This window comes from Prenolepis imparis, unplaced genomic scaffold (genome assembly GCF_030444845.1).
Source record: "Prenolepis imparis isolate NDT839.2.m4 unplaced genomic scaffold, iyPreImpa1.0 SCAF_37, whole genome shotgun sequence".
Taxonomy (NCBI): Eukaryota; Metazoa; Arthropoda; class Insecta; order Hymenoptera; family Formicidae; genus Prenolepis; species Prenolepis imparis.
Genome location: NW_028141195.1, coordinates 213,707 through 285,795, shown reverse-complemented (window position 1 = coordinate 285,795; position 72,089 = coordinate 213,707). Strand labels below are relative to the sequence as shown.

At 37.4% G+C, this 72,089-nt stretch overlaps 2 protein-coding genes across 2 annotated transcripts; both read right to left on the bottom strand.

The window, feature by feature from the left end:
- Positions 1-25,346: 25,346 nt before the first annotated feature.
- On the bottom strand, positions 25,347-49,376 carry LOC145947021 (uncharacterized). The gene is made up of 7 exons (XM_083056795.1): positions 49,352-49,376; positions 46,757-47,061; positions 46,266-46,481; positions 45,695-45,915; positions 44,116-44,292; positions 43,903-44,007; positions 25,347-25,530 (listed from the first exon to the last, which is right to left on the bottom strand). The coding sequence occupies exons 1-7, from the start codon at positions 49,374-49,376 to the stop codon at positions 25,347-25,349; spliced, it is 1,233 nt and encodes a 410-aa protein (XP_082912921.1).
- On the bottom strand, positions 28,725-30,788 carry LOC145947018 (uncharacterized). The gene has a single exon (XM_083056792.1). It carries the CDS (start codon positions 30,783-30,785, stop codon positions 28,725-28,727), a length of 2,061 nt encoding a protein of 686 aa, XP_082912918.1. The 5' UTR covers positions 30,786-30,788.
- Positions 49,377-72,089: the final 22,713 nt, after the last annotated feature.

Here is a 72,089-nt window from a genome sequence, read left to right as displayed (position 1 = left end):
ACGTCTGCAGGCAATTACAAAACAGCATCCGTATACAAAATTGAAATATCCCAAAAATAACATTAATAGCTCTAATATCAATTTTGAACATTCGATATATTTACACCTGTAGGGGTACAAACGAAACGGAAAGCGGTACAAACGTCTACAAACAACTACAAAACATCACCCGTTTACAGAAATAAAATTTCTCATAAAATGACATTATTAGCTGTAACATCAATTTTAAAAATTCTGTATAATTACACCTGTATAGATACGAACAAAATGGAAAGCGGTACAAACGTCATTACACGTTCTTATTTAGAGCTTCTCTATTTCAAAACCACATGTCTTAATGCCATTTGCTTATTTGTATATTTGTGTTGTATCTTTTTTTACATTTATTTTACACAATTATTTTGCGATAATCAATTGCTTATGTTGTGTCTTGTAATATCCTTCACCTACAAATTCTATGTTAATCTCGGTATTAAGGTTTTTTTTTGCGCTGAAGATGGCCCTAAGAAGGATCCGAAACGTCCGCGAATATTTTATTAAGATAATTTGGATCTAAATAAATGATGTGCGTTTGAATGCTTATATAATACATTTAATTTTTTAAAAAATTGCGCCCTATTAACAGCGCCTAGGCTCATATTGCCATTTACTCAGTTTAATGTTTATTTTACAACTTTTGTCAAAAATATGATTTTTATCTTGTTTTTTTATTTTCGGGATTGAAAGATTAGAAAAGATTGGCTACTTTAATCAAAATTCTTCATTAATAATTAAGTGTATAAATTGATAAATAATAATATATAGACATTTTCATTCATCTGTTGCACATGTTTGTTTACATATTTATAAATTGTATTTTAAGAAAACATAATCATATAGGAATGTACATTTTCCAAGAAGTGAAGAAGATAATACGTTATCATGCGATTGTAGCATGTATCGTGAAATTATACGTTACGTGTTACATAATGATTTGTCATGCTGTGCATCAGATCTATAAAATTGAAAGATACGACAAAGTAATGTAGGATCGGAATTATTTTAAATTATAATATTGTATCGCGTGAATAATTTATCTTAGATATTGCGAATCGATAATAAAAGTATTTGTCTCGACCGTTATATTTACTCGAGACAAACTCGGCATTATAATATGGACGCAAACAAAAACAGTGTAAGTCGACTCGGATTGTTTCGTGAGACAGCCAAGTAAAAACAATATCTCCGATTACCTTGACGAGGTCGTAAGACAAAGCAATAACCGAAAAGTCAAGAATTATCTAGAAGTCTAAGCGAAAGAAATAAATACAGCCGATTAACTGTCGGAAGGAACAGTCCTCGCTCGAATTTAATACCGTTGACATTGCCAAATTATATTGTATCTTGAGCCAAATATATTCTATCTTATTTTTCACTGAGGGATTTAGAACAATTTCTTTACTGCCGTTCATCTGCGCTTACAATTTTGGGGGCTCAGCCGGGATCTGACGTGAGTTGACGCTGCGAAGGGCAGTGAACGGCTGCGACGCGAAATCGATAATTGATAATTGTTCCACAAGTATTGATTTTTCGCGATTGTTATGAAAATTGGTTGACGAGAGAGAATGGCAAGCACTGAGAAAGACGCAAACAATTTCACCGTCAACGAACTTAAAGCGATACTGCGAGGGAAGGGCCTGGCGACTACTGGCGCGAAAAATGAATTAATAGCCAGACTTTTTGAGAGAGATCCAGCGGGAGGATGGATGTCGCGGGTGCCGAGTGAGGAGGAGAGTAACGAGGAAGTAGACGAACCGAGCGTGATCGACACTGAGGTCGAATATCTGCGACGAGAAATGGAGTTGTGTCGGAGAGATAAGCAATTGATGGAGCGCGAGCTGCAGTTAATGCGACGAGAGAATGACTTATTAAGACGCATCCAAAAAACAGCTACAACTAGCAGAGACAATATTAAAATTACGCCCGTACCGCGCGCTAATGCTGAAGCCGCGAAGCGGAACAATCATCCGAGCCACCACCGACTCGAATAAGGTAGGCGTGGTACGCGCCGAAGAAATGCTGCCCGGAGTATTTATCGGACACTGTCTCGTAGAATCAGAAGAATTTTCATGCCCGATTAGCGTTATAAATACAACCGAAAAATACATTAAAATGTCAACTCCATGGGTAAACGTCGAGGAAATTACGAACACGGTGGCTCGAAGAGAGAATGTCCCGCCTCTCCAGGAAGCGCCTACACTCTCCCGCAGAGAGCAAATAAAAAATTTACTCCGACTACAACATCTCAATCAAGAAGAAGAAAAAACATTGCTTCAAATCTGTGAGGAATTCGGTGACGTGTTTTACCTTAAAGGAGACGCGCTGACTTGCATTCCGACTACGTCACACGAAATCGCGCTCCGAGCTGACAGTGCACCTGTAAATGTACGCTCATACCGATTGCCGGAGAAACACAAAAAAGAAATAAATAAACAAATAGAGGGCATGTTGAAGGACAAGCTAATCCGACCTAGTAACAGCCAATGGAATGCGCCTTTACTTGTGGTCCTCAAAAAAGCGGATGCGGAAGGAAACCGAAAATTACGCATAGTTGTAGATTTCCGGAAACTTAATAATTTAACCATAGGCGATTCTTTTCCAATACCGAACATAACGGATATACTAGACCAACTGGGAAATGCAAAGTACTTCACCACCTTGGATCTAGCGTCGGGCTATCATCAGATACCCATGGCCGAGCCCGATAAATGCAAGACTGCATTTTCCACACCGTATGGACATTACGAGTTCAATCGAATGCCATTCGGGTTAACGAACGCGCCAGCTACATTCCAACGGTTAATGAACTCCGTGCTGACGGGACTACAAGGGATCAAATGTCTCGTATACTTGGACGATATAGTAATATACGGTAACAGCCTAGAGGACCACCACATGCGACTCGCCGAGGTTCTCTACAGATTACGTAAACACAACCACTGACGAGGTACTATTAAAGACCGACAGCCCTGGGTAAATTTTCGTGTCTACCAAGTGGGCTCGGTGGGCCCGGAGGTAATTGGAGGATGATGACATTACCGACCGGTTTGATCTGTACAGAGGACAACAAATAAGAACAGTTTACCCAGTTTACCCTTACTAAATCATATTATACATATTTCATATATACATATATATATATATATATATATATATATATATATATATAATATTATACACATTATTTTTGAAATGACATATAGGAAATGTAACAAATTTAACAGCCAAATTTCTCTCTCTCTCTTTCTCTTTTTCTTCTTTTCTTCTTTCATATCTTGTAAACAAGCATTGAAATCTCTCTCGAGGTTTAATATTTCTTATTTTACTTTTCTGGCTTGTTTTATATATGTGACAAATGGCTTTTGTTTGTACTAAATTTTTTATATTTTTTATTTTATATTTTTGAATGTAATTTTATTAGATTAATAAGATTTTTGCGATTAAAATGACATCAATTATAACATAAATTGGATAATTTTTCACTGAACAAGTAATTAAAATTACATATTTAATTAAAAATTATCCGATTTATGTCGTGTTTGGTGTCATTTTAATCGCTAAAATTTCATTAATCCATTAAAATTATTTTTAAACCGATAAAATGTAAATTAAAAGTTTTAGTTTTTATTTAAAAGATATTTACATTCGTGAATTTATTGTAGATAAGGAAAGGTTCTCGATGTCGTCGAAGACAGAGCGAGAACGAATAAAGAGCGAGCGAGATGACGTATCATCAAAGAGTTCCGAAGTCTCTCTCGCGAGGCTCCCTTTATCTATAGTCTTTTATATCATATGACATGTGTTACTATAGAAAATAAAATTTGTATAATTCGCAATTTATCGGTTTGAAAATAATTTTAATGGATTATTGAGATTTTTGCGATTAAAATGACACCAAACACGACATAAATCGGTTAATTTTTAATTAGATATGTAATTAAAATTTTAATCGCTTATCTAATTAAAAATTAACCGATTTATGTCGTGTTTGGTGTCATTTTAATCGCAAAAATCTCAATAATCCATTAAAATTATTTTCAAATCGATAAATTGCGAATTATACAAATTTTATTTTCTCTAGTAACATGTCATATGATATGAAAGATTATAGATAAAGGGAGCCTCGCGAGAGAGACTTCGGAACTCTTTGATGATACGTCATTTCGCTCGCTCTTTATTCGTTCTCGCTCTGCCTTCGACGACATCGAGAACCTTTCCTTATCTACAATAAATTCACGAATGTAAATACCTTTTAAATAAAAACTAAAACTTTTAATTTGCATTTTATCGGTTTAAAAATAATTTTAATGGATTAATGAAATTTTAGCGATTAAAATGACACCAAACACGACATAAATCGGATAATTTTTAATTAAATATGTAATTTGAATTACTTGTTCAGTGAAAAATTATCCAATTTATGTTATAATTGATGTCATTTTAATCGCAAAAATCTTATTAATCTAATAAAATTACATTCAAAAATATCAAATAGAAAATATAAAAAATGTAATACAAACAAAAGCCATTTGTCACATAAATAAAACAAACCAGAAAAGTAAAATAAGTAATATTAAACCTCGGGAGAGATTTCAATGCTTGTTTACGAGATATGAAAGAAGAAAAGAAGAAAAAGAGAAAGAGAGAGAGAGAGAGAAATTTGGCTTTTAAATTTGTTACATTTCCTATATGTCATTTCCATAATAATGTGTATAATAATATATATATAATATCTGAAATGACGTGGAAAATGTGTGTATATATATTATAAATTTAAGAGCTAAATTTTTCTTTTTAAAAAATACTGTGAATAAATGTTTTTATTATTTGAAAAGAAACATCATCATTTCGAAATATATACATGTACGATATATTTAAATAATTATATATATATATATATATATATATATATAAATATTTCGTATATACTCGTATATACATATATATACTCTAAAATAATTTTTTTTTAAATTGCATTTCTCGTGTTACTATACACATGTATTATTTTATTATCTCTTACAATTAGATTTAGTTACTATTTCTCACTTCGGCCGCAATATTACTGAGAGGGCGCTAGTACACAGCGCTCTTTTTCCAGTCACACTAACTCCCGTAAGACCATCGGTCTTTAATAGTACCTCGTCAGTGACACAACTTAAAACTCCAACCAGACAAATGCGAGTTCCTTAGAAAGGAAGTAATATATTTAGGGCACATCGTTACAGAAAAGGGGATCATGCCTGATCCTTCCAAAATAAACGCCGTAAAAAAATTCCCCACTCCCACCAAAGCTAAGGAAATACAAGCGTTCATAGGTTTAGCAGGTTACTATAGAAAATTTATAGAAAATTTCTCAAAAATTGCTAAACCCTTGACAAAATTAACAAAAAAGGAAGAAAAATTTGAGTGGAACAGCGAACAGCAAAACGCATTTGACACGTTAAAAAATAAATTAACTACCGCACCCATACTAAAATATCCGGAATTCGATCAGGAATTCCTCGTAACAACGGATGCCTCAGATTACGCCATCGGAGCCATACTGTCGCAAGGCCCGGTAGGACAAGACCGCCCGATTGCTTACGCAAGCAGAATTTTGTCGCGGGCGGAACATAACTATAATACTACTGAAAAGGAACTACTAGCCATAGTATGGGCAGTAAAACATTTCAGGCCTTATCTGTATGGTACGAAATTCAAAATTATCACCGATCACAAACCATTAGTATGGTTATTTAATGTAACGGAACCTGGATCGCGATTGATGCGTTGGCGATTAAAACTTGAAGAATACGATTACGAGATTGTACACAAGGCAGGCAAAGCTAATAAAAACGCCGACGCACTCAGCCGACACGTAGGTGAAATTAATAAAATCGATGAAGAAGAAATTAATAAAATCGATAAAGAAGAAATTAATGACACAAAAACAGAGCGGAAATACACGGAAGAGGAGAAACGCCGCATACTATATGAGTATCACGACGCACCCCTAGGAGGACATCAAGGGACCGAACGCACCATTAACAGAATCCGGTTACTACACAACTGGAAAGGACTGACTAAGGACGTAGAAAACTATGTAGCAAAATGTAAACTCTGCCAAAAAAATAAACTTTCGCGAAAAAACAAAGCACCGCTGGTAATAACAGATACCGCAAGCAAACCATTCAAAAAATGCGCTTTAGACATCGTAGGACCCCTAACGATCTCTGGTAATGGGAATAAATATGTACTTACCTTCCAAGATAATCTAACTAAATTTAGTAAAGCGATTCCGATAACTAATCAAGAAGCCGCAACAATTGCACGGGAATTCGTAACAAAAATTATCTTCGAACATGGTATCCAAGAAAAGGTCTTAACCGACCAGGGTACAAACTTCCTTAGCGAAATGTTCAAGGACGTCTGTAAATTACTAACTTAAGAAAAATTGAGAAAATTTAGACAACTGCATACCATCCAGAAAGCAACGGAGCCTTGGAACGATCACACCGTACCTTAGCAGAATACCTCACCCGTACCTTAGCAGAATATCTTCGCCACTACATTAATGCTGAACAAACAGACTGGGATGAATGGACATCATACGCAATGTTTGCATATAACACCACACCGCATACAGCCACGGGGTTCACGCCGTTCGAACTACTTTACGGGCATCAAGCAACCCTACCTACGGCATTATCGCAACCCCCGAAGCCGACATATACATACGATGACTACGCGCAAGAATTGAAAGAAAAATTACGCGCCGCCCAGCAAATCGCAAAGGAACACTTAAAAAACGAAAAGGTGAAAGCAAAGGATAACTACGACAAAAAATCGAAGAATACCACGTTCAAGGTAAGAGAAAAAGTACTATTACACAACGAAACCGTCCGCAGGGGTCGATCCAAAAAACTCGATGCATTATGGACCGGATCGTACACAATCATTGACAAAATCTCCGATGTCAATTATAATATTAAAGTAGGACGAAAGATAATAAATACACATGCCCGTTTAAAAGCGTTCATAGAACATTAAGAAAGAAAAATTTCGGCACATCTATTTCCATTCCAGAGCGCTAATGACATGGAAGATGCAGCCTACTACCGCAAGAAAGGACCTAGAAGAGGAATACGAGGTAGAACAATTTAATCGAGAGCCAGGGATATACTTCGAAAAAATCGGTTATCTACATCAAGTAGAATCCACCTGGAAGTTAATAATTAATATAGACCTAGGAACCTTAAATAAAAGATTCCACGATTTACAAAATTATATTGATCACGGACACCTCCTACACAAGATACAAAATAAAAAAAGCTGTCAAATCCAAAAAACGATTATCGAAACGGAGAATGATAAATTAACACACCTCTTAAAACGAGTAAACACCATATACAGGACACCGACAAACAAACGAAGATGACTACTCGACGGGATCGGGTCACTAGCAAAAACACTCTTCGGAACCATGGATGCCAATGACGACAAGGTCATCAAGGAACAACTACTCCTCTTACAAAATCAAGAGCAAACACTGCATCACACGATGAAAACTCAAGTAAAAATTTTAAACACAACAATTGCCCACATCGATAATCTGGAAAAAACAACACAATACAACGAACAACTACTACTCAATTTCACCACCAAAATCCAAAAACAGATGGCAAATCAAGTACAACGAGAAGAAATACACGAATACTTCTCCATAGTTAATGCCATAATAACGGATTTGATGAGAACGCGTCATCGAACACTTAATGGCAGTAAAAACAGGAAGGATACATCCGAGGTTAATTCCGTTAGATCAAATCATAGAAAGTCTCAAGGAAGCCACGTCACAAGTGCCCCAAGGACTATTCTTCCCCTTCGGAATCTCCGAAGACAATTCTCTCACGATTGAAAAATTCGTAACCGTTAGCGCATATTTTAATAACTCTTACGTACACACTATTTTGCGCTTCCCACTAATTTCGCATCCTAGATATAACATAGTGAAGGCTATCCCCCTACCGAGTTATAGCCACGGGAATTTATTTACCTTCGCAGAAATAAACCAACCGATAGTAGCCATTGATAACGAAAATCAAACCTATCTAACAATAACGCAAAGTAATTTAGAAAAATGTGTTAATGTAGACAATCACTATATATGCGAACAAAATAGGCCCATCTATCACATAAACGACAATGTGATCTGCGAAATTCAAGCATACACACACACCCCCCCCCAGGGCAAAAGTTATGCGACATACGATATATACATTCCAATCATACCATATGGATTGAGCTGACTAACCAGCACTCATGGTTGTACTCCACACTTACCGAGCAGCCGATAACCATAAACTGCCAACACCATGAAGAATATAGGACAACCATCGCGGGGACAGGACGAATCACACTAGGCAACACTTGTAAATTAGTAACAGCCGACATGATTGTAAAAACTTCGGGAACCATAGACGGCACATATCTCCAAGCGTACTTACCAGAATATAATATCTCAAGGTTAAAAATCGAAATACCAGCGAACCTGAATACAATACAGTTAAAGAAAATAATTCAGAACCCTACCGAACTAAAGGATTTAAGCTCGAGACTACAAGATCTAACAGAAGATCTAGACAACGTCAGCGTCAATCCGTTTTTAAAAAAACAAGTTATATATCCAATATCAGGTGATACAGCCATTCTTATTATAAGTACAATAGCCATAATATTGTACCGAAGAAATAGAAGACAAAACCATCACGTGAAGAATAGGGAAAAGGAAAACTCGATCCGTTTTCTTTTTTCCGCGGGGGAAGAGTGTTGTAACCGTAAACACTATGACCCAACCACGACCTAAAAACCCACAAAAGAGAACGCAGAATCAGCATTTCAAAAGATATAGCGCGCGCCTCGAAATCAAAAACGCAACCGATTGCATACACGCGTTAAGACATCGCGACACATTCCAGATCGTAAAACGCAGACGATGCAAAACCGATTGCATACAGGCGACACATTAACCGAAAAACAAAACCTACTTTCGGGTAATATAAGCGCGCCTGATTAACTCCTCGGGGCCGTATTCCGAACCGAGGGCGACAAGTAATTACAGCTAATCTATTGTGAGGACGCGCTGCGATTCGACATACCAAAGAATTGTACACGTGAGTTGGAATAAACTCTTCTCTTGTGACCAAAGTGTTCTTTTCACCACCCTCGATACTCGGAGTCCTAACTCCTAAGACTAACGGACCCCTCAAAGTATCCTACAAATCCCGTTGTACCCTGAGAGGCACAACAGCATGTCGGGGTCTGGGGAATTCTTTAATCGCGAGCAACTTAGACGGATCTGGTTTTACTCCCTCGTCACTGATTATGTGACCTAGGTATCCGACCTCTTTACGTAGGAACTCGCATTTATCTGGTTGGAGATTTAGGTTAGCCCTACGCAATCTTTCGGCCAGTTTATTGAATTTGATTTCGTGTTCGCGTAATGAGCTCGCGTACAATACTATGTCATCGAGATATACAAAAAGTTCAGTTCCCTGTAGTCCGCATAGAACCTGGTCCATGAGTCGCTGAAACGTCGCTGGGGCATTCTTTAAACCGAATGGCATTCGTTTAAATTCGTAATGCCCATGAGGTGTTGAAAAAGCCGTCTTTTGCGCGTGCGACTCATGCATCGGGATTTGGTGGAACTGGATGCGAGGTCAAACGCTGAAGTATTTTGCGCTCCCTAACTGGTCGAGGATTTCTGTTATATTTGGTAGCGGGTACGCGTCGCCTATTGTTTTTTCGTTTAACGCTCGATAGTCGACGACCATTCTCCAACGCTTGTTTCCCTTTGAATCGGGCTTTTTAGGGACGATCCACAGGGGCGAATTGTAGGGAGACTCAGGGGTTTTATTACGTCGTTGTCTAATAATTCTCTAACCTGTTTGTTTATCTCGTCCTTGTGGATAGGCGGGAATCGGTACTGTTTAGTGTGGATTGGTTGGTCGTCGGTTGTTGGGATTTTGTGAGACATTTTGTCTGTGTAACCTAACATCTCGTTCGATAGACGGAATAGATCGTTATGTGTTCGTATCAAGTCGGTAACGTGTGTTAACTCTTCTTCATTTAGGTGTTCTAATCGGAGAAGCTCTCGGACGGCAGTGGCTCGATCTTGTATGTTCGTCTGTTGCGAGAGGGGATATAGTAAACACCTTGCTCTTTCCGGTTGGAATATCGTTTTCGCGTTCGGCGGAAATTTGGTCGATCTCTTGTAGATCTATCGTCGGGACTACTAATTCGCGGTCAGTGTCGCTAGCGTTAATAATGTGAAAGTATGCTTTCCCATTTCGATTAGTGACTATCGCTTCCCCGAGGAATACGTTCTCGCAGACGCTGAGACGCGGAATGTACCCTACTGCGATGTCGAGATTTTTTATATTGACATAGAATGTCGAGCGCGATCTGGCAGGCACTACCACGGTTTCGCGTTGGGAAAAAGGAATTCGAATATTTTGCCAGTGTACTGACCGATCTCTAAAATCGATACTACTAGCATCTCGAAGAAAATCGGATCCTAGGATTCCTTCTTGAGAAATTGGAAAATTGTTTGACACCGTGTGGACGTAGAGGGGATGTCCCATGTAAAGAACTTCGGCGGACCCGAGGGTTTTTATTTTTCCGTCTGTTATACCGCTAAGGTACAACGTGTCGTGTTGTTGAATTTTCGTCTCGGGATGTAAGTTTCGGATTTTAATTAGATTAGGGGCGGCCCCTGTATCTATCATGAATGTTGTTTCGTGTAAAAGCCCGTCAGCGACTAACGCGACGGTGGGCGCGTGCGAATGCCCTTGCAGATTTAGAGTTGCGATTCTGGCTTCTCGGTATTCGTCCCTTCGACTAAATTTACCGGGCGGGTCGTTTGAGGGGGAGCCCCTTGGTGAGGTGTACCCGACCTTCCCGCGGGGCTCAGCGCGTTAACCGACTCGTTCCTTTGTAAGTTGTTATTATACTCGCGTTTCCGGCATTCTTCGATTTCGTAGCCGCTGTTCTTGCAGTAACGGCACCATTTGTTGGGACGGTCGTTATGGCGAATAGGAGCGTTCGTATTAACATTCGTGTTATTATACGTTTGTCGTCTATCGTTGTATGTTGGGCGCTCCTCTCTCTCTCGCGTTACGGGGGGTCTGACTGGATTGCTACGTAGCGTATTATTCGGGTAGCGATCGCGAAAATAAGTTTCGTTGCGGGGTGCTGTCTGGGGATATATTCGACGAGTGTGTTCGTTACGCGGCGGTTCTGGTTCGCGGCGATCACGCGTCTTATATCGGTCTCGATCCAGCTCTTCTCTTTTTGCGAGCTCTTTTGCCTTAGCAAATGCCTCGGATGGGACGGAGTAGAGGCGTCTATAGTAGTAATACTATGAGAGTTCTAACCCAGGTCCTCTGAGGGGGGTGCGGGGCGCGGGGGGTTCTCCGAGACGAGGGGTATGACGTCACGCGGGGTGGGGGTATCTCGTAGGCGCGGGGGTTGACGTCACGCGGGTGGAGGGGGATGTTTCGACAAAGGAGGGGGAGTTTTCTGAGTGCAATATTTGTAGATGGTATCTTTACGACTTTTTTATGAGGGGTCTTAGACATTTTCCCCAAAAAGGTATAGAACAAGCGCCAATGATTGACAATTTTGTACCCTCGTTAATATAATTTTATTACGGAAGCGCCGATGTCCGGCTGCTCGTCAACGGAGCGTTCTAGAGTTCATTAAAACTATGTTTTTCATTTTATGGACATTTTATCATTAGGAAAGGAATGAAGATTTTAGGGCCGACGCTGCGACGAACATGTCTAAACGTTAGGTGCAAAAGCGTTGACGTTCGGCAGCTTTGTACCCTCGCGGAAAATCTCCCATAAAAACGAGAGCGAAACATTTTTCTTAATATTTTTTAAGGAAGAATGCAACGTATCGGCGCCAACGTTCGGCAGCTTGTGTCCTTACTCCTCTATCCATAAAACCGATATCTCGGGAAACTATCTTTTGAGATACGCCAAATGTTAGAAAAGGAGATAGAATTAGGTGAAATATATATAAGGAGGATGAGAGCGCGTCAAACCATAGTACGATTTGAAAGCGCATAGATGCAGCGGTGAAAAAAGTTTAGTGGTTACTTTCTTGTATTAGAAGTGTTAGTGGTATAATAGTGAATAAAAGAAATAATGGAAAACATCGAGCAGAACGAACGCGACCTGTTGGAGCGGTCCCATCAAATCACCACCTTGGGCGAATATTTTGAATGGGCGCTGCGCTGCGAGGACTTTATCAAACTGCTCGAAGAACGCAGTCGTGTCAAGCGTCCGCGACTCTCCATTGGATATAGACAATCTTTGGTTGCTAGAATCGCGCGACTCGAGGGTGCAAAGACTCGATTGCAGAGACAGTTTATACCCAGTGGTGGTAATTACAGTGGCGGTAATTACAGTGGCGATAATAACACGGGAAGACTCGTTTGGCGAGAGATCGATACCGCGTTCGAAAATCGGATACTGACAGGTGCGGTGATTAACGCAGACTATATCGAACCGCGACAATTTTTGGAAGACGCTAGTAGTGTAGTACTCGAGCAAGTGCAAGATGTTATAAAAATACACAACTGTGCAAAAGTAAATACCGTGTTCAACGGTGAGTTTGTGACAGGTGATAAGCGCTCCAACAAAAGCATTAACACGCGAAATTATGAACTCTTTCGCACGTCCGATTTACACGAGTGGTATGAGCGGCATGTCATCGAATCCACATTGGCGTCTCTCGAAGAGTTTCAGGAACGTGATAGCGGATGGGCATTGTCACGAATCCTTGATCTTACGGTCAACGTCAACAAGTGCAATCCTATGCGCGCGGGGTGTTATCTAAACTTACCGCGAGAAATTATGACGAAGAGAGCAGTGGTGAACGTGCGATCAACGGAAAATGCATGTTTCGCGTGGTCAGTGGTGGCCGCTCTGTACCCCGCAGAAAGACATGTGGAACGAGAATTTTCATATCCCCATTACACGACAGTGTTAAATCTTCAGGACATTGAGTTTCCGATGACGTTAAATCAAATTAAAAAGTTTGAACTGGCAAATAACATCTCAATTAACGTCTACGGCATTGAGAGGAAGAAGGAATTATCTATTCTTCCGATACAGCTCACCGATCGGAAGAGAGAAAAACATGTAAATATGCTGTATGTGGAGGAGGACGACAGCGTTGGACATTTCGCGTATATAAAAAATCTATCCCGGCTTGTCAGCACGCAACTGAGCAAACACAATGGTCAAAAATATATCTGCGATCGGTATGTATATTTATTGCAAACTATATAATAATTGTAAATAAAATTGTAAATAAAATTGTAATTTTTTTTCTTTCACAGATGCTTGCACTTCTTTAATTTGAGCGAAAAATTGGAGGCTCACATTGCGGACTGTCGAGAAATGAACGACTGCGCTATCCGATTACCAAGCGATAAAGACAAGTGGCTCGACTTCAACAACTACAACAGAAAGGAGCGACTTCCCTTCGTAGTGTACGCCGACTTGGAGTGTGTGCTGAAGAAGACGCCGGAACATGCGTCATACTCCCAACATCACGAGGTATTTAGCGTTGGGTATTACGTGCAATGTTCGTACGACAACTCGTTATCCGCGTATAATTCTCGCCGTAGTATCGATTTCATGGTTCGCCGAAGAACTTAAAAATTTAGCGCATCGCGTAAAGGGTATTTTGTCTGATAATGTCCACATGACAAAATTAACGCAAGATGAATGGGAAAAATTTCATAGCGCCACGCATTGTCATATATGCGAGAAACCGTTTGCGCCGGATGATACACGCGTACGCGATCATTGTCATCTGACCGGGCGATACAGGGGTCCCGCGCACTCAAACTGTAATCTAAACTACAAAGACTCTTATGTCATTCCTGTAGTTTTCCATAATCTATCCGGCTATGACGCACATTTTATCATAAAAGAAATAGCTACCGCGTATGAAGGACGCGTAGATGTGCTTCCAATAACAAAAGAAAAATACATTTCATTTACGAAGACCGTCAATAGTACCGACGACGATAAAGATCGGAAAGCTTGCATGAAATTACGATTCATCGATTCATACAAATTTCTCAATGCTAGTCTTGACAAATTGGCATCTATTTTGAATAAGGATAAGTTAAAAATTTTGCGTTCCAATTTTTCCGCATTATTCGCTAACAATTTTGAATTATTAACGCGAAAAGGTGTCTTTCCGTACGAGTACATTGACTACGTGGACAGGCTGCAGGACACGCGTTTACCACCACGCGAATCGTTTTACAATTCTTTAACCAGTGACACTGTATCCGAGAGCGACTACGCACACGCCGTCAACGTGTGGCAGCAGTTCTCCATTCAAACCTTGGGTGAATACAGCGATCTGTACTTAAAAACTGACGTCTTGTGGTTGGCAGATATATTTGAAAACTTTCGCGACATTTGCATCGCGAGTTACGGACTCGACCCTACGTATTATTATACTCTTCCCTGGTATACATGGGATGCCATGTTAAAACATACAAATATAACATTAGAATTGCTTCGACGATATATCTAATTTTGACATCTCGTCAATAGCGCTCGATTCCTACAGGCTATATCCTCGAAGTAGATTTAGAATATCCGCAACATCTTCACGACATGCACACTGACCTACCGTTTTGCCCGACACGTGACAAACCGCCCGGGAAGATAAGCTTCTCGCAACGCTATATGATAAGAAGCGTTACGTCATACACTATCGCAACCTGCAGCAGTGCACGCGTCACGGCCTTCGCGTTACAAAAATACATCGCGTATTACAATTCACTCAATCCGCATGGCTCCGCGATTACATTGAACTAAATACAAAATTTAGAACACAAGCGAAAAATGATTTTGAGAAAAATTTGTACAAATTGATGAACAACGCGGTATTTGGCAACACGATGGAAAATGTGCGTAATCATGTAGATGTAAAATTATTGACAAAGTGGGACGGACGATACGGTGCAGAGGCGATGATAGCGAAACCAAATTTCCATAGCAGGAGCGTCTTTTCAGAAAATTTAATTGCCGTAGAATTACGTAAACTAGAAGTAAAATTTAACAAACCAATCTATGTTGGTATGTGTATACTCGACATATCGAAAGTGTGTCTGTACGAATTTCATCACGAGTCACCGCTCTATCGTGACAGATGTCGGGTAATGTACACCGATACAGATAGTTTAATATATCATATTAAATGCGAAGACGTGTATGAAAATATGAAACGCGATATCGCTAGATTCGATACGAGCGATTATCCAATTGACAACGCGTATGGTATACCGCTTGTGATAAAAAGGTGCCAGGTCTAATGAAAGATAAAAATAACGGTACGATAATGACTGAATTTGTAGGACTTAGAGCAAAAATGTACGCTTTGCGAGTAGATGGTAAGAAAGATACAAAAAAGGTTAAAGGTGTCAAAAGTAACGTTGTCGCGAGAACGATAACATTCGACGATTATACGCGGTGCCTGAATGAAGAGATTGAAATGACACGTAGTCAGTCATGTATTAGATCGAAATTGCATGAAGTATACACCATTCGCGAGACGAAAATTGCTCTAAGTCCGTACGACGATAAGCGGTATATCATACCTGATTCGACCGACACATTACCATGGGGACATTACCAGATACCCTTATAAAATGTAATGTAATATAATGTATGTGTGATATAATGTTATGTAACATATGTATATGTATTTCATATAGTAACGGAAAAGATGTATTAATAAAGATCTTATATATTTTTATATGTTGTACATATTATATATTTTTTAATTTTTGAGTAATTAATAAATACAATTTGTATGAATTAAATTGCATTGTCCTTATGTATCCAAGAGTTGTGCGAATTGTCAAATCCCAGCCATTTTACGTAAACCTCGTCACCCCTCCTGCGCAGTACTTTCTCCACGAGATATACGTCCGGATAATTCGCGCTATGCAACTCGTGCTCGTAAAACGCTCCAGCGACAGATGTTTTGCGATAGTCCTCGAGTAGATAGGTTACGGGATTAGTACGCTGCACTTTAACAATTTTAAATACTTCGGTTGTCCAATTTGGTGTGTAACCCTTCTCAAAAAGTTTCTTGTACTTGCTAACGCGTACCGGGTCACCTACTTTGAACTTTGCCGGAGCGGCAATCTTTATGTTACTATATACTGTTTTTAAAAGTTTATCAGCGATCGCGGGGGTGACGTCGGCGTGTTGCATGCCGATCGTTCGATGCTTGCGCGCGTTGTAATCCGATACGAGTTCCGCCAACGCGTCGATCCACTTGTAAGTTCCGTTCAGCGTAAACATCTTCCACATGTCGTTCTTCAGCGTGCGATTGAATCGCTCCACAACCGATGCCTTCAATACCGAATATGTAGAATAGTGATTGATGTTATGTTTCCGTATAAGCCGTTGCACGTCGGCGTTATAAAATTCTTTCCCCATATCGGTTTGCATGTTTCTCTGGCATCTCTTGCTATCTCGAATTATCTCGGCGATAGCGTCAGCCGTCTCGCTTCCACCTTTACTCTTGAGTGGTATGGCCCACGCGTACTTGCTCAACACATCGATGACGGTGAGTATGTAGTGATAACCTTTGTTGAAACGAGAATACGGACGCATCTCGACGATGTCGGCTTGCCACAAATCATCGTATCCCCGCACTATGACGTGTCTTCGGGGAAAATGTTTTTTCGCCGGCGCGTGCAGTTCGTTTACCAACTGCCGTCTCTCCAAACTATGTTGTTTCATCGCTTCGTCGACTTTTCTCGATCGCCGTTTGTCGCTGCTTGTTTTAACGCTCATTTCCGTTCTTGACCCGTTCTTGAGCCGTTCGTAGCCGTTTCTGACCCGTTCTTGAACCGTTCTTGACCCGTTCTTGAGCCGTTCTTGAGCCGTTCTTGCGTTGTTTACTTCCGTTCTTGACCCATTCGAAAATCGTTCTTGATTCGTTCGCAGCCTTGTTCACAGTCGTTTCTAACCCGTTCGTAGCCTCTCCTGACCCGTTCGCAGCCGTTACTGACCCGTTCGCAGCCCTGCTTGAGTTGTTTGTAGCCTTGTATGTAGTCTTTAATGACTTGTTCGTAGCCTCGTTCGCAACCCTGCTTGAGTTGTTCGTACCCTCGTTCGCAGCTGTTGCTAGGCCGTTTACTACCACTACCACTCATTGTAGTTAGATAGCAGTTCGATAATCCTTCGTAGCCGTTCGATAATTGTTCGTAGCCGTTCGATAATTGTTCGTAGCCGTTCGATAACCGTTCGATAGCCGCTCCTAACCCGTTCACTGCTGCTCATTCAGGTTGATAGCCGTTTCTGAGTTAGCGTTAGCCGCGCATTGAGGTTCGTTTATCACAATCTGTATTGCCCGCACATCCTTCTCGAACGAAGTCAGCTTCTCATCTGATTCTTTCTGTTGATTCATCAATCTTTTAACGCAGGATTCCACATACAGTTTGTTGACGGCATCAGTGTCAGCTTCAGGTTGCATCATAGTCTGTAGCGACACGACACAGAGCGTTTCCGCGCACGTAACTTTTCACCAATCTATCCCAATGATCGCTTGTGCCGGTTGCATCATTTCTTGGTTCGAATAATCCAAATTTGTTGATAGGCATTTTTTTCCCCCGATACGAGTGACGCTGATCGACTGATTAGATTTGTCGAGACACCATTCAATTTATAATAATGCCTGCTTCGCGAAATTCCTCGATGATCGACAGGATCTCATTGTCGTGAGCGTTGTGGCCAGCTCGGCGCGAAGCGTCCAGCAATCGTACCCGATCCACTAGCTCGTTGGGGTCATCCCAGTGTATGTAATCGATTTTATTGTCGGTTAGTGCCATCGCGTGAGGCATGAATACTCTCTTTCCAGATTTTTTCTTTTCAATCGATATCAATGGTGCGATTATATGTTTGTACTTGTATCCCCTGTGGTTTCGTAATTGGCCTTGTGTGTCATAATTGCGTTTATGCGCGTTCGTCGCCAATAATATGCTCTTGTATTTATACATCCTCCGTGTAAATGTCATCATCGGGAATTCTCTTGAAGATCAATTCGTATAATCCTGGTGTACCGATGTACTTCACTTCGTCTATAATTATAGAGTCATATTTGTCAATGTCGAATCGTTTGTTACCGAGACGCATTTCATCCTTATCGAAATAGACACCGTACACGTGATCGATTTTCCTTTCTTTGTCGCCACCGAGGAGAGTGCTCATGTACGAGTACTCTTGTCCCAGTGGTCCCAAGTGCTTTCGCAACATTTCTCGACCTTCCAGCGTTTGTAATGTGTTTCGAACAAACGATGTTTCGAGCGTGCTGCCCGAGGTTTCGAAAACATTTTCGTTTGCGAGTGTTTCGGGTATCATAGGTTGTACGATTCTCGTTGTCGCGAACGGTGTAGAGCTTATCATCGGTTCATCCAATAAAGCATTCGATGTACGCGGTGTCGATGAGCGATTCGGGTTTGACCGTTTCCTCTTTTTCGGTGTCGCATCATCCTTCTCCTCTTCCAACTCCTCCTCCTCCTCCTCCTTGTACCGCTTGATGGGTAAGATTTTAATCTTTGCGGTAATTTCCGGCTCGTTATTCACCGCGATCGAGTTGTCGACAATCTTTTGTAGCGGCTCAATAATAGGTCTAAAATGGGTCTTGACCGCGATATCGTCATCGATCTTACCGGTCTTCAAAGCGCGATGTTTCTTGCGGATTGCTTCACTCGTTTTCGCAATCTCCTTCGCTATCTTTTCACGTTCGTGAATATTATCGTTCTCAACCATGTCGGTAGAGTGTCGAACGCTCGTGTTTCACCTCTCTCGACAGAACATCGGCAACGACTAATTGTTTTGCGGTATCGCGAACACGTTAAATCCGTTTCTGTATCGGCCGTTCGTAAGCGAGCTATCCTTATCTATCACTAGAAATCCATACTTTTGCTGCCAACAAGTACGACATAATTCACTGAAATCCTCATATGACATGTCGGTATTCACGTGATCGTTGTACACATGTTTCAAGTTGGTACCGTCCTGTTTAAACAAGATTAGCAGGTTTGCGTTGTCGCGTATAAGATGTTTCGGTATTCTTGCGTATGTCTGACAGAGATAGAAGCAGTCGACGTTCGAGTGGCGTCCCATTGAAAAGTACTCTCTTATCGTATTTTGTTTGTCACACGCCACGTCATCGAAAACGAAAATCGAGTTTGGACATGCTTCGCTCGGTGGAATGACGTCACTGTTATTGGAGAATGTAAAATAGCCGATTTCATCGATCGACGTCAACAAATTCTCCAGATACCGATATTTTAGCTGTTGCAGCGATTTTGAGTACACGTACACGTTTTCAAAGCGGACGCCGTGCGGGCTTTCTATCAAACTAATCAACACGTTAGTTTTACCGCAATTCGAGGGGCCGCAAACGATCGCGCGTATAGTAGTCGGCAGTATCGTACCGTGTCTACGCATCTCCGCGTTGTCCCCCATCGATCGTAATCTGGCGTCGTAATTCGTCACGCACATCGCGAAAGGTTGTCGCACGAAATTCATGTTCACACTCCTGATTGGATCGAACGTCTGCCTATTTATAGCTGCGCGGAACCGCGAATTGCTCAGTAATACGAAAAAATGTTTGTCTTGCTATCAAGTCCTTACGATATTTGTAATTTGAGCGCCGAACAGCTACAATTTGTGTCGAAAACAGTTTTATTGCGAATGTGCGGCAATTACGTTCACTGCGTGTGGGACAAGCTTCCGGAACATATAAAGGCGTATTTGGAGATTCAAACTTATCGCCGCTGTTTCGAATTGTATATTAAGACAATTGTTTTTTGAAATGATTTTAATTTTTCTCGAGAGATTATTCTCTCTCCATGATTGATGAATATTTAACTCTAAATAATAATCCGCGTATATCGCAATAAAGTATTTTTTATCTCATGCAACTTATATACATATATGAATGACGACAGGTATAAATAAATTAATTTCAAAAAATTTTGATACAAAATAAAATTAATCTAGATGAAAAGTACACAGTTGAAAAATTTGTGTTAAATTTAACAAATATCACCTGTCCCAATATCAACGGTCCACAGAAATTTTTGTGTTAATTTAACATAATACGGATATGTTAAATGGTGACACGAATATTGTGTTAATAGATTAGATTAGATTAGAAACGTTTATTGCTGCCCCACTTGAGGATTGCAAGGCGCTTTTTCACTTAAGGAGCGGTCCCAAACCTTTACACAAACTTTACTTCCACTTATAATCTATCCTTAACCTATGACTTAGCCTATACAATATACAAAAAACAAAACGCCACGCCACTCCGCCTTACTCTCGCCCTATCTCTTCGCACCATTTACCTCTCTTTCATCTCTCTCTTTACGCTCTAACTACCCCTCCACACACACTCTCACCCTCCCCCTCCTATCTTACGCAATCTTATTACTAGCTTACTCTAATGCCAACATTTGGACCTCCGCTTCCGGCTACTTCCGCCTTCCCTCCTCCACTTTCTCTCTCTCACTCTCTCCCTCTCCCCCTCTCCCCTCACCGCCTTCCCCCTCTCGCTTCCTCCACACGTCCACACTACCGCATCGAAAAGCCATACTCTCCTCCCCCAATTACCCCCAAATCTCCTCTTTCCTATCCCCCCCAATTACTTGCCCCAATACTGCTGCCCCCCTCCTCATCCTCTCCCGCACCTGTCCATCCTGCCCCCCATTCCTTTGTACTACATATAGCCTAAATACTTGTACTCCTTTACCTCCTCCAACTTCTTTCTCTTCCAATACCAACTAGCTTTCTTCAGCCTCCCTCCCCCCTTCCTGCACCTCATCACCTTCGACTTGCTCTCATTCAACTTCAATCCCTTCCCCTCCAAATATCTACCTAATTTTTCCATCCTCTCCCAACCTCACTCCTCCCCATCTCCCTTTCCTCATCTCCTCCTCCAAGTCCGCCATCATCATATTAAACAGCAGCGGACTCAGAGGACACCCCTGCCTCACTCCCCTCCCTGTCCAGAACTTTTCTCCCCTCTCTTCCAGTATTCAATCCCTCACACCATTCTCTAATCCACCCCCCTTCCCCCTTCCATATCCTATTACATAATTCCCACACCCTTCTAGCCCCTCTCCGCCATATTTCCACACTTCTCCTGGTATTCCATCCACTCCCACCGCCTTCCCATCTTTTATCCTTCCTATCGCCCTCCTAATTTCTCCCCTCTCTATCTGATCTTCCTGATCTTCCACCTTCTCCCTTATCCTCCTGCTTCCTCCCAACACCACTCTTGACTCCACCTCCCCTAATAAATCCCTAAAATAACTGTTCCATTCTTCCATCTCAATCCCTTCTCCCCCCCTCCTTTCCCCCTTCTCCTCTCTTTCCTAATTACCTCCCATACCTGTCCCTCCGTCCTCGCTTCCACTGCCCTCCTAGTCCATTCTTCATTCTCCTCCTCTTTCTTCTTCCTACATAATCCCTTGTACTCCTTCTTTCTTCTCTTATTCTTTTCCTCTCTAATTCCTTTCCCTCCCCCCCTTTTCTCTTCCATCTTTTCAACTCCTTTGCCACCTCCCCCTTATCTTTTCTGCACTCCTCATCAAACCACCCTCCCCTTTTTCTTCTCTCCTCCCTACTTTCCCCCCCATTTCCCTTACTTAGCACTTCCTGTATTTTTCTTTCCATCCTCCCCCACTCCACCTCTACCCCTCTCTCTTCTTGTTCATCTCCCTGCCTCTCCCCTATCACTCCTAACCTCTCCCTGAATTCCTTCTTCCCCTCTCCCGACCAGTTCCACCTCTTTCCTTACCACTACCGGCATGTGGTCCGAGTCAATCCTATCTCCTATCTCTACCCTCATAATTTCCTCCCTCACCTCCTCCTTCACAATCACATAATCAATGACTGATCTCCCATTCGGCCCCATGTACGTCCAGCTCCCCTCCTCATCTCCTGCTACCCCTCCATTCACAATTGCCCACCCTATCTCCTCTAATCTTCTCACTAACAATTTCCCTTCCCCATTCACCTTTGCATCCTTCGACCTTCTTTCCTTTCCCTCCTCTTCTCCCCCCCCTATCCTTACCCTTCCCCCCAATTCTCCTGTTCTAGCATTAAAATCCTCCCCTATTATCGTTCTAATCCCACCTCCCTCCTCCTCCGTCCACTCCCTCATCTCTCCTAATTTCTCTTCTAAATCCCCATTTACGTTCACATCCACCAATCTCCATCTCTCCCCCTTTTTCCTTATCATCACCTCCATCATTCCTTCCTTCTCCGCCCACCCTTTTCTTCTATTCCTAACCCTTTTCTTACCCCTACTACTATTCCCCCCATTGCCCTTCCTTTCCTATTTTTCTTCCTCGCATATTGCACCTCCCACTTAAATCCCACAGGTAACCTCCCTCTTATCTTCTCCCACCCTTTTTCATCTACCCATGTTTCTAACAAGAACATTACGTCCCTTTCCCTTATCTCCTCTCTTATTTCTTCCTGTCCTCTTATTCCCTCCTTAATCTCCTCTTTAATTTCTCTTCTTATCTCTCTCATCTCTCTGATTATTTCCTCCTTCCATTCCCTCCCCATCTCTCTTATGTTCTCCCCCATCCCTCCTGCCTCCTCTCTCCTTCCTGTCTCTGGCGATCTTATCACCTTTTTACTTTTCCTAAATAACCACTGTATGTCCCCTTTCTCCTCCATCTCTTTTCTCAATCCCATATCCTCTAATTCATCCCTTTTCCTTTTTAAAACCTCTTCCGGCGTCCCCGTGCTAGCCCTTCTCTCCCTCTTCTCAACATTCTTTATTCTTTGCACCTCATCCATTTCCCTTCTATACTTCTCTTACTCTATGTCTAGTGACTTTTCTCGCGCCACCTACCTTTTTCTCTTTCCCTATACCTACTACACCTGCTCCGATCTCTCTACACCTGTTCTCACCTATCTCCCTAATTGCTGACTCACTCCACCTGCACCACTTTACTCTCTTCTCACCGCTCTTTTCCCTTCTCTACCAACTCGCCTGCAATCCCCCGGCTTGCACTCACTCCAGATTCTCACTGACTCACTCTCTCTCACCTCTTCTCCTCCTCCTACCTCTAATAACCACTCAAAACACACTCTCTGACAGCACTCCAACCTTCTATCACGCAACCGGAAACGGAAGTCCGAATATTGTGTTAATATTTTAGCATAAAATAAATGCAAACTTCAAATAAACTTAAAATAAATTTTGTGTAAAATTAACATAGTTTTAATGTAAAAATTAACTAAAAATATTGTTAATTTTACATTTTATCACCCCCACTTATATTATAAAGTAAAATTAACATTTTTTTCTGTAAATTTTAACAGATAAATCTTGTCACTAATAATACGGAACATATTTATTGTGTAAAATTAAAAATAGATATACATTGTGTTATTTTTACACTTTTTTTTAGTTGTTTTAATAATTTAACATTTGAGTCCAATTAACATAACAGCAATATGTTAAATTAACACATGAATGTGTTAAATATTTAACACAAAAGTTTTAACGGGGTCCGTTTTTAACAAGAAAACACAAATTTTCCAACTGTGTAATAGGGTTATAATAGGAGACGAAATACCTTGCAAATTACGTTAACGAAATGGCTTTTTAAATTGGACCTTTTTATCGCAATATACAATGACTTGCACAAGTTCACAAATGACTTTTGAATTGATGAATTTAATTTCATGTTTGCGTTGGCATAGGTATCAAGTTGCAATCCGTTACGACGACTCATCTATAATTCATTTCTCGGAATAATTTGCATTTTTTTAATTTTGTATAGAATTATCCGCAAGAAAGATTAAATGAAATTTGATTTTCTTATCAATTAAAATCATATTTTGCACGTTTATTTTAAAACTCACACAAATCAAGCTAATGCTCACAAATAATACTCATTATTCAATATCGAAATGGCGTTTTAATTACTGTAAGCGCAGATGAACGGCAGTAAAGAAATTGTTCTAAATCCCTCAGTGAAAAATAAGATAGAATATATTTGGCTCAAGATACAATATAATTTGGCAATGTCAACGGTATTAAATTCGAGCGAGGACTGTTCCTTCCGACAGTTAATCGGCTGTATTTATTTCTTTCGCTTAGACTTCTAGATAATTCTTGACTTTTCGGTTATTGCTTTGTCTTACGACCTCGTCAAGGTAATCGGAGATATTGTTTTTACTTGGCTGTCTCACGAAACAATCCGAGTCGACTTACACTGTTTTTGTTTGCGTCCATATTATAATGCCGAGTTTGTCTCGAGTAAATATAACGGTCGAGACAAGTACTTTTATTATCGATTCGCAATATCTAAGATAAATTATTCACGCGATACAATATTATAATTTAAAATAATTCCGATCCTACATTACTTTGTCGTATCTTTCAATTTTATAGATCTGATGCACAGCATGACAAATCATTATGTAACACGTAACGAATAATTTCACGATACATGCTACAATCGCATGATAACGTATTATCTTCTTCACTTCTTGGAAAATGTACATTCCTATATGATTATGTTTTCTTAAAATACAATTTATAAATATGTAAACAAACATGTGCAACAGATGAATGAAAATGTCTATATATTATTATTTATCAATTTATACACTTAATTATTAATGAAGAATTTTGATTAAAGTAGCCAATCTTTTCTAATCTTTCAATCCCGAAAATAAAAAAACAAGATAAAAATTATATTTTTGACAAAAGTTGTAAAATAAACATTAAACTGAGTAAATGGCAATATGAGCCTAGGCGCTGTTAATAGGGCGCAATTTTTTAAAAAATTAAATGTATTATATAAGCATTCAAACGCACATCGTTTATTTAGATCCAAATTATCTTAATAAAATATTCGCGGACGTTTCGGATCCTTCTTAGGGCCATCTTCAGCGCAAAAAAAAATCTTAATACCGAGATTAACATAGAATTTGTAGATGAAGGATATTACAAGACACAACATAAGCAATTGATTATCGCAAAATAATTGTGTAAAATAAATGTAAAAAAAGATACAACACAAATATACAAATAAGCAAATGGCATTAAGACATGTGGTTTTGAAATAGAGAAGCTCTAAATAAGAAGTACTCGTGATATAGTAATTTACATGTTACTATGATCTAATCAGCGTGCAGAGTTAGAGAGTGTGCAAGACTACGTTAGTGCGTCTTTTATTGAAATTCGGTCCCGGAAAAGTGTGACAAACGCAGGCACAGAGATCCGCGCCGGTAGGGGCTACCTCGGTGTCCTGGTGAGAGCAGGGTGTCTTTGCTCTTTGTCATCTGCGGCACGATGAGCAATGAGTTCGGTGGAGTCGGCGACACGGTAGAAGTTTGCGGTGAGGTAGTGTCACGTCTGGGTGATCTCCCTTCTCTCTCTATGCCTAGGCTAGTGAGAAAACGGGCGCTCTCTATTTTTGTGAGGCAACCTGCTTACACCGGCTATACCTCTGGGACGCCGAGAGCTAGGACCGAAGTTACGGATCTAGGGAATGTTGTAGGTCACAGGAGTGGGGTATTAGTTACTAGTTGGGAGTATCGAATCTATTAGCGATATCTTCGATGTCGTTTAAAATAGTTATGACTTGATTGAAAGTTATTTTACCATTCAAATATTCATAGATCAAATTGAGTATTAATTGGTAAATTGTATTGCAAATTAAGCCTTGAAGTTGTTTATTCATCTGGATAATAATAATTCAGGGGCTAATTAATAAAATGAATTTGATATTTATTTAATCGTCTGTGAATTCGACGCTTATTTGAGCACCAGGGATATGAAGATTATCTAAGCAGACTATGAGTTGATCGATATCAATAGTTCCTTCTAAAACGTCAGTTAGTAGCCCGATGATTATATTTATAATTGAATTTGCATCATCGTTTGTTAATCCTTGGACGTCTAATTCAGTAGATCTGGGTAGCATTTGAATTAATTGGTAGAGGCAATGATGAGAATAATATATTTATAATGAGTTAGATAAGGATTATCGTGAGATAACATGAAGGGGAACTAGAGGGAGTGAGATATCAATATCCGATACGTCTATTCATTTGGGTTTAAATATGAATTCAAAAGGAAGGTCTGGGGGTACGGAGAATGTCTTCGGGCAAGTATGATGAATGCCTCGTCGACGATGGAGATACGCAGGGTGTTGATGGGAGGTTTGTCGTCGGGCAAGTATGATGAATGCCTCGACAACGACGGGAAGTAGGGGAAAAGGCAGAGAGTTGCTTGTGTGCTTGCGGTAAAAGTATGCGTTGCAACTATAGGTAAAATGAGGATTGGACCACGTCCAGAGTGAAATTAGTTCCGGAATTCTGTTTAAGAATCCTTATGCGATATCTTTCTCCTGTTATCGATTTTTATTAGGTGAGAGAAGGTAATGAGGAGTTGTCTTCGGGCAAGTATGATGAATGCCTCGTCGACGATGGAGATACGCAGGGTGTTGATGGGAGGTTTGTCGTCGGGCAAGTATGATGAATGCCTCGACAACGACGGGAAGTAGGGGAAATGGTAAAGAGTCGTCTGGACCTACGAAAGGTACGTCCAACGGCTAGAGGTAAAATGCGGGTTTGGACGACGTCCGAGTGATACCAGGAGTATTGTTTCTACGTTAATGTTGCTAAATTCTGATATTGATACCTTGAATAATTATGAAAAGGTAGTTGGATTCTGATTTGATAAATACTGATTGACAACGGGAAACTGTTAGCTGCATGCAATGCTTAACAGTGGATTTCGTTTATTTGTTTTAGGAGAAGGTAGTGATTGAAAGAGAATTGTCAGTCTAGAGTAACTTAGAATTAAAATTGGCGTGTTAAATAGTCTGGGTAATTATAAGTACTTACCTTGTGATAGACTGTGAACTTCAGGCAGTGGATCGTAATACGCTCGTTCGCTTTTTTCCCTTCTCTAGGACCTCGGTCGCGGGATGTTTGGCAAAATCAACGTATTCGAGTTTTGAAGCACAAGAGTTCTTTATTTAACTTTTACTTTATAATTCTATGCGCGACTAACAATTTGAGTATGTCGACGCAGTTGACGGCAAACGCGTGACTTTATACAGAGTATCGTAAGGCTACAGAAATGATGTACTGTAGAGCTACGGTGGGATCTCGATAATGAGATGCCGTAGAGTTACGGTGAGATGATAATGATGGTATGCCGCCATGAAGTTAAGAATTAAGGGTTTATATACCCATCAAATCGAGAAAAATCTGAGTGTCGTGTGCAATTCCCTTTTGGTGGGGATTTCTAAGAAAGACGTTTTCTTGGAATATGTCACAATAAATTGTACTAAGAGGTCACGATACGGTGACCCGCAGGAGCGAACGCTCTAGGTGTCAACTATCAATTTACGAGTTTTAGATAATCTGGACCGGATATCGAAGTTAGGCGGTGAGCTTGAGATGAGGAGCGACGATTCCAAGAAGTGTCTAATTTATTATTCTTTTGTGGTTTGAACTAGCATCCGATAACGCGAGGGAGATAACGGACGGAAGCGGCTTGTCACCTACGATCGGCACTTAATTACTTGCTGATTGTGAGCTGATTTTAGAGGGGTCTGCGCATAGATACATGTTAAAGTTTCTTGTAGTTCGCCAAATATTCATTTGTACGTTTATGGAATCATTTCTTATATAATTTATTTTATGTTATTAATTGGAATTCTTAATGATTGATAATTTATAATAAAACTTGAGTTTAATGCAATAGGGTAAGATTAAGTTATTTCTAAATTATAGAATTATGATTCCATAACGTAATATCGAGACTTTCTTGTTCTCGTTTGACTTAATTCTATAATAAAATATTCTCTTTAATTATATCCACTTGGGCCTTATTTATAAGTCTCTTCATTTAATAATTTACTCAATAAATCTTAATAATCTTGGGTTCGTTATCGAAATCATTTAATGACTGAAATAAGGCTTCGTAAATATAATTGCGGATGAAATCTTAAAATATTAAGTGTTTGAACACTTTTAGTAATTCATCGAATGCTTGTCGCAGGCTTGTCGTTACAATGCATCGCAGGATAAGGATTTATGGAACCTTCCTCATAATAATTCTGTCAGTGATTAAAATACTTCTAAAACTCATTACTATAAGTCTTAAATTGTTAAGTAAAGTTCGACAAGTTATTATGTTTCTGATTCCATAAATAATATTATTATATTGTTTAATTAATATTGAATATTCATATATAAGTGGGTTAGTCATGATTAAAATATATTCTTATTGCTAAGGGTTAGTTTCATTTAATAATAACTGGTTAGTTGAAGTATACGCTCAGGGGTCTCGGATGACGTTTGATTGGTCGGATCGCTAGTTCCTGGTAGCGGCTAGTTAGAACTAGATAACTGGAGACCCTAGATTTGGTATGGTTAGTAATTAATAATATAAATGCTTGATTTTAGTCTAAACAATTATATGTAAAGAGGAAAATCATTAACTATCCTTAAATTTTAAGTATTGGCGCAGGAAAAACAGTAGCGCGCAAAAATATGGTTTTGCGAAAATGACGGGACGTTACACCTCCCCCCTTATTTAAGAACAAATTGCGATGTATTCGAAGGAATTTGTTCGAGATCTTTTAAACGATCTCTTAAATTCTGATATGAATTAATATCAGAAACATTATTAGTAGTTGCTGATTCGATGTTGGATGAGGCATTATCATTTGGTCTTGAAAACCCATTAATGATTACGGTAGGTTCCCTGGAGAGGTCTTCAGGAGCAGAAGGTGACGGTGGTCCCTTGGCTGGTTTTTTATTATCGGTCCTATCGACAGGTCCTCGTGCGAGATGAAGTAGTAGATGAGTGAGAGAGCTCCAAATGGCTCCAGCCAAATGCATGCTCCATCCATAGGCGGAATGTAAGGCATAACCGTGAATAGCTGTATCGACGAAGACTTTTATGATGCGAATAATTATTAGAATGCCAAGGATTCCAGCGGTTGCGGATCCGAATGAAATAAATCCGGTCCATACTCGTGAGGCGGCACTCTCGGCAATTTTATTGAGAGAGGCTTCGTCCAATAAATTATACATGGAGACAGCGTCGGAGTTAATGGAGTATCCCGTAATTCCTCTTGCAATTGTATTTAGAAGAGCGGGTTTCTCTGCGGGGAACATAATGTGATCCCTCAGTTTTTCTATATCTTCTTCGGAGTATATTCCGCTGACAGCGAGGGCTCCTGGCGTCAAATAATCCCAGGTTAATGTCGTCATTGGTTTTAATTGTTGCGGAGGTAACTGTCTGATTTGAGGTTCAGGTGTAAATTGAACCCATGTATCCTCGATACGGTACATAGTTGGTAATTCAAAACTGCATTCCCTTTGATTTCCATATTTAGAAATTATCCGGGATTTCGGGGTGAGAAACAAGGAAGTGTTGCGGGTGGTTACAGGTAATTCCGTGTAACATTCCTTTGTTTTCCTTACTACAACATCTACAGGTATGCATTTGACGATGTGCGTGGTTTCCCCGGTTGTAACTGCCATATAGCCGGGTCCTTTCATAAGGCGATATGCGAATTCATCTGGTTGAAGAGTAGCGAAAGACAGGGCGTTGGTGATTACCTGTCTTTCTAATTCGCATTTTTGTTGCATAACATTATAATATAATGAAGTCATTTGTTGTCGGATGTGTTTTTCCACATACACGAATTTAGAATTCATATATGTGAATATATCCAGGTTGTCCACGGGGATGATACCTCGGCTGGCGAAGGTATCGCCTTGCTTTGTCTCTAGGATAAAGAGCTTAGGGTGCTCTGTGCGAAATAAAGTGTATCCGCACAAGGGTTGTTCTTTTGTCTTCGTAAGTGCGAACGTGACGTCCTGCGTAGTCAGACTATAAATAATTGGAGAAAGAGGGTTAGTTGAATTATCTGTAATTTTAGTTGCTAAACCCTCATAAAGAACGTCATATTGATGGAAATTGCAAGCAGATGTTGGCAAGGATTTCCAATACGAGTATCCGTTTTCGGAATCGATGCAAAATCCTTCGCTCAAGAGACAAATGGTTCCGGATTTTAATATTATTTTTCCGGAGTTTAATTGTACGGGAACGTGCGATGTCCTCAAGGAGATCTTGACGACGGCTTGAACAACGACGTTGTCCCAGGTTCCGTAAGGGTCGGAGTACTGAGTGCCTTTGCAGGTTCCGTCGTTATTAGTGCGTCCGGCTAAGGTGAGACTGTGATAAGTAGTCTGATTAGCTCTTAGTCCGTGAATGATATTGCTATCTCCGAGAGAGAATGTTCCATCTTGGAATGCCCTTCGGCACACTGTATATCCGGTTTCGTGGATATAATCTGCCTTTCCGTTATGGACTATGGAGACATGCGAGTGCATTCCGCAGTGGTAAATTGTCCGTGATATTTCCACCTTGCACTGGATGACTTCTGCATGATTGTAGTCCGAGAGTTGTAAGAGTTGCATGTAGACGTCAGTCGAATTGGGTTTCCGTATATCAAGATTGCATTCTCCAACATCGAGCAACGATACCGAAGTAATATTCAGGTGTTGTCCGCCACAATCGAATCCAATAAGAGCGTGAATCGGATTAACGAGAACGAGAATCGCGAAGTACGACAACATGTCTGTAATAATGCATAGTGAAGTATATATATATAGATATTCTTAATCTAATTGTTCGTGTATGTGATATTGCTTTAAAATTATGGTTATATGTGTATGTTTGTATTCCTATAGCTTTGTAATCAAGTAGGATATATATATATGTGATTATTATTGAATATATATATATTCTTATTCTAATTATACGTAAATATATATATATTGTTTTATTATTATTATTTTTTTTTTTTTTTGTGTGCTTTTTGGGTTTTTTTTTTTTCTTTATATATATATCTATATATATATATAGTATATGAGGTATCCTTTTGTCACCGAGTAAAGTATGGAATTATAATAGATTATATGCACGTTTTATTCTAAAATTATGAATATGTAAATTATTTTTTTCCTTTTTTTTTTATATATATATGCTATATGTCTTATAACTTTATTTTGCAACTGAGTAAGATATAAGAATTGTACTTGGGTATATATGTACGTTCTATACTTAAGATATATATATTTCATTAAAATTACTTTAATTAGATCAGTTAGAACCAATGCGTAGATGTTAATTATTTAGGGTGAAGCTTATCGTAGCGAGGAATATATACTATATTAACTTACATAGATGCTTAATGATAAAAAAAATTCTCTTCTCTCTTTTTGTTATTATTTTTTTCGAGGACGCTTTCGTATTTTGTTAGTTCTCTGAATCAGGCCGCCAAGCTGCGAGGGTCTGATATTGCATCCATATGTGTAGTTTTTCGCTGGGAAAGGTTGTGTTTTAACGTCTTTGGTAAGTTAGAAAGGGCGTGTCAAGTCGTAAACATATCATAGGTAGAAGTGTATGTGAGTAGAGGGGGAATGGGAGGAAAAAGAAAATGGTTTTCCACGTGCAGGTCAACGAAGAAGAATCGCACAGTCGCACTTTAGTTTTTGCAGTGGTAAGAGTGTTGTGAGAAAAGAAAAATTTATAATGGAAATTGAAGTCCCGTATTCGAAAACGAGGGTGGTGATCAGGCGATTACCGATAATTCTGGTGATGGAGTTTGATAAGGAGAACGTAAGTAGTTATTCATGAATGTGTATGAGTCTGTTTTATTATTAATGCTATTACCTCTGATATTAATGATATTTGATATTTGCTTAATAATTTGGAACGGGGCGATCGAGATAGGGAAATATAATAATTAAGGGTTTTCTTTCTCAGCCCGACGTTATTCTTTCTGTGTATCAATACACGAAGAAGGATCGCGAAGATCGGCGAGTGAGAGCCGAAGAGAGACGGCGCTGGGAGGCTTTCCTGGAGGAGGAAGGGGATGATATTTTCTCCCTGAATAAATTATTTGAGGAATGGAGCGAGGAGGAGAGATTGTTCAGAGAGAGATTTCTGATCACCGATGAGATGCTCAGTAAGTTCTTTTAAAAAATTTTTTTTTTTTTTATGACGCGGTTTGTTAATATATAATTGATAATTCGATGTATGTAACCTTTATTTGTTTGTTAGAGGACGACTGGGATTGTGGACCACCGTGGAGGGTTTGCTTGTGGAAGAACGTAGTGAAGATGAGTAGACTACGTGCTGAAAGAAGGGTGCAGAGAATGATCGATTTCGCGGCGCCGGTGAGGAGGTGTGAGGACGCGGGGTACGATGATTTTGAAGACGCGGAGTACCGTGAAGAAGTTTTACGCCAAGCGGGATTCTATAAGAATTAGGTAAGTAAGCTTTCTTTTACTTTGTTTTGCCTTGGGTTTATCTCATTGCTTGACATTACATTATTTTTGTGCATTGTTTCAGAACTGCCTTGATAGCGTCATCGATTCAGGTTATTCTGAAGAGCGCGCGCGCGATTGCAAACGTATATATTTTTAATAGTTCCTTTATAATAATTATTATCGCATGTATTTTACGTAATTATTAAAATTATGCTTATCGAGAAACTGCGTTATTTTATTTCATACTGCCTTCATAAGTACTTTATATACTCGTAAGATTAGAGGAAACACCGTAGAAGCATTTTATTGTTTATGATTAAGATTCATTAATTAAAATATATATATTCTTATGATTTAAATCCATATATATATGATTCGTAATAAGATTGAAAGAAGCTTAAGAATGCACTTTGTTATATTATTATCGTATTAATTATCGTATATATATATTTTATTATTTTTTTTTTTATTATTTTTTTTTATTTATTAAATAGGACGAGCACTTTATTATCTACGATCAAGATTAAATAAATCAGATATTTGTCAGCCATATTTGCTTAAGACTAGTTATTTGTCGTAATGTAATTGTTTCGCCAGAATAATTATAGTAGTAAGATCGAAGGAAGCTATAAAGAGACATTTTATCATTTTATATATATAAGATTAAATAGATAGGACACTTTATCGTATTAGGATTAAATAGATAGGACATTTTAAAGTTACTTAAAGTATAGTATATTTTCCAAAATGTTTTCGTTCAATGTCTTCATTAAGTATTAAAATACTTAGAGTTAAAAGTAGTAATATAGAATGTATATTTTATATAATTTTAACGATATATTATCATTTAATATATATATATGTATTATCTCTATAAATTTGAACACTAATAATGATTAAATGCTGCGTATAATTTTCATATTACGTTTTAGACTGTACGTTTAACGAAATGTAGTATAACTAGTTACTGTATCTCCTAATTTTAGTTAATTACGCGGAATTGCATTTGCCTTGGACTTAAGTATTTATAAGGTTATAATAAAGATATAATTTATTCTACACTTTGTTATAGATTAGTGATTTATTTAGTTAATAAATGTTAAGCTAGAGACCGTTTATAGAATTGTCTTAGTTATGACTAGATAACTCATCAAGGTTATAATATAGGTTACATAGGAGTATGTAAATGTTAGAAAATAGATTTTGTTTTAGTAAATAGATTATTTGGTTATTAGGTTGGGGTTCTCAATTCAATTTCGAAGCCAGTGTCGTTATCGTACACCGAGAGGTAAAGAACATCCAGGGTAGCAGTGTCCAGAACTAGAAGTGCGATTTTGTTAGAATAGTATGTTTTAAAGGCGTTCATGAATTCTATATAAGCGATAAAGCAATCGTTACATTGTAAAACAGAGCGTTTTTCTATGGCTATTTCGCTGCTGCAGATTTGACAGTCGGCAGGGCTCATATCTCCGTCTATAACTCCATGACCAATTATATGTTTATAACCCTTTGGGGTTGTGCGGTTATAGCATTTAATACAAAGTCTATTGCCACTTTCTTCAGCTTGGTAGCCAGATATTCGTAGGCATTTTATTTCATATAGTTCTGGAAAATGCTTTAACAAGGGATGTGGGTTGTATTTAAAATTCTTCCCGATGCACATTTTGCAATTAGTAAGTATAGCGTTAGTATTTATTGTTGTTAAGGTTTTTTTTTTATGCGTATAAAGTAGAAATATTTAGTACGGTTGCTGCATTTAAGCAGTAATTAAGATGGTTTATTAGAAATGGAAAATTTGTTAATTAATTAATTAATAAAAGATGTCAGGTGATCCGTAAAACAGTGTTGATAAAAAGGAGAACTGTTTCCACCTGAAGTTGATCCGGGGCCTTAGGGGCAGTTCGTAGTCACAGACGATGGAGAGCTGTTAAAGAGGATAACTGCTTTAGGTCCTGGAATAATGTTTCGTTGGCGCTGCCAACATCTGTAAACAAAGATGATACATGTTATTTTATCCTGGTTCAACATGTGCAATTTTTAACTTGTTAACGTGAACAATTCTGGGTTTATTTTTGACTAATAATTTGACGTTGCACTGCGGTAGAACTTCTATAATTTCATGGGGTCCGGTATATTGGTCGGCGAATTTTCCTTTTGCAGGTTCCTTTAGTAAAAATACACGTGATCCTACTTGAAAATTTTGTTCGTTAACTTTTCGATCGTAATAATGTTTACTTCGTTCTTTAGAGTTTATGAGGTTTTTGCGTGCGTCTTCTTGTGTGTCATGTATTCTGTTAAATAAATCAGTCAGATAATCTCGATAGGTAGTCTCTAGATTTCCTTCGACAGGTGGGTGAGCGGAGGGTAATCGGGCTATTCTACCGAAGATTAATTCAAATGGTGGGTATTTAGTTCCTTCATGAACACTAGTGTTATAAGAAAACATTGCCATGTTAATATGACTATCCCAGTCTCTCTCTTTCTGGACCTGAATTTTAAGATATTCTGTCAGTACATGATGTGATCTTTCAAGAGAACCGTTAGATTGAGGATGATAGGCGGTAGTTTTAAAGTGTTGTATATTAAACATTTTAGCTAAATTTCGTATGAGACCAGAGAGAAAATTAGTTCCTTGGTCCGTAAGGATGGCTTTAGGAGCGCCGTATATGCAAATGAAATTTCTAGTGAGCGCAATAGCAATGGATAAAGAATTAGCTTCTCTTAAAGGAACGGCTACAGAATATTTAGTCAATAAATCTTGCATAGTTAATATATATTGATTTCCAGAATTTGTTATAGGGAGAGGACCTACTATATCGAGAGCTACTTTGTCGAATGCGGCCCTAGGTGTATCTGTAATTACCATGGGTTGTCTTGTTTTTACACGTGTTAATTTCTTTAACTGACATTGACGACACCTCTGAATAAGATGCTGTATATCTTTTTTCATAGTGTTCCAATGATAATAAGGTCTTAATCGGTTATAAGTTTTAGTTACTCCTTTATGACCACCGTGAGCGGAGGAATGATTCTCGATAATGAGCGTTTCGCGTTCTTCGGCAGGGGGAATTCGAACTAAGTTTTCGCAGACTGTAATGTGGATGGGTAATTCTCTCAAAAATTCTTGAATTTGACTAATCACGTACCGCCATGGTATATCGTCGAAACGATCAGTTTTACTGATACTAAAGGAAGCTAAACGTAGTTCGGTTACGGCATCTAAAAGGGAACGCATACAATTTTTTAACGTTTGTTGTTCTAAGCGCGAACGATTATTTAATCTTATAGGAATGGATATTAATGTTTTTGATTTAACTGTTTGTACATTTACTCTTTCAAACGTGAGGTTCTCATATACAGGTAGTAAATTTGCTTGTTGATATTCTTTAGCGCCGTTATCATAAGGAGTTCCATCCATTTGAATAAAAATTACGTGATCGTCTTTTTGTCTTAATAAACAGTCGCGGCTTTCGGTTACTAGAATTAAATCTGTTTCCCGTGGTTCTGCGAGTTGGAGTACTTCTTCATATATGTGATCTCCTTCGCGTAGGTCAATAACTGTTCTTCGTTTATTGTCGCCGTCTTCGCTGCTGTCGTCGTCACTGGAATATTCTTCTACTATTACGTCAGGTTCCTGAGGATGTGGATTAGGTGGAGGAGTCTTAATAACTTCGCAATAAATATTAGGGTTACTAGAAACAGGTTCGACTAATGATTCGTTTGGAGGTTCATCATACTCGTGATTTACGAATAGAGGAATGGCGAGATTAATAGGTGGATTTCTGGATAAAGCATCTGCATTATTATTTAAACTCCCTTTCTTATATTGTATTTCGTATTCGTATTCAGCCAATTTTGTTCTCCATTTCCATAATCTGGAGGAAGGGTCCTTAATAGAATGTAACCATACGAGAGGTTTATGATCAGTAATAATAGTGAATTTCTTTCCGTATAAATAAGGTCGAAAATGATTGACGCAATAAACTATGGCTAAGCATTCTTTTTCGATAGTAGAATAATTTTGTTCGGCGTTATTTAACACGCGGGAGGTATAAGCGATAGGTAAATCTTTTCCGATTTGCCCTTGACTGAGTACTCCTCCGACAGCATATCCGGATGCGTCGGTTGTTAAAATGAAAGGTTGAGTGAAATCGGGATATTGAAGTATAGGTTCAGAGCATAAAGAGCGTTTTAGAATGTCGAAAGCCTCTATTTGCTTTTGTTGCCAATTAAACGTATTATTTTTCTTTAGTAGGTCTGTGAGTGGTTTAGCGACCTTGGAAAATTGAGGGATAAATCGTCTATAGTATCCAGCTAATCCTAGAAATTGTTTTATGTGTTTTTCATTTTTCGGAGGGGGAAATCTAACTATAGATGCTATTTTCTTTGGATCGGGCCTGACTCCGTCATCTCCGATAATATGACCGAGGTACGCTACTTCGTGATGTAGAAATTCGCATTTATCGGGTTGTAATTTTAAATTCGCGTTTCTTAATCTTTGCATCAATTTATTAAATTTAATTTCATGCTCTTCTAGAGATCTGGCGTAAATAACTATGTCGTCCATATATACGAATAATTCATTACCCTGTAATCCAGAAAGAACGTTATCCATTAATCTTTGAAAAGTCGCTGGAGCATTTTTTAGACCGAAAGGCATTCTTTTAAATTGATAATGACCGTATGGAGTTGAAAATGCGGTTTTAGGGGCATCTTTAGGAGCCATGGGGATTTGATGGAAACCGGAGGCTAGATCGAGAACAGAGAAATATTTAGCGGATCCTAATTGATCTAAAATATCAGTTATATTTGGGAGAGGGTATGCGTCTCCTATGGTTTTTTCATTGAGACCGCGATAGTCGATGACCATTCGCCATCTTTTATTTCCCTGCGAATCTGATTTTTTGGGTACTATCCACACGGGGGAATTATAAGGGGATGTAGAATATTCGATTAAATTATTGGATAATAATTCATTAACTTGTTTATTGATCTCGTCTTTGTGGACAGGAGGAAATCGATATTGTTTCGTATGGATAGGGATCTCATTAGTAGTGGGTATGAAATGCTGAGTGGCGTTAGTAGTTCCGAGATTATCGTCAGGAAGATGAAATCTGTCGGCATGATTATGAATTAATGATTTGACATTATTGAACTCCTCGGAGTTTAAATGTTCTAATCGTAGAAGCTGCATGGTAGCAGATGTGCGATCGCAAGAAGCTTCGTCATTGCGAACTTCTTCGAGATATGAAGGGTTATTAATATATAAAGGAGAAGTCGTTACGAGCCCTCGGGTTGCAACGACTTGGGTAGAATTGTCTTCAAAATCTAATTGATCATTATGAATCACTGGGTGCCCTAAGGTTGCAGTGATATTTTCGTATCTAACCTTTTCATTGCATTCAGAAGAAGGACCATCGGTCGTCTCATTCCCTCGGGTTTTGACGACACCGTCTGGGATCGTGGATCCAGACGTATCCGCAAAGTCAAAATCTTCTAATTCGGCAGAAGGGACCTCTACGTGATAAGCACGGTCAGAGGTATTAATAATGGGTAGGTAAGCTTTACCGTTAATATTAGAGACTATAGCTTCTCCGAGATATACATCTTTGTTATACACGAAGCGAGGTATATATCCGTATGATTTATCTGGGTTAGTGATATTAATGAAAAAGGGCGAGACGGATCGCGGTCCGACGCGGAGAAAACTTGCCTCTGAGAATGGAATTCTAATATCGTCGTAATGTAAGCATCGATTTTTATAATCGATAGTAGCGGCGCGTGTTTTCAAAAAGGTGTTTCCTAAAATTCCATCCTGAGGAAAAGTGACGGTATCGGGAATTATATGAAAACAGGTAGGGAGACCAAGAAAATTTATAACAACGGAGCCTAAAGTCGGCATCACTTCTGAAGATAGTCCCTGAAGAGCTAGGACATCTTCTTCGCGAATTTTTATTTTTCGATCAAGACAGTGTCGTTTTATGAGATTTACTCCAGAGCCTGAATCGACCATGAAGAGGCAGTCTCCCTGAAGGTCTGGGGATGAAAGGACAACAGTGGGTAAGCTATGGGGTTTTGCTTTTTCTTCTATTCTTCCAATACTGGTGATAAGGTATGAGTCGGGCTTAGAGGTCGCACTGTAGTAACTGGTGCGCGTTGGAGAAGAGAAGGGCGTCCCGGTTGAGCATCGTTCCGGCGGGCGCCAATTGTTACCGGAACGCTCTGGGCGTTTCCCTGATTATTGTTACTGGTAGAAGGGTGAGGAGGGGAAGAATTATTTCCGAGGGAGCGTCTGTACGCGAGCTTGCGACATTCGTCAATAAGATGTCCGGGGTTTTTACAGTAGCGACAGATTTTCTCGGTAGGGTAATTAGGTCCGGGTTGTCCTGGGATAAGAGGTTTTATAAAGGGGACATTATTTCGTGATGATTTTGATAGAGAGGATTGTTGTGGATCATGAGTTATTGTTTGTTGCAATGGTCCGGATCTATTCGAGAAATCAGCGCGAGGAGGAATGTTAGCTCTATGCATGGACGTAGCCCGTTTGCGCGCATTTTCTGCTTCTAGAGTTTTTGATAATTTTATAGCAGTCTCGAGGACGTGGTCGAGTGAGAAGGCTCCTTCTAATTTAACTCTAATCAACAAATCAGTAGGGAGACCGTTAACGAAACTAGTACTAACACTACGGTCGATGGTATCTTTGGTGGATTCGTCGATATCTCCGTAACAGTCGCTTTCTCCGTCGATTATAGCTGCACGTAATTCTTTTACTCTGGCTATATAATCGAAAATATCTTCGTTAGGTTTCATATAGATGTTTGCGAGTTCACCGCGATACTGATCTACAGATTTATTTGGACCGAAAATAGCTTTTAACTGTTTTGTTAATGAAAAAACAGAGTTATATTCTCTTCCTTCTACTGCGGAGTAAGCATGTCCTTGTAATTTATTAATTATAAGTTGCACTAAGTAATGTTCGTGATATTGTGGTATTAATTCGCGGGCACGTTCGCAGATTTTACTAAATTGAAAAACAGACATTTTGTGTCCGTCGTATTTAGGGATAGAATCGACTACGTCTTTAAAACGGATCGGAGAAGGTATGTCGACGGGACTAGTCGCATGAGTGTTTTCTGAAGGGAGGTAATCAAAATGAGCTCTTCTTTGATTGGATGCATCAGAAGTCAGACTATTATTAATACGTTGGTTTAAAATCTCTACTTGTCTGGGTAAAGCACTAAGGTGAGAGATTTGCTCAACTAAGGTAGTTAATATTGAGTCATGCTGCTCGTCTGATTTTTTTGTTTCGATTTCTCGTAATAGTGCTTTAAATTCGTCTGTCTTTTCCTGCAGTAATTTGTGTTGTTCTTTGAGTGATTTTTCTTTTTCTGTTAACATTTGACTAAAAATTTCAAGTTCGGATCGTGATACACCTTCCTCAGCCTCGGAGGGAGGATTAGAACTTTGCGATCGTGTAGTCGGCATGGCGCACTTACCTTAGAGAGAAATAAGAGGCTGAAAGAAAATATATTAATAAGATTAGTTACAGTGTTCGGTCGCTTAATCGGGACCGAATAGATGTCGAATTTTATAGATTTTGCGACGGGGATCTGTACGTTCAATTGTTTTGTAATCAGGATATTTGCATTCGAATTCTATTGGCGTTGGGTTGTAATCGATACTCTTATTTTCGTTAGATAGTGGTTCGGGGTCGTTTGTATTATTAGTTAAATTGTATAATTTGGTAAATAAGAGAAGGGGATTTTGGAAAGAGGAGATGGTTTCTTTGATCTGGAAATTAATCCTTTTAATTTGAACTCGACGCCCGCCTTTCCTGGGCATGAGGGAAAATAAAATGTATTTGAAATTTTAACTTATTTCTCAACTGTTGCCACACTCTTCGTCAGCGACAGTTGGTGTTGTTGCCACACTTCGTCAGCGACAACTAAGTCAAATCTCAAATCAAGATAATCATTTAGGAAAGGAATTGAATATAATTGAAAATTCAATCGTAATCGTCTGTTGCCACCCTCTTCGTCAGCGACAGCGATAATTGTTGCCACACTTGTCAGCGACAATTTGATCAAATTTCAAGTTACACTCGTTATTCACTTTCGATTTAAATTTTTAGAATTTTAACGCGAAAGAGGATTAATTCTTGAGACCTTTACACAGGAGGATCCTTATCAGTCCTTTAGGCAATCCCACCGCTGCCACCAAAGTTTTTTGGTTTGTCACGTCTGGGTGATCTCCCTTCTCTCTCTATGCCTAGGCTAGTGAGAAAACGGGCGTTCTCTATTTTTGTGAGGCAACCTGCTTACACCGGCTATACCTCTGGGACGCCGAGAGCTAGGACCGAAGTTACGGATCTAGGGAATGTTGTAGGTCACAGGAGTGGGGTATTAGTTACTAGTTGGGAGTATCGAATCTATTAGCGATATCTTCGATGTCGTTTAAAATAGTTATGACTTGATTGAAAGTTATTTTACCATTCAAATATTCATAGATCAAATTGAGTATTAATTGGTAAATTGTATTGCAAATTAAGCCTTGAAGTTGTTTATTCATCTGGATAATAATAATTCAGGGGCTAATTAATAAAATGAATTTGATATTTATTTAATCGTCTGTGAATTCGACGCTTATTTGAGCACCAGGGATATGAAGATTATCTAAGCAGACTATGAGTTGATCGATATCAATAGTTCCTTCTAAAACGTCAGTTAGTAGCCCGATGATTATATTTATAATTGAATTTGCATCATCGTTTGTTAATCCTTGGACGTCTAATTCAGTAGATCTGGGTAGCATTTGAATTAATTGGTAGAGGCAATGATGAGAATAATATATTTATAATGAGTTAGATAAGGATTATCGTGAGATAACATGAAGGGGAACTAGAGGGAGTGAGATATCAATATCCGATACGTCTATTCATTTGGGTTTAAATATGAATTCAAAAGGAAGGTCTGGGGGTACGGAGAATGTCTTCGGGCAAGTATGATGAATGCCTCGTCGACGATGGAGATACGCAGGGTGTTGATGGGAGGTTTGTCGTCGGGCAAGTATGATGAATGCCTCGACAACGACGGGAAGTAGGGGAAAAGGCAGAGAGTTGCTTGTGTGCTTGCGGTAAAAGTATGCGTTGCAACTATAGGTAAAATGAGGATTGGACCACGTCCAGAGTGAAATTAGTTCCGGAATTCTGTTTAAGAATCCTTATGCGATATCTTTCTCCTGTTATCGATTTTTATTAGGTGAGAGAAGGTAATGAGGAGTTGTCTTCGGGCAAGTATGATGAATGCCTCGTCGACGATGGAGATACGCAGGGTGTTGATGGGAGGTTTGTCGTCGGGCAAGTATGATGAATGCCTCGACAACGACGGGAAGTAGGGGAAATGGTAAAGAGTCGTCTGGACCTACGAAAGGTACGTCCAACGGCTAGAGGTAAAATGCGGGTTTGGACGACGTCCGAGTGATACCAGGAGTATTGTTTCTACGTTAATGTTGCTAAATTCTGATATTGATACCTTGAATAATTATGAAAAGGTAGTTGGATTCTGATTTGATAAATACTGATTGACAACGGGAAACTGTTAGCTGCATGCAATGCTTAACAGTGGATTTCGTTTATTTGTTTTAGGAGAAGGTAGTGATTGAAAGAGAATTGTCAGTCTAGAGTAACTTAGAATTAAAATTGGCGTGTTAAATAGTCTGGGTAATTATAAGTACTTACCTTGTGATAGACTGTGAACTTCAGGCAGTGGATCGTAATACGCTCGTTCGCTTTTTTCCCTTCTCTAGGACCTCGGTCGCGGGATGTTTGGCAAAATCAACGTATTCGAGTTTTGAAGCACAAGAGTTCTTTATTTAACTTTTACTTTATAATTCTATGCGCGACTAACAATTTGAGTATGTCGACGCAGTTGACGGCAAACGCGTGACTTTATACAGAGTATCGTAAGGCTACAGAAATGATGTACTGTAGAGCTACGGTGGGATCTCGATAATGAGATGCCGTAGAGTTACGGTGAGATGATAATGATGGTATGCCGCCATGAAGTTAAGAATTAAGGGTTTATATACCCATCAAATCGAGAAAAATCTGAGTGTCGTGTGCAATTCCCTTTTGGTGGGGATTTCTAAGAAAGACGTTTTCTTGGAATATGTCACAATAAATTGTACTAAGAGGTCACGATACGGTGACCCGCAGGAGCGAACGCTCTAGGTGTCAACTATCAATTTACGAGTTTTAGATAATCTGGACCGGATATCGAAGTTAGGCGGTGAGCTTGAGATGAGGAGCGACGATTCCAAGAAGTGTCTAATTTATTATTCTTTTGTGGTTTGAACTAGCATCCGATAACGCGAGGGAGATAACGGACGGAAGCGGCTTGTCACCTACGATCGGCACTTAATTACTTGCTGATTGTGAGCTGATTTTAGAGGGGTCTGCGCATAGATACATGTTAAAGTTTCTTGTAGTTCGCCAAATATTCATTTGTACGTTTATGGAATCATTTCTTATATAATTTATTTTATGTTATTAATTGGAATTCTTAATGATTGATAATTTATAATAAAACTTGAGTTTAATGCAATAGGGTAAGATTAAGTTATTTCTAAATTATAGAATTATGATTCCATAACGTAATATCGAGACTTTCTTGTTCTCGTTTGACTTAATTCTATAATAAAATATTCTCTTTAATTATATCCACTTGGGCCTTATTTATAAGTCTCTTCATTTAATAATTTACTCAATAAATCTTAATAATCTTGGGTTCGTTATCGAAATCATTTAATGACTGAAATAAGGCTTCGTAAATATAATTGCGGATGAAATCTTAAAATATTAAGTGTTTGAACACTTTTAGTAATTCATCGAATGCTTGTCGCAGGCTTGTCGTTACAATGCATCGCAGGATAAGGATTTATGGAACCTTCCTCATAATAATTCTGTCAGTGATTAAAATACTTCTAAAACTCATTACTATAAGTCTTAAATTGTTAAGTAAAGTTCGACAAGTTATTATGTTTCTGATTCCATAAATAATATTATTATATTGTTTAATTAATATTGAATATTCATATATAAGTGGGTTAGTCATGATTAAAATATATTCTTATTGCTAAGGGTTAGTTTCATTTAATAATAACTGGTTAGTTGAAGTATACGCTCAGGGGTCTCGGATGACGTTTGATTGGTCGGATCGCTAGTTCCTGGTAGCGGCTAGTTAGAACTAGATAACTGGAGACCCTAGATTTGGTATGGTTAGTAATTAATAATATAAATGCTTGATTTTAGTCTAAACAATTATATGTAAAGAGGAAAATCATTAACTATCCTTAAATTTTAAGTATTGGCGCAGGAAAAACAGTAGCGCGCAAAAATATGGTTTTGCGAAAATGACGGGACGTTACAGTAGCCAGTGTTAGATTGGGTAGCGATTGACCCAGACTCGAATACGATACTTGGACACTCAGCGTGTTCGGCGTCGGTGATTTACTCAATAACGAACGCCTGATTCGGACAATGAGTTTTAATAGAGATGTTATTACAGTCCATTTACTTTGCGATTCATCAATGTGAAATCGCGAAAGTTTGTTGACGTTTCAACATCGCGCTCACCTTATGTGCATGGATCTGTGATTATGCCCGGAACTCGATTCGCCACCTTCCTCCGACGACAACGAACTCGACGCTCGCGGTTGTTCGTTCGTCTCCACGCTGACGTTTCTGCTCGGATTATAACTGGGTAGAAAGCTGCTACTTCCCTGAGACGCGCCTTCCATCTCCATACTACCGCTAGAAATGATGGAACGCATTTTATAGGCATTTTAAATACAACAAGACTTCGAGATTTCTTTTTTTTTACTTTTCGAAACATACGAGGTGTGTTCAAAAAGTATCGCGAATTTTGTGTTTTTTCAAAAATTATTTATTTATTCATGAATATCTATTTTGTCCCCTTCAAAGTAATCCCCATGAGATATTATACACTTGTGCCAACGGTTTTTCCAATCTTCGAAGCACTTCAAAAAATCATTTTTTTTTATCTTGTTCAGCTCCTCCTTCGATGCCGTCTTTATCTCGTCAAGCGTAGCGTAACGTCGTCCTTTCATGGGCCTCTTCAGTTTAGGGAACAAGAAAAAGTCACAGGGGGCCAGATCTGGGGAATACGGTGGCTGCGGCATCATTAGTGTGTTGTTTTTGGCCAAAAAGTCGCGCACAAGCAACGATGTGTGAGCAGGGGCGTTATCGTGGTGCAAAAGCCAATTTTTGTTCTTCCACAAATCCGGGCGTTTCTGGCGGATTGCTTCGCGCAAATTGCGCATAACTTGCAGGTAATATTCCTTATTGACCGTTCTACCCTGTGACAAGAACTCATGATGCACCACGCCCCTGCAATCGAAGAAAACTGTAAGCAAAACTTTCACATTCGACCGAACTTGGCGCGCTTTTTTCGGTCTTGGTTCGTGCGGCAGCTTCCATTGAGATGATTGAGCTTTGGTTTCCACGTCATAACCATAAACCCACGATTCGCCACCAGTTATGACCCTCTGGAGCAAATTTGGGTCGTCGCGGACAGAGTCCAACATCTCATTAGCAATGTTCATGCGATGCTGTTTTTGGTCGCAATTGAGCAATTTTGGTACGAATTTCGCGGCGACCCGTCTCATGCCCAAATCATTGATAAAAATCGAATGGCACGAGCCAATCGATATGTCTAGGTCCTCAGCAACTTCTCTAACGGTGATTCGACGATTGGCCAATACCATTTTCTCCACTTCATTAATTTTTTCGTCTGTTGTTGAAGTGCTCGGGCGTCCGGCACGCTCTTCGTCGTTCACATCTTCTCGGCCTTCTGAGAACATTTTGTACCACCGATAAACGTTGCTTCGGTCCAAGGTAGCTTCTCCGTATGCCACAGTCAACATTCGGAATGCATCCGCGCACTTAATTTCGTTTTTCACACAAAATTTGATACAGGTTCTTTGATCCATTTTTTTGAATAGGTAAAAATCGAAGACGATCCAAAACACGTGCAAGCAAAGCAGCTGTCAACAATTAAGTGAACATTCAAAATGGCCGAGCTTGTCGGCATAAGTGAGAGACATGAGTACCAACATAACGCCACAAAAAAATTCGAATATACGTAACCCGCGAAAATTCAAAATTCGCGATACTTTTTGAACACACCTCGTACCTATGACTATGAGCGAGACTGCTAACATGTGAGGCTCTGCTACTGCCACGCGGAGTTCTTGGAAAGGTCCCCTCGCACTCTTCCGTTTCGAAATCGCCGTCGCCCAAAGTACTCGGTTGCCTGCTAACTGGTGCCAGATTCATTACTGGCTCGGCACCGAGCGACGGTGCTTTCATCAATACGAATTGTTGCTGAGCGTGTCTCAAGGATTCCATCCACGACTGAAAAAGCATGTGGTACTGTTAGTTTAAAACAACTTCCGCTCGTAAACTAGAAACCGCATTAGCTAAAATCATGAAGGTTTGCGGTTTCACCGACATCGACCAATTTTAACTTTAAATTTAATTAATTCAATCTTCTCTAGATTATTAAAAAATTGCATTATGTATATACATGTTGTTAGTTACAAAGAAAGATAAAAATTTAATTTCAACTATAATTATATCTAGTTAAGCGACATTAGTGAAGACCGTCGTTAATGAAGGTACACTACAAACGAATCTAAATCGAACGGAACAGTGAATCAACATTCCGCGAACTTTGTCGTAATTCGTCATGTTTGTCGAGTCACCTTGGCTAGTTTCGGGTCACCGGCGCTCAGGATTAAAGCGGCCGAAACTGTCCCGTACTCGTTAAGATAAACCAATCCTATACTGGACGGTTCTTTGACCTCGTGTATTCGTATGCGGTCGACAACATACGGTTGCCTAATGATCTTAAACATTTTTTTCGTTGTAGATTTGCAAATCAATAGCATGTCGGTCAATAATAGTACGTGCACTTCCATCTGTAAAGGATAATTAATAGACCGTAATTTCTTATTTCAACACAGTGAGAATTAAATAATTGCTATCTTTAAGATATAGAAAAAAATTAGCTATAGAAACTACTTCATAAAATAAGTCAAATTACAACAGAATTATTTTCAATTATTTCGCTTATTATTGACAATCATGGATATTCTCTTTTAATCTCATATACTTATATTTCTGAATATAGTTTTATTTTATTCATATAAAAGTAATTTTGATCTGACTAACAATAAATAACATTGTCGCATACTTTGCTGGTGGCGTCTCTGAGTTTCAAATCCCCCTCTCGAAGGAGGGTTCTCAGGCTGCCCTTCGGACACCCGGGCATCGGCGTCGTGGTAATGTCGAGATTGCTGTACAGTTTGATCAGTTTCTCCACCTCCTCATCGAGACCTTTAGATTCCACGACGTCGTAACTCTCTAGACGGGAGGCTGCGCTGTCCAGCTTAGGAGCCTCCTCGTTTTTCCTCAGGGCCGCGTTCACAGACGCCACGAAACCGTCGACGGACCAGTGATGCAAGATTTCACGCGCGACAGCCACTTCGCGACAGTCATCTTGCAGTGGAGGAGGTAGGTCGGCAGCGCAGAGCGCACCGAAAAGATGAGAACCCTTGTCCTTCGAACATTTGTAGAAGAGGACAGGTATATATCTTTTGTCCTTTATTTTCTTTTGATAGAATAGAGCTACGAATTTCGAGCGAATCCGGAATACTGGCGATAGCGAGTAGGCGATGCAACCCAATATGCAAAAAGAAAATATAAAATATAAAAAATATATTTAATATTATAAAATAATATTAATAAAATTAATATATTTTAAACATAAATTAAGTAACTTATATTTAAAATTTTAATTAAAAATAATTATTAATTAATAATAATTATAAGTATATTTTATATATAAAAATCCACTCTTGGCCAATATATACACCTTTCTATTAAAAAAGATTTTTTATCTTTAAAGAAATAATTGTAATAAAATAATATTTTAATTTATAAATATTGTTTAAGATTTTATTCTTTTTATTCCCTATTTATTTTGTACTAATGTACGACGTACATATTGTTGCTCAACGGAAACTGTGAGAAGGTGGTGGTTTCTTCCGTCAAAAAATTTAAAATATTGTATATTGGGAAATGTATTTCAATCATTATATTCGGCTTCCCGACGAGCCGTGTTTACCTTTTTTGCGCGTGTTGATCGTTTTACCGCGCGTCTCGTCTTGTCAAGCAGCTCTCCAATCAGCTGTTTGACACAATAAAATCTAGCGACAGGTTTTTGACATTTATGTCTTCGAAATTCGTCGAGTCAGCTGTAGACCGTTTTACTATAAACATCTCTCGTTTTCGAGCAATTAGCTCTTGATCAGTATATATATTTCGCTTTAACAAATAGTATAAAGTAACGAAAAATATGTGTTGAATTAACGAAGCCCCGAAAAGCTCGTAAGCGAAGTTTTGCAGAAGCTTGGCTTACAGACGACCGATACAAATCTTGGGTATGTAAAGTATCATCTGATAGTAGTCTTTATTTTATTGCAGTGTTACGTCCTGTGGACTGCACGATTCTTTTCTCCTCCCCGATTTACGCAGATTCGCGTTCCGCGAACATATTAATTATAAGACCGAAATTAGTTATAAGAATTAAACGGAGAAAGACAGTGATTGTGAAACAACTCGATCGGTGAGATTACGAAACCTACACTTTGATCAATAAGTCATAGGTAATGTTGAAATATCACGATCGACACACGCTATCAGTAGACCAAAGATCGGAATTAGGAAAGAACTCTTCATACAAGGAAGCAATACGTTGCGCAAAGGGGATTAAACACCGAACGTATGACTATGAGTCACAAGAAAAGAAGACGCCCTTTGCCCTATAGGAAGGGCAGACGAATAGTATAAAAGCAGCGAATCTTCCAAGAATGCTCTCTATTAATTCCGCCTACGTCGTGGCAGTTACACACTTCTGGATCCTCGCATTAAACATATATTTTGTGACCGTCGGGGCTCAACAACCAGCTACCAGTCAACCTACACCTTCGCCCACACCACTCGAAGGAACCATCGATCCTGAAGATCAACCTATAGCTGCCAACCCGCTCACCAAATAATATACAGTGAGTACTTTCATTCTTCTACGATCACGGAAGTGAATAAATCCCCGGAATCGCGACTAAACTTAATAAGTAGTGGAAATCGCTGCCTCGTCGAGCATTGAAACGCGCTCTCCGATTGAAACGAGACGATCAAAAGCCAACGCGAATCCTCAACCGCCTCATAGCACATCAACGTTACACACACACTCATATATAATTGTTTATACATGTCCACAAATTCAAATGTCTAATTCTCCGAATATTATTAAGATTTTATTTTTTTTGAATAAATGATAATTATTTACATTACGCGAATTTAAAGTCTTATTTAAACCCCTGCGTTTCTTCATATATCCCCCGAGATCGCACAAGGTCCTATCCCGCGTAAAAGGGATTTAATTCCCTTACCGAAAAGGACCGACGAACGGACCCCTGAAATAAGCCAGGTAAAAGCGACTATCCAGTCGTTGACCTGCAAAAGGGCCAGACAGTCCGTTCGACCCGAAATCACTCCGATTTCGGGAAAACGCTGTTACGACCTTCGAGCGGCCTTTCCTTCGTGCAGGCCAGGACGTAACATACGTTTAATTGGGGGCTCGTCCGGGATTGAAATGTGCGATCTTTGGGAATAGGAATGAGTAAAGGGACTAGAAGCACAACGGACAAAGACGAAATAGATGAACTTTACAAGACCGCGTTAGAAACACCACACAGAACACACGTGAATCTAAATCAAAATTCACAGCATCTACGCCTCGACACGTACATTTTTTAGGAGATTCTAATTTAACCGAAATAAGTGAATTACCCGACGAATCCGACCAAGTCGAATTTATTGATTCAAAAAATCAGATTTTCAAAATTAATATCGATAATTCTAACGGCGAATCCGGAAGTCCACCAATAAACATGGCTAACGCTAATCCTTTCGCCACTTTAAAATACGCGGTCGAAGCCGTTCCCTTTTTTGACGGTAGTAACACCCCACTAAATTATTTTATTGAGGGATGCGAGGAAGCAAAATCTATGCTCCCTAAAGAGGCAGAGTGTCAATTCGCTAAAATTATAAGAACGCGAATAGTGGGGGAAGCGCGTCGTACTATACAAGATCAAGATTTTAATACCGTAGCTGCATTAACAACGTATTTGAAGAAAATTTACGGTCCCTCCAAAAATGTCTATCAATTACAAGGAGAATTAGGTTGCGTTTATCAGAAAAATAATGAAGATGTCGTCACTTACGCGAATCGGGTTAAACTTCTCGGAAAACAAATACTAGAGGCATATCGAAGCTCAGGGAACGCCATGCCTGAACAGGATATAAAAGCAACTATAGAAACAGATATGTGTAAATGCTTTATTAGAGGACTAAAACCCGAAATAGAACAAAGAATAGCACGAGACTTAAACGTACAGGAAACCGTGGCCGACGCGTTAAAAATAGAAAGAGAGCTTCAACAAATGACAGATTTACGACAAGGCGCTAAATCAAGTCAACATTCACCGCTACCTGTTAATCTATCTCGAGAAGTCTGCCAAATCTGTTATAAAGAAGGACATGCAGCAAGTAGTTGTCGAAAGCTCACTCAACTTTCACCACAAAATCAAAATCCTTTCGGAAACACAGGAACGGATATTTTAATCTGTCAAATTTGTAAAAAACGCGGGCATAGCGCAGATAAATGTCGGTTACGCGACCCACGATCTCGACAATCAATTAACGTAATTCAGGAAAAGGTCATTACTTGTCAATTATGCTCTAAGATTGGTCATAATGCAAAATCATGTCGACAGAATAACTTTAATCAACAAACAAATAAATCTTTAGTAATTTGCCAATGGTGCGATAAATCCGGTCACTCGGCTAATAATTGTTGGAAGAAACAAAATGAACGCAATACTAATATCGTGTGTCAAACTTGTAACAATTATGGCCATATCTCTAGAAATTGCCGCTCTAAAATCAATCCAATACCAACACATAAAGACAATTTATTCTGCCGATATTGCAAAGAACAGGGCCATCTTCTCGATACATGTCAATTACGAATTACGAGTAACAATCGCCGCAAAGAAAAAGAGCAAGGAAACTACAACGGACCCTCGACATCGGATGTAAAATCGGGGGCCGAGCGAACATCACACCCATCCGTGCAGCGGCAAGCCAAGTAAATAACTACGAACCCGAAATCAGGCCTGTAACTGTAAGCCTCGACAAACATAGTCGCGTGCCTACGGTACAGGTTGAAATCGATAAAATTACCACTCAAATAACCTTTATGTTAGACACGGGATCCGGACCGAATATAATTAAAGAAAATTTTGTGCCCAAAAATACAAGTATTAATTATTCGAATATTTTAAAATTAAATGGCATAAACAATTATCCTGTCTATACCCTAGGAGAAATTACACTAACACTTTTTGAATTACCGGTATTATTTCACATCGTTGCCAACGATTTTCCGATTCCACAATCCGGAATATTAGGAAACGATTTCTTCAAACAAACTTTTTCAAAAATAGATTACGCTCAAGGACATTTAGATATTTCCGGAATTAATGTGCCCTTTTTCTCCCCGGAAACCATAATAGTATCTCCAAGATCAGAATCGCTATTTTTTGTGAGGATAGAGAACCCTGAGATTAAAATAGGATATATACCGAAATTAAAAATAGAACATGGAATTTTCCTAGGAGATACTATCGTAGAAACTATTTCTGGAAAAGCATATCTAAATGTCATAAGCACTCTAGATGAAGAAATAGAAGTTCGCGTACCGACACTTCGTTTAAAACCACTGAACGAACTATTTAACGACGATATCGAAATTATTGATAACAAGAAAGAAGGGTCAGATAACGACCAGACTAACGTTAACACAGACCATGAAGATAAAGATACGATGATATTTAGAGACAATGAGGATGAATTTTCAATAATGATTCAAGGAAAGAATAAAATTAAAAGTAAGAGAGGGAATAAAAATTATTTAAACGAAAATTATAATAATCCAAAAATCCTTTTAGAGGGAAGTTACCAAACCTCTCCTGAAAATTATAATAAATCAAAAATCCTTGGAGAGGGAAGTTACCAAACCTCTCCTGAAAATTATAATGATCCAGAAATCCTTGAAGAGGGAAGTTACCAAACCTCTTCTCAAAATTTTGATAATCCAAAAATTATTGGAGAAGAAAGTTATAAAAATCTCCCAAAAGAAAAAATTCCTAGAATTTCGAAGGAAAAATGTCAAACCTTGTCAGAAAATTCTAGCTCCGTCGATTCCGAAGAGGGAAGTTACCAAACCTCATTTCATAATTCGACACAACCTTTTTCCAAAAATTCAAAGGATCGTTTATCCCTTCCAAAACTTACATTTCCAAAAACTGGATTATCTGTTATAAATAATGAAAATGAATTAGAAACCTCTCAAATTACAATGGAAAATCTTCTAAAAGAAGCTCAAGAATATAATAAAGATATTGAAAAAATAAATAATAAAACAGTCAAGAATAAAAAAGGACCGTCTCCAAAAATCTCAGCATCCTTATTTGACAAATCTCAAGAAATTATAAAAAATTTCCCACGAAAACGAAAATTAAATCATAAAGAAAAACACCAAATTAATGTAGAAAATATCGATCTACATAACTGCCTAGTAGTTTCCGAACAACCAAAGGAAACTCGATTTACTCAAATTATGGAATTACTGCGGTTAGAACATCTAAATAAAGAAGAACAAGAGAACGTATTAAAATTAATAACAAACAGTCAAGATCGATTTCATATTCCTGGAGAAAAACTGACCGCTACTCATGTTTTACAACATCAAATAACCACTATAGATGATCGACCGATTAACACTCGTCAGTATAGATTCCCGCCATTACACAAAGAAGAAATAAAGAAGCAGGTAGAAGAACTGTTAGAAGGAAGCATCGTAAAACCGTCTCAATCACCTTATAATACGCCCATATGGATCGTGCCAAAGAAAGGAGACTCGAAGGGAAACAAACGCTGGAGAATGGTTCTCGATTTTCGAGCGTTAAACGACAAAACTATCGGTGACGCTTATCCATTACCCAACATCGTAGATATATTGGATCAATTAGGAGGAGCACAGTACTTCTCAGTATGCGATCTAGCTTCCGGATTCCATCAAATAAAAATGGATCCTGCCGACAGTCATAAAACAGCATTTACCACTCCTTTCGGTCATTATGAATTCGACCGAATGCCTTTCGGATTAAAAAATGCACCTGCTACCTTTCAACGATTAATGGACCTAGTATTGACTGGATTACAAGGCGAGGAATTATTTGTCTATATGGACGACATTGTTATTTATGCTACCTCTGTAGAAGAACATGAACGAAAATATAACGCATTAATAGAGCGACTTCGTAAAGCCAACTTAAAATTACAACCAGGCAAATGTGAATTTCTAAAAAATGAAGTAACATATTTAGGACACGTAATTAGCAAAGATGGAGTAAAACCTGAACAAAAAAAAATTAGAAGCAGTACAACAATTTCCGAGACCCAAAACACCGAAGAATATTAAACAATTTTTGGGACTTGCAGGTTATTATAGACGATTCATACCGAACTTTTCTAAATTTGCAAAACCACTTACTTCTTTACTGAAAAACGACACCCGCTTTGAATGAACAGCCGTACAAGAAGAATCATTCGAAATTTTAAAACAAAAATTATGTGAAGAACCTGTATTGCAATATCCTAACTTTTCGAAACCATTTATCTTAACCACAGACGCATCAGGAATAGCAATAGGAGGAATATTATCACAGGGAGAAATAAATAAAGACCGACCGATCGCGTACGCTTCTAGAACCCTCACCGATAACGAAATAAAATATGACACATACGAAAAGGAAGCTTTAGCTATAGTATATTGCGTCAAACATTTTCGACCGTATTTATATGGGAGAAAATTTACATTAGTCACCGATCATAAACCATTATTATGGTTTAAAAATGCTCAAGACGCAAACATGCGAATATTACACTGGAGACTAAAATTAGCCGAATACGATTACGATGTCGTATATAAGGCAGGAATAACTAACGTAAATGCAGACGCATTATCAAGAAATCCAATAAATCTAGAAGAAATCGATTGTAAACTAATAAAAGAAAGAAAAACCTTAAATCCAAACAACCCCGCAGATGCAGAAATAATTTCAAAAATGTTAGAAGAATCAGATAGCGAAGAAGAAGAAGAGGAAGACGATTTTCATTTATATCTCTCAGATAACGAAGAACCCATACCTGAAGCTAATTTTGTCAAAAACAATAACGATTCTATACCTTTTACACTCGAAGAAATAAATGAACCGACCATAATACAAACTACAGAAAAAGTATTAATACACGATCCACCTAAACAAGACAGAATAGACAAGATACAGACAAGAAGCCAAACTGCAGGACAAGGTAATAAACAAAAAACCACTAAGGAAGAAGATAATATTGAACAAAACAAAGAAAAAAACGACACATCAGACAAGGACCTCGACACCGAAGAGGAAGAAGAAGACGAAGAAGACATTATAAATCAAAATCTAAAGGCAAGGAAAGCGAAACCCAGAATTATCGAAAATAAAATAATTAAAAGCAACATCATAGATTCTCGCGAATTATTATTCCTACGAAAAGATAACGTAGCATATTTTGTCGACACCCAAGGAAATCCTTTAGACTCAGGATCTCAGAAACTTTCCGAGCGAAACGAACTACCAAATTTAGGATCTCTTACCTTGGGCAAAGCCAAGGCCATAAAATACAAACACTACTATCATATCGCGCTACCTGTTAACGACGAACAACGAGTAGGCCCTACGGCAACTCTAGATCACATCTTAAAAACCTTGAAAGATTTAAATAACGTTATCAAAAATTTAAAATTAGAAACAATTAGCATTGCAAAAACCGATTTCATTAATAACGTTCCCTGGAACAATATCAAGGTACAACTACAATTGATATTTATTAACTCAACTACGAAAATAATTATTTGCAATGGACAAATTAAATATCTACCGAAGGATTTGCGTTCTGTCATAATCGACGAAATGCATTGCTCACCAACAGGAGGACACCGCGGAGTAACCAAAACATATAATAGAATTAAACACAATTATTATTGGGAAAATTTGAAATCAGACGTTCAAAAACACATACAACAATGTTTACAATGTCAACTGAAAAAACTCGTTCGAGTTAAAACAAAACAACCAATGATAATCACAGACACGCCTGGCACTTCGCTTGATAAAGTAGCTATGGATATCGTAGGCCCACTACCTAAGACCGAAAGAGGCAACGAATATATTAACATTACAAGATCAGCTAACAAAATATTGTATGGGGATACCGCTACCTGACCAAACCTCAGAAACCATTGCGGAAGCCTTTGTAGACCGTTTTATTTGCGTGCTCGGAGCGCCGAAAGCTATACTTACAGATCAAGGAAGAAATTTTATTAGCGATTTAATGAAGAAAATTGCCAAATTATTCAAAATACGAAAATTTCGCATAACAGCTTTTCATCCTCAATCAAACGGATCATTGGAGAGATCACATCACGCACTCAGCGAATACTTAAAACAATACGCAAACGAGCAAAAACAATGGGACAGATGGATCGGATTAGCTATGTTCAATTATAATACTAGCGTACATACACGAAGCCACAAAACACACTCCGTACGAACTAGTTTTCGGAAAAATAGCACGAGTTCCGTCAAATGAACTTCTTCCACCTGAAGATAAATTAGCAAATTATGAAGACTATTTAATAAATCTTGTCACACAACTTCACACGATTCAACGTAATGCGCGCGAAAACGTAGTAACAGCAAAAGTCAAATCAAAAAAATATTACGACAAAAAATTAAACCCTCAGACCTTTAAACCCGGAGATCAGGTATTCTTGTTAAAAGGACCGAAACCAGGTAAATTCGGAGACCAGTATACCGGACCTCATGAAATTTTAGAGATATTAAATAAAAATAATGTAAAGATCAAAATAAAGAAAAACAGCCGCATAGTACATCCTAATCGTTTACGAATATCGCACATCAAACCAATATCTAATAATAAACGTGGAAACGCGGCTTCATCAGAAGCATCGACAAGCCTATCTGGATGGTCCAAGTAGTACTAGGCGACTGGAGCAGGACAACCTGGTACCACGCGAATGATGTTTACATCCTAGAAGATAGATTCAAAGAATTGCCATGGCAGGCCATTATCTGCGGGTTAGCCTATACCAAGGCCCCCACCAACAAAACCACTTGGCCCAGGAGGACACGCCTTATGTCAACTCCTTCTAGAAAAATAACAAGGATGGATTAACATCATACATCCCTTGAGACAAGGAGCGGCACTCGTAAAACTACATATGAAAACCGACAGCGAATTCAACAGAGCATACAACGTTAGAGTACTTGTCAAACTAGGACATGCAGAGCTGCACACAAAAATCACAGCCGACGTCGAACCCGCCTTATAAATGAAAACATATATATATATATATATATATATATATATATAACCAACACGTATACACCAATATTTTAGTTTAATATTCTTCGTAATCGTGAACGTGGAATCATTTTCCATTCTATAGAAAAACTACCTGATCGTCAGTTCCAGTATAACAATGCCAATATATCATCAACTCCAATGGACTCCTGAAATAACAGAAGAAATACGGCAAAGACCCATCGACGGCGTGAGACCACAAGATCACCCTGAAACTTATTTAAAATTGATGGAAATCCGATGTGTCATACAAGCACGGGGGAACATCTATCAAAATACTGAAGACTACTCTAAAATCTGCCAAGAATGTTATAATAAAATATCAACCAAGGAGGAGTATATGACACTACCACCCCACAATCTAGTCCATAAGGACTCAGCAGACAACCAAACAAACTGCACTAAGTGCGAAATAATAATCGTACTAATAAAACCTGCAGAAGAATGTATCGAATGTATAGAAGAATTTCTATACGTTAACTACGAACACCTGGTAGACGGATGGGGCCAAGCTGTGTTTCCCAGAAGGAAAGAAGAACGGTAAAAGGAAACAACCATAAATCACTGACAACGATCAGTAAACCGCGTGTTATTTCAAAAATATTTCACACCTCCTATTTATCGATATGGACAAATAAAGGGAAAAAGATTCCACGCGCACGAAACGCGTCCTTACCAGTAATAAAATAAAATAAAAAAAATGTAAGAAAAGAACGAAAGAATAAGGAAGGGGTTTTGGTGGTCGCCTCTTTCTTTCCTCCTTTTAAAAAAAAGAGATACATGTTAACTAAAGGAAGCACAATTAACCAACGGGTTAAATGTGGTTCTTTCTACCGATATTCGTAAATCGCGGCAAGAAAATAATCGAAAATTTTTCATTTCTTTTTTGCAAATGTTGTGTTACACCCCCAACATTTGTCTAAGATGGGGGGGTGTTACGTCCTGTGGACTGCACGATTCTTTTCTCCTCCCCGATTTACGCAGATTCGCGAACATATTAATTATAAGACCGAAATTAGTTATAAGAATTAAACGGAGAAAGACAGTGATTGTGAAACAACTCGATCGGTGAGATTACGAAACCTACACTTTGATCAATAAGTCATAGGTAATGTTGAAATATCACGATCGACACACGCTATCAGTAGACCAAAGATCGGAATTAGGAAAGAACTCTTCATACAAGGAAGCAATACGTTGCGCAAAGGGGATTAAACACCGAACGTATGACTATGAGTCACAAGAAAAGAAGACGCCCTTTGCCCTATAGGAAGGGCAGACGAATAGTATAAAAGCAGCGAATCTTCCAAGAACGCTCTCTATTAATTCCGCCTACGTCGTGGCAGTTACACACTTCTGGATCCTCGCATTAAACATACATTGTGACCATCGGGGCTCAACAACCAGCTACCAGTCAACCTACACCTTCGCCCACACCACTCGAAGGAACCATCGATCCTGAGGATCAACCTATAGCTGCCAACCCGCTCACCAAATAATATACAGCCAACAGTGCGTACTTTCATTCTTCTACGATCACGGAAGTGAATAAATCCCCGGAATCGCGACTAAACTTAATAAGTAGTGGAAATCGCTGCCCGTCGAGCATTGAAACGCGCTCTCCGATTGAAACGGGACGATCAAAAGCCAACGCGAATCCTCAACCGCCTCATAGCACATCAACGTTACACACACACTCATATATAATTGTTTATACATGTCCACAAATTCAAATGTCTAATTCTCCGAATATTATTAAGATTTTATTTTTTTTGAATAAATGATAATTATTTACATTACGCGAATTTAAAGTCTTATTTAAACCCCTGCGTTCCTTCATATATCCCCCGAGATCGCACAAGGTCCTATCCCGCGTAAAAGGGATTTAATTCCCTTATCGAAAAGGACCGACGAACGGACGAAATAAGCCAGGTAAAAGCGACTATCCAGTCGTTGATCTGCAAAAGGGCCAGACAGTCCGTTCGACCCGAAATCACTCCGATTTCGGGAAAACGCTGTTACGACCTTCGAGCGGCCTTTCCTTCGTGCAGGCCAGGACGTAACAGCAGTATATGCAATATGTAAAACTTTTTCGTGCAATTCAACATACATATTAAGACATGCTGACTCTGCGTATCATCAAAATAATATTAAAAAGAATACATTATCATCTGATAATAATAGTAAAGATAATGTTGAGATACCAATAAAAAAATCGCGTAAATCAATATTTAAAAAAGAATGGTTAGATATTGAAGAATTTAAACTTTGGTTGCGTGAAGTGCCACATGACGAAAGTTTATTTTTTTGTTTGATTTGCGATAAATCTATCGCTAGTAGTTTATCGCAAATCCATCGTCATGCAGAATCCAAAACACATATAAATATATATAAAAAATATCTAGAAAAAAATCAATCAAATTTAGAAGATTTAAATATGCAAAATAAATCTCTTTTGCCATTTAATGAGCGAAAAAATCCGCGGAAATCAGATATGCAGCATTAATTGCTGATAAAAACATTTCTCGTCAAAATGCAACAGAGATTCTTACATTTTTTCAACAAATAGGAGAAGATCCTGACGTATTGAAAAGCATGAGCATGAGTCGAACGAAATGTAAAAGCATTATTACAAACGTTTTGTGTCCGATTGAGACGGATCGTGTCGTCAATAAAATTCAAAATACAAAGTTATCAGTTTTTATTGACGAAACATCAGACATATCTAATAATAAATGGATGACTTTTTTGTCCGATACGTTGATTCGGAGACATTAGATGTTCGCTCGCAATTAGTCAAATTAATCGATATTGATGCCAAAGATTCAAGCGCAGAAAAGTTGTTTCAGGCATTTAAATGTGAAATGTGGAAACTGCAGATACCATTTCCAAATATTGTTGCCTTATCGTGCGATAACGCATCTGTTATGATAGGGAAATATTTATTGTTCAAAAAAAAGTTGGAAGAACTATGTCCACGTTTACTAACTTTAACATGCTCTTGCCACTCCGCTGCATTAGCAGCGCATACTGCATGTAATAAAATACCTGCGTATTGCAATGAATTTATAAAAAAAATTTCTAATTATTTGAACAGCAGCCCAAAACGTACAGCAATTTTCAGAGAATTTTGTGAATGTTTCCAAAAAACAAATCGCAAAATATTAAAATTATGTGATACACGCTGGCTGTCTCATTATTTATGTGTCGAACGACTTCTTGAATCTTGGGATACAATTAAATATTTTCTTACCGAAATGGTTGTAAGGGAAAAAAAAAATTCTGGAGAATATCTACTGTCTATGATGAACAACGTAGAAAAAAAGGTTATTTTCTTTTTTTAAAATATACTTTAAATTTCTTTAATGCATTTAATGCATTTTTTCAAGCATTAGAAACCAGAATTCATTTATTACAACCAAAATCCAAAAAATTTTTTTTCCAAATCTGCAAAAATTTTTTAAAAGAAGAGCATTTACAACCATTTTCTGAAAATATTGCATTCTCTCTAAAGGAGAATCAAAAAGATCTTAATGAAGTTACTTTGGGTTCAGAATGTGAGGAATATCTTAACGAATTACTACTGGAAGGTCACGTAGACATTGTTAAAATTATTCGAGAAAATTGTTTAACATTTTATGTGACTGCTGCAGAAGAAATTCGTAAAAGATTATCAATAAATGACACATTTTTATCACAATTAATAGTTTTTCAACCATTTGTAAGCTTATTTTATAATAGAGAAACATCATTCAATAACGTTTCTTTCGTCATTAAAACTATTAGCGGTTTTGATGAAGATGCTTTAAAAAAAGAATGGATTGCATTAGCATTAGATTTTACAATGGAAGAAAAACAAAGCCTCACTAAATTAAATTTTGATAATGCTTGGAAAGAAATTTTACAACGTCGAGACACCAATAATAATGCTAAATATCCTAATTTAAAAAATGTTATAAATACTATTAGATCGCTTCCAAATTCTAATGCCGATCCGGAGAGAATGTTTTCTCTTTTAAATAATGTAAAAACAAAAAAACGTAATAAATTTTCGTCGGCTTCTGTTAATGCTATTTGTGTATTTAAATCTGCATTAAAGACGAGGGGAGAAACAGCTATAAACATGCAAGTTAATGAAAAACATTTGTTTCTTATGTCGGCGGACAAATTATATGCTACTACTGTAAAAAAAATAAAAAAATATTTTAAAGCTACATGCTGCAGACGCTGATGTTGCCGACATACCTGGTCCCTCGTCTTATTAATAATACATTTTATTTAAAAGACGTCATGCTTATAAGCATGTAAGAAAATTGTGTATATAAATATATAATAAATATATATATATAAATAAATATATACGTATACAATTATATGCATTGTCTACGCAGGCTAGACCGAACCCTTCGCGTTCTCCATATGACGGTCAGTCCTCTGTATGACGGCCAGGCATGAAAAACGCGGACGTCGTAAATTTCCCTTAGTAGTTGGCGTTCTCTCTTTTCTTTTTTTTTTTTTGACGAGTTCATATGTTAAAAGACAATAGAACAAAATGTAGCTACAACGACAAATCTGGAAATAATAAAAGTCAAAAAAAGGTCTTAAAATATAGATCCTCCGATTCTACATATATTAATTTTATTAATATTATTTTATAATATTAAATATATTTTTTATATTTTATATTTTCCTTTTGCATATTGGGTCGCATCGCCTACTCGCTATCGCCAGTATTCCGAATTCGCTCTATTCTATCAAAAGAAAATAAAGGGCAAAAGATATACCTGTCCTCTTCTACATATGTTCGAAGGACAAGGATTCTCATCTTTTCGGTGCGCTCTGCACTGCCGACCTACCCCCTCCACTGCAAGATGGCTGTCGCGAAGTGGTTGTCGCGCGTGAAATCTTGCATCACTGCGACGGACTTGATCTATGTGCGAAACGAATCTTTCAAATTAAATTATCGCTTTTGTGAGTTTTCCTTTGAATCTTTTGATACCAAGCAGACAACAGCGTACAAACTTCTTCATTTGCTATACATAAATTAAGGATGCGTCGCATAGGGTCAGCGGTAAAAAAGTATCGATTTCTAATATTTTAAGACGAGCCAAAAATTCATCGATTATACATTTTAATAGTACATTGATTACAGAACCATTTGGTACCAAACAGACACCAGCGTACAAATTTTTTAACTTGATATACATAAAATAAAGTTGCGTCGAATGGGGTCAGCGGTAAAAAAGTATCGATTTCAAATATTTAAAGACGAGCCAAAAATTCATCGATTATACATTTTAATAGTACATTAATTACACAATCATTTGGTACCATGCAGACACCAGCGTACAAATTTTTTAACTTGATATACATAAAATAAAGTTGCGTCGAATGGGGTCAGCGGTAAAAAAGTATCGATTTCAAATATTTAAAGACGAGCCAAAAATTCATCGATTATACATTTTAATAGTACATTGATTACAGAATCTTTTGATACCATGCAGACACCAGCGTACAAATTTTTTAACTTGATATACATAAAATAAGGTTGCGTCGCATAGGGTCAGCGGTAAAAAAGTATCGATTTCTAATATTTTAAGACGAGCCAAAAATTCATCGATTATACATTTTAATAGTACATTGATTACAGAATCTTTTGATACCATGCAGACACCAGCGTACAAATTTTTTAACTTGATATACATAAAATAAAGTTGCGTCGAATGGGGTCAGCGGTAAAAAAGTATCGATTTCTAATATTTTAAGACGAGCCAAAAATTCATCGATTATACATTTTAATAGTACATTGATTACAGAACCATTTGGTACCAAACAGACACCTGCGTACAAATTTTTTAACTTGATATACATAAAATAAGGTTGCGTCGCATGAGGTCAGCGGTAAAAAAGTATCGATTTCTAATATTTAAAGACGAGCCAAAAATTCATCCATTATACATTTTAATAGTACATTGATTACAGAATCTTTTGGTACCAAGCAGACAACAGCATACAAACTTTTTCATTTGCTATACATAAATTAAGGATGCGTCGCATAGGGTCAGCGGTAAAAAAGTATCGATTTCTAATATTTTAAGACGAGCCAAAAATTCATCGATTATACATTTTAATAGTACATTGATTACAGAACCATTTGGTACCAAACAGACACCAGCGTACAAATTTTTTAACTTGATATACATAAAATAAAGTTGCGTCGAATGGGGTCAGCGGTAAAAAAGTATAGATTTCTAATATTTTAAGACGAGCCAAAAATTCATCGATTATACATTTTAATAGTACATTGATTACAGAACCATTTGGTACCATGCAGACACCAGCGTACAAATTTTTTAACTTGATATACATAAAATAAAGTTGCGTCGAATGGGGTCAGCGGTAAAAAAGTATCGATTTCTAATATTTTAAGACGAGCCAAAAATTCATCGATTATACATTTTAATAGTACATTGATTACAGAATCATTTGGTACCAAACAGACACCAGCGTACAAATTTTTTAACTTGCTATACATAAAATAAGGTTGCGTCGCATAGGGTCAGCGGTAAAAAAGTATGGATTTCTAATATTTTAAGACGAGCCAAAAATTCATCGATTATACATTTTAATAGTACATTGATTACAGAATCATTTGGTACCAAACAGACACCAGCGTACAAATTTTTTAACTTGATATACATAAAATAAAGTTGCGTCGAATGGGGTCAGCGGTAAAAAAGTATCGATTTCTAATATTTTAAGACGAGCCAAAAATTCATCGATTATACATTTTAATAGTACATTGATTACAGAACCATTTGGTACCAAACAGACACCAGCGTACAAATTTTTTAACTTGATATACATAAAATAAAGTTGCGTCGAATGGGGTCAGCGGTAAAAAAGTATCGATTTCAAATATTTAAAGACGAGCCAAAAATTCATCGATTATACATTTTAATAGTACATTGATTACAGAATCTTTTGATACCATGCAGACACCAGCGTACAAATTTTTTAACTTGATATACATAAAATAAGGTTGCGTCGCATAGGGTCAGCGGTAAAAAAGTATCGATTTCTAATATTTTAAGACGAGCCAAAAATTCATCGATTATACATTTTAATAGTACATTGATTACAGAATCTTTTGATACCATGCAGACACCAGCGTACAAATTTTTTAACTTGATATACATAAAATAAAGTTGCGTCGAATGGGGTCAGCGGTAAAAAAGTATCGATTTCTAATATTTTAAGACGAGCCAAAAATTCATCGATTATACATTTTAATAGTACATTGATTACAGAACCATTTGGTACCAAACAGACACCTGCGTACAAATTTTTTAACTTGATATACATAAAATAAGGTTGCGTCGCATGAGGTCAGCGGTAAAAAAGTATCGATTTCTAATATTTAAAGACGAGCCAAAAATTCATCCATTATACATTTTAATAGTACATTGATTACAGAATCTTTTGGTACCAAGCAGACAACAGCATACAAACTTTTTCATTTGCTATACATAAATTAAGGATGCGTCGCATAGGGTCAGCGGTAAAAAAGTATCGATTTCTAATATTTTAAGACGAGCCAAAAATTCATCGATTATACATTTTAATAGTACATTGATTACAGAACCATTTGGTACCAAACAGACACCAGCGTACAAATTTTTTAACTTGATATACATAAAATAAAGTTGCGTCGAATGGGGTCAGCGGTAAAAAAGTATAGATTTCTAATATTTTAAGACGAGCCAAAAATTCATCGATTATACATTTTAATAGTACATTGATTACAGAACCATTTGGTACCATGCAGACACCAGCGTACAAATTTTTTAACTTGATATACATAAAATAAAGTTGCGTCGAATGGGGTCAGCGGTAAAAAAGTATCGATTTCTAATATTTTAAGACGAGCCAAAAATTCATCGATTATACATTTTAATAGTACATTGATTACAGAATCATTTGGTACCAAACAGACACCAGCGTACAAATTTTTTAACTTGCTATACATAAAATAAGGTTGCGTCGCATAGGGTCAGCGGTAAAAAAGTATGGATTTCTAATATTTTAAGACGAGCCAAAAATTCATCGATTATACATTTTAATAGTACATTGATTACAGAATCATTTGGTACCAAACAGACACCAGCGTACAAATTTTTTAACTTGATATACATAAAATAAAGTTGCGTCGAATGGGGTCAGCGATAAAAAAGTATCGATTTCTAATATTTAAAGACGAGCCAAAAATTCATCCATTATACATTTTAATAGTACATTGATTACAGAATCTTTTGGTACCAAGCAGACAACAGCGTACAAACTTTTTCATTTGCTATACATAAATTAAGGATGCGTCGAATGAGGTCAGCGGTAAAAAAGTATCGATTTCAAATATTTAAAGACGAGCCAAAAATTCATCGATTATACATTTTAATAGTACATTGATTACACAATCATTTGGTACCAAACAGACACCAGCGTACAAATTATTTAACTTGATATACATAAAATAAGGTTGCGTCGCATAGGGTCAGCGGTAAAAAAGTATCGATTTCTAATATTTTAAGACGAGCCAAAAATTCATCGATTATACATTTTAATAGTACATTGATTACAGAATCATTTGGTACCAAACAGGCACCAGCGTACAAATTTTTTAACTTGATATACATAAAATAAGGTTGCGTCGCATAGGGTCAGCGGTAAAAAAGTATCGATTTCTAATATTTTAAGACGAGCCAAAAATTCATCGATTATACATTTTAATAATACATTGATTATAGAATCTTTTGATACCAAGCAGACAACAGCGTACAAACTTTTTCATTTGCTATACATAAATTAAGGATGCGTCGCATAGGGTCAGCGGCATAAATGTATCAATTTCTAATATTTTAAGACGAGCCAAAAATTCATCGATTATACATTTTAATAATACATTGATTATAGAATCTTTTGGTACCAAGCAGACACCAGCGTACAAATTTTTTAACTTGATATACATAAAATAAGGTTGCGTCGCATAGGGTCAGCGGTAAAAAAGTATCGATTTCTAATATTTAAAGACGAGCCAAAAATTCATCGATTATACATTTTAATAGTACATTGATTACAGAATCTTTTGGTACCATGCAGACACCAGCGTACAAATTTTTTAATACGATAAACATAAAATAAGGATGCGTCGCATAGGGTCAGCGGTAAAAAAAGTATCGATTTCTAATATTTTAAGACGAGCCAAAAATTCATCGATTATACATTTTAATAGTACATTGATCACAGAACCATTTGGTACCAAACAGACACCAGCGTACAAATTTTTTAACTTGATATACATAAAATAAGGTTGCGTCGCATAGAATCAGCGGTAAAAAAGTATGGATTTCTAATATTTAAAGACGAGCCAAAAATTCATCCATTATACATTTTAATAATACATTGATTACAGAATCTTTTGATACCATGCAGACACCAGCGTACAAATTTTTTAACTTGATATACATAAAATAAAGTTGCGTCGAATGGGGTCAGCGGTAAAAAAGTATCGATTTCAAATATTTAAAGACGAGCCAAAAATTCATCGATTATACATTTTAATAGTACATTGATTACACAATCATTTGGTACCATGAAGACACCAGCGTACAAATTTTTTAACTTGATATACATAAAATAAAGTTGCGTCGAATGGGGTCAGCGGTAAAAAAGTATCGATTTCAAATATTTAAAGACGAGCCAAAAATTCATCGATTATACATTTTAATAGTACATTGATTACAGAATCATTTGGTACCAAACAGACACAGCGTACAAATTTTTTAACTTGATATACATAAAATAAGGTTGCGTCGCATGAGGTCAGCGGTAAAAAAGTATCGATTTCTAATATTTAAAGACGAGCCAAAAATTCATCCATTATACATTTTAATAGTACATTGATTACAGAATCTTTTGGTACCAAGCAGACAACAGCGTACAAACTTTTTCATTTGCTATACATAAATTAAGGATGCGTCGAATGGGGTCAGCGGTAAAAAAGTATCGATTTCAAATATTTAAAGACGAGCCAAAAATTCATCGATTATACATTTTAATAGTACATTGATTACACAATCATTTGGTACCAAACAGACACCAGCGTACAAATTATTTAACTTGATATACATAAAATAAGGTTGCGTCGCATAGGGTCAGCGGTAAAAAAGTATCGATTTCTAATATTTTAAGACGAGCCAAAAATTCATCGATTATACATTTTAATAGTACATTGATTACAGAATCATTTGGTACCAAACAGGCACCAGCGTACAAATTTTTTAACTTGATATACATAAAATAAGGTTGCGTCGCATAGGGTCAGCGGTAAAAAAGTATCGATTTCTAATATTTTAAGACGAGCCAAAAATTCATCGATTATACATTTTAATAGTACATTGATTACAGAATCTTTTGATACCATGCAGACACCAGCGTACAAATTTTTTAACTTGATATACATAAAATAAAGTTGCGTCGAATGGGGTCAGCGGTAAAAAAGTATCGATTTCTAATATTTTAAGACGAGCCAAAAATTCATCGATTATACATTTTAATAGTACATTGATTACAGAACCATTTGGTACCAAACAGACACCTGCGTACAAATTTTTTAACTTGATATACATAAAATAAGGTTGCGTCGCATGAGGTCAGCGGTAAAAAAGTATCGATTTCTAATATTTAAAGACGAGCCAAAAATTCATCCATTATACATTTTAATAGTACATTGATTACAGAATCTTTTGGTACCAAGCAGACAACAGCATACAAACTTTTTCATTTGCTATACATAAATTAAGGATGCGTCGCATAGGGTCAGCGGTAAAAAAGTATCGATTTCTAATATTTTAAGACGAGCCAAAAATTCATCGATTATACATTTTAATAGTACATTGATTACAGAACCATTTGGTACCAAACAGACACCAGCGTACAAATTTTTTAACTTGATATACATAAAATAAAGTTGCGTCGAATGGGGTCAGCGGTAAAAAAGTATAGATTTCTAATATTTTAAGACGAGCCAAAAATTCATCGATTATACATTTTAATAGTACATTGATTACAGAACCATTTGGTACCATGCAGACACCAGCGTACAAATTTTTTAACTTGATATACATAAAATAAAGTTGCGTCGAATGGGGTCAGCGGTAAAAAAGTATCGATTTCTAATATTTTAAGACGAGCCAAAAATTCATCGATTATACATTTTAATAGTACATTGATTACAGAATCATTTGGTACCAAACAGACACCAGCGTACAAATTTTTTAACTTGCTATACATAAAATAAGGTTGCGTCGCATAGGGTCAGCGGTAAAAAAGTATGGATTTCTAATATTTTAAGACGAGCCAAAAATTCATCGATTATACATTTTAATAGTACATTGATTACAGAATCATTTGGTACCAAACAGACACCAGCGTACAAATTTTTTAACTTGATATACATAAAATAAAGTTGCGTCGAATGGGGTCAGCGATAAAAAAGTATCGATTTCTAATATTTAAAGACGAGCCAAAAATTCATCCATTATACATTTTAATAGTACATTGATTACAGAATCTTTTGGTACCAAGCAGACAACAGCGTACAAACTTTTTCATTTGCTATACATAAATTAAGGATGCGTCGAATGGGGTCAGCGGTAAAAAAGTATCGATTTCAAATATTTAAAGACGAGCCAAAAATTCATCGATTATACATTTTAATAGTACATTGATTACACAATCATTTGGTACCAAACAGACACCAGCGTACAAATTATTTAACTTGATATACATAAAATAAGGTTGCGTCGCATAGGGTCAGCGGTAAAAAAGTATCGATTTCTAATATTTTAAGACGAGCCAAAAATTCATCGATTATACATTTTAATAGTACATTGATTACAGAATCATTTGGTACCAAACAGGCACCAGCGTACAAATTTTTTAACTTGATATACATAAAATAAGGTTGCGTCGCATAGGGTCAGCGGTAAAAAAGTATCGATTTCTAATATTTTAAGACGAGCCAAAAATTCATCGATTATACATTTTAATAATACATTGATTATAGAATCTTTTGATACCAAGCAGACAACAGCGTACAAACTTTTTCATTTGCTATACATAAATTAAGGATGCGTCGCATAGGGTCAGCGGCATAAATGTATCAATTTCTAATATTTTAAGACGAGCCAAAAATTCATCGATTATACATTTTAATAATACATTGATTATAGAATCTTTTGGTACCAAGCAGACACCAGCGTACAAATTTTTTAACTTGATATACATAAAATAAGGTTGCGTCGCATAGGGTCAGCGGTAAAAAAGTATCGATTTCTAATATTTAAAGACGAGCCAAAAATTCATCGATTATACATTTTAATAGTACATTGATTACAGAATCTTTTGGTACCATGCAGACACCAGCGTACAAATTTTTTAATACGATAAACATAAAATAAGGATGCGTCGCATAGGGTCAGCGGTAAAAAAAGTATCGATTTCTAATATTTTAAGACGAGCCAAAAATTCATCGATTATACATTTTAATAGTACATTGATCACAGAACCATTTGGTACCAAACAGACACCAGCGTACAAATTTTTTAACTTGATGTACATAAAATAAGGTTGCGTCGCATAGAATCAGCGGTAAAAAAGTATGGATTTCTAATATTTAAAGACGAGCCAAAAATTCATCCATTATACATTTTAATAATACATTGATTACAGAATCTTTTGATACCATGCAGACACCAGCGTACAAATTTTTTAACTTGATATACATAAAATAAAGTTGCGTCGAATGGGGTCAGCGGTAAAAAAGTATCGATTTCAAATATTTAAAGACGAGCCAAAAATTCATCGATTATACATTTTAATAGTACATTGATTACACAATCATTTGGTACCATGAAGACACCAGCGTACAAATTTTTTAACTTGATATACATAAAATAAAGTTGCGTCGAATGGGGTCAGCGGTAAAAAAGTATCGATTTCAAATATTTAAAGACGAGCCAAAAATTCATCGATTATACATTTTAATAGTACATTGATTACAGAATCATTTGGTACCAAACAGACACCAGCGTACAAATTTTTTAACTTGATATACATAAAATAAGGTTGCGTCGCATGGGGTCAGCGGTAAAAAAGTATCGATTTCTAATATTTAAAGACGAGCCAAAAATTCATCCATTATACATTTTAATAGTACATTGATTACAGAATCTTTTGGTACCAAGCAGACAACAGCGTACAAACTTTTTCATTTGCTATACATAAATTAAGGATGCGTCGAATGGGGTCAGCGGTAAAAAAGTATCGATTTCAAATATTTAAAGACGAGCCAAAAATTCATCGATTATACATTTTAATAGTACATTGATTACACAATCATTTGGTACCAAACAGACACCAGCGTACAAATTATTTAACTTGATATACATAAAATAAGGTTGCGTCGCATAGGGTCAGCGGTAAAAAAGTATCGATTTCTAATATTTTAAGACGAGCCAAAAATTCATCGATTATACATTTTAATAGTACATTGATTACAGAATCATTTGGTACCAAACAGGCACCAGCGTACAAATTTTTTAACTTGATATACATAAAATAAGGTTGCGTCGCATAGGGTCAGCGGTAAAAAAGTATCGATTTCTAATATTTTAAGACGAGCCAAAAATTCATCGATTATACATTTTAATAATACATTGATTATAGAATCTTTTGATACCAAGCAGACAACAGCGTACAAACTTTTTCATTTGCTATACATAAATTAAGGATGCGTCGCATAGGATCAGCGGCATAAATGTATCAATTTCTAATATTTTAAGACGAGCCAAAAATTCATCGATTATACATTTTAATAATACATTGATTATAGAATCTTTTGGTACCAAGCAGACACCAGCGTACAAATTTTTTAACTTGATATACATAAAATAAGGTTGCGTCGCATAGGGTCAGCGGTAAAAAAGTATCGATTTCTAATATTTAAAGACGAGCCAAAAATTCATCGATTATACATTTTAATAGTACATTGATTACAGAATCTTTTGGTACCATGCAGACACCAGCGTACAAATTTTTTAACTTGATATACATAAAATAAGGTTGCGTCGCATAGGGTCAGCGGTAAAAAAGTATGGATTTCTAATATTTAAAGACGAGCCAAAAATTCATCCATTATATATTTTAATAATACATTAATTACACAATCATTTGGTACCATGCAGACACCAGCGTACAAATTTTTTAACTTGATATACATAAAATAAAGTTGCGTCGAATGGGGTCAGCGGTAAAAAAGTATCGATTTCAAATATTTAAAGACGAGCCAAAAATTCATCGATTATACATTTTAATAATACATTGATTACAGAATCTTTTGATACCATGCAGACACCAGCGTACAAATTTTTTAACTTGATATACATAAAATAAAGTTGCGTCGAATGGGGTCAGCGGTAAAAAAGTATCGATTTCAAATATTTAAAGACGAGCCAAAAATTCATCGATTATACATTTTAATAGTACATTGATTACACAATCATTTGGTACCATGAAGACACCAGCGTACAAATTTTTTAACTTGATATACATAAAATAAAGTTGCGTCGAATGGAGTCAGCGGTAAAAAAGTATCGATTTCAAATATTTAAAGACGAGCCAAAAATTCATCGATTATACATTTTAATAGTACATTGATTACAGAATCATTTGGTACCAAACAGACACCAGCGTACAAATTTTTTAACTTGCTATACATAAAATATGGTTGCGTCGCATAGGGTCAGCGGTAAAAAAGTATAGATTTCTAATATTTTAAGACGAGCCAAAAATTCATCAATTATACATTTTAATAGTACATTGATTACAGAACCATTTGGTACCATGCAGACACCAGCGTACAAATTTTTTAACTTGATATACATAAAATAAAGTTGCGTCGAATGGGACCAGCGGTAAAAAAGTATCGATTTCTAATATTTTAAGACGAGCCAAAAATTCATCGATTATACATTTTAATAGTACATTGATTACAGAATCATTTGGTACCAAACAGACACCAGCGTACAAATTTTTTAACTTGCTATACATAAAATAAGGTTGCGTCGCATAGGGTCAGCGGTAAAAAAGTATGGATTTCTAATATTTTAAGACGAGCCAAAAATTCATCGATTATACATTTTAATAGTACATTGATTACAGAACCATTTGGTACCAAACAGACACCAGCGTACAAATTTTTTAACTTGATATACATAAAATAAAGTTGCGTCGAATGGGGTCAGCGGTAAAAAAGTATCGATTTCTAATATTTTAAGACGAGCCAAAAATTCATCGATTATACATTTTAATAGTACATTGATTACAGAATCTTTTGGTACCAAGCAGACAACAGCGTACAAACTTTTTCATTTGCTATACATAAATTAAGGATGCGTCGAATGGGGTCAGCGGTAAAAAAGTATCGATTTCAAATATTTAAGGACGAGCCAAAAATTCATCAATTATACATTTTAATAGTACATTGATTACACAATCATTTGGTACCAAACAGACACCAGCGTACAAATTATTTAACTTGATATACATAAAATAAGGTTGCGTCGCATAGGGTCAGCGGTAAAAAAGTATCGATTTCTAATATTTTAAGACGAGCCAAAAATTCATCGATTATACATTTTAATAGTACATTGATTACAGAATCATTTGGTACCAAACAGCGTACAAATTTTTTAACTTGATATACATAAAATAAGGTTGCGTCGCATAGGGTCAGCGGTAAAAAAGTATCGATTTCTAATATTTTAAGACGAGCCAAAAATTCATCAATTATA

Coding starts and splice junctions, on each gene's coding strand:
- LOC145947018 (XM_083056792.1), bottom strand. CDS start 30,785: ATGTTGTCGTACTTCGCGATTCTCGTTCTCGTTAATCCGATTCACGCT.
- LOC145947021 (XM_083056795.1), bottom strand. CDS start 49,376: ATGTACGTGTCGAGGCGTAGATGCT. Junction 47,062..49,351: donor CGTGTCGAGGCGTAGATGCT/GTGAATTTTGAT, acceptor CTCCACTGCAAG/ATGACTGTCGCGAAGTGGCT. Junction 45,916..46,265: donor GTGACCCGAAACTAGCCAAG/GTGACTCGACAA, acceptor ATGCTTTTTCAG/TCGTGGATGGAATCCTTGAG.